The sequence below is a fragment of the Ochotona princeps genome, chromosome 25 (assembly GCF_030435755.1).
Source record: "Ochotona princeps isolate mOchPri1 chromosome 25, mOchPri1.hap1, whole genome shotgun sequence".
In the NCBI taxonomy this organism is placed as follows: Eukaryota; Metazoa; Chordata; class Mammalia; order Lagomorpha; family Ochotonidae; genus Ochotona; species Ochotona princeps.
This window is the reverse complement of record NC_080856.1, coordinates 11298202-11370290: the sequence shown is the minus strand read 5'-3', so window position 1 is coordinate 11370290 and position 72089 is coordinate 11298202.

Here is a 72089-nt window from a genome sequence, read left to right as displayed (position 1 = left end):
CTTTTAAAGGAAGAATATAGTAAGGAAGGAGAAATCTGTATGTTAATTCGTTGTAATCTGAAGAGCCGTTTGGGAAAAAAGCAAGCCTAAATGTGGTCATGTCATCATGATCAAGGGAAAAAAATCTTTCTGAAGGAGAAAGCAGCAGAAAGTGCTAAAGACAGGGAAGATCCTGTCACATTAAAGCTAAAAGCAGAAGCTTGTTTTGTTTTGTTTTTAATTTTTCAAGAATGAAATCTCTAATAATTTTCCAGGATGATTTCAACAGGAAGCGGATGGTGCAATAACAAGTGAACGTATGACTAGAAGCTAAAAAGCAGGGATCACTCAGTGACCACTTGGGTAGCCAACTAACAACATTTGACAGGGCTTTCTGGACCTGAAGAAATCAACTTTCAAGATGGAAGAGACGAGAAGATGTATGTACGGTCAAATGAGGTGGGTGTAAAAACAGAGAAACTCATGGAAGGTGTAAAGAGTCCCTTTGTGGACAGGTAGGGAATCAGGAACGAAGGGGGCAGCGCATCTTACGTGGAAGTACTGGCTGTAAGATAGCAGAAAGAGCTCTAGGCAAGTGGCATGCAGATTTATAACTGGATCTTGAACTAATAACTAAACTTTGGGGAGTGAAAGAAAAAGACTTCGTTCTCTGTTTTTCTCTGTAGTGCTCCTGTATTTAAGATGGTATGCTGAGAAAAAGAGAAGCATAGAAATAAACTTGACAGTAATGATAATGCATGTTTGAAATGAGAAATTTAGATTTCTTGAAAGCAGTAAGCAGCTTCTGGAAAATGTAGATGATGCTGGATGTCTTGGATTGTATTGGTGCTCTGATTTCCCTAATGCTGCTAGCAGCCAGGAAGAGGGATACAAAAAGTAAACGAATGCTTCTGCAATTAAGAGTGTTTTTTCAGGAAGTGATCATGACCATTAATATGATTACAGTTGAAGAGATTGACAAGAGGTCAATGGATGAGGAAGGAATTTCAATCAAGAAGATGCCTACAAACTGGAAAAAATAAAGAGCTATCAAAGGCTCCAGGATCGTAAGAAGACTGAACAAACAAAAAAAAACATTGTTGGTATCGTGCAATGAGCAGAGTATTCAATGATAAAAGATTGTGTAAAAAAAGGCTTGAGGATGGGAATTCAAAAGTAGAATTATGGGAGTTGGAAAGTGGCCTCAAACATTTGTTTTGCATGTACATGACACATGTTAGAACATTATATCCATCACTCCCGAGATTTTTCTTCCCACCCATCCTATAAACATCATCACATGAAGATGTGAACAGCAAAGCAACAGCATAGCCCAGATTCTTTCCTGCCATAAATGAGTTCCTGCAGGATCCAGAGTTTTTATTCTCAACACCCAATACAGTTGCTGCATCACATTTTACTTGGTCAGAGAAAAGATTCTGTGCTGGGATTTAAATGCTCTGTCTTCTCCCAAGAGAATTTTACTGCCTACAAGTTCTTCAGCTCATTCTACCTAAAATTTCTGCATTTCAGTATTCTACTTTTCCTTATCTAACCTATGTTAGCAGATACCTACTTTCTCCATTAAATAAGATAACAAGAGATGTGTGGGACAGCATATCATACTAAAATATAACTGGTACTTTTTGGGATAGCAGTGCAAATTGGCTTTAGGAATACATAAATATCTATTTAAAATCAAAGATTTACTAGCTTTTTGTCTATTCAGAAGTTCTATGCCAAGTTCTCACAGCATGAAAAAAGGTCATGGTTTAATTTTCATCACTTTAACTATATTAAAAAGATACTATAAATCTTGTGATATGATAGTCTCCATTACACAGTATTCATTCCCTTAAATGAAAAACCACAAAACAAAATGAACAATAGGAAGACAGAAATTTACAACACCATGAAGTTAAATAACATGCTACTGAAATAAAAAGAAAATCAAGAACCTTCATGAAGAAAATGATGCTACTGTATAACCTATGAGTCAGTGAAGAATTTAATGAGACAAACAGCTGTTTTTAAGAAATGAAAATAAAAACTAAAACATCAAAATCCATGAGATATAGTTTCCACTGATCTTTGCTGTTGAGGTGTGTCTCCTTAGTCAGATAAATGGGTTCTGTTTTTTGATTCATTCTAGTGACCTATGACATTCGCTTAATGAGTTTAAGACACTTATATTCAAGGTTAATATGAATGGGTGGTAACCTGGTCCTGTTATTTTAGCCATGAGTTAGTCATTGTTTGACTTAATCTTCTGGTGTTATTTTACTGTGAGTTTCTTTCATTTGCTTTTGTTTTTGATATGTGCTATTACATTTCTCTGTCAAGAGAACATCTTTAAGTATCATTTGTAGGGCAGGTCTGGAAGAGTTATATTCTTTGAGATTTTCTTTAATGTGGAATAATTTCCTTTTATTTTCAAAGACAAAGGAAAGCTTTGCTGGGTATATTACTCTGGGCAGACTTTTTTTTTTAATCTAGACTTTGTCTCTCCCTTCTTTTCTGGCCTGTAGAGTTGTCTGGGAGAAGTCAGCTTCCATTTTACTAATTCTCTCTTCATTTGTGACTAATCTGCCATCTAGGTATTTCAAGCATTTTCTAATTTCAGTTTTTTTATTTTTGTGATTTTCTTTTGTAACTGTTTTTTTTTTTTTTGATATTTGAGGTTGTGTGTTTCTCTATAGTAACCATTTTTATTCTTTTATTTTTTAAACATTAATTGCATATTTTAAATGTCATTTTATTTGCTTGAATTCTGATATCTGCCCACTCTGCTAGTCTGATATTACTCTCAATGGTTCCACTGAAGATAACCTGTGGTTTGTTTCTATATGTGCTTAATTTTTTCCCTTTACTTTATGTTCATATTCCTTATAATACTATGTGTGAAAAAAACTTGATATTTTGAGTTTACAGCTGTTTCCAGAGAGTATAACTCAAATTACTGAATTATGAGTGTGAATTTTTACAACAGGATACAGCAGAAGTGTAAATTAAAAATGCAATCTCACATGTTTGTGGTTGTGAATTCTTAGTATATATGTTTATGAATCCTTTACAGGTTAAATGTTTTCCCTTTTTTCACCTATACTCATCTTCAGTTTTACGTGTAATTTTAATATCATCCTTTGACTAGTCTTGAAAGAAGCAGTCTCTGGTCCAAGTTCAAAGTCTGACTTCCTGCTTGCCAGAATCTCTAGTCTTTGCTTTGTGCCCTCCTCCGTGAATCTTTCAAACCCAACTTGAACCAGTGGAAGGTTTAAACACTTGGCAGCCTTTGCAGACTTCTATACTGGCTTTGTTCCTCGGATTTATCCTTTCTGTGTCTCTTTGGGGTGGAAGAATTTTTTCTCTGTTGACAGGCTGATTTGAAGATAAGGTTGATTTCGTGTTTTTGTCTCAAAAATTGAAAAAAAAAAAAAAAGCTCCATATAAAGAAATAAAACTACAAAAACGTTAGCTTCTTTCTCCACCATCCAAATGGAGCCAGAAAGCTGCCTTGTGGATAAAATAGAGCACATCATCTATTTTTTTTTAATAAATAAATCCTTATAGGAAGATAGCTCTGGTCTCTCTGCTCCTTCATTTATGTACTGATACGGCTGCATTTGTGCTCACACTAGAGCTGGGTGCTTGCTTAGACACATGATTAACACTGCGGAAATGTTTACAGTCTGTCTTTTGCAAAACAAAAAGAAAAGGCTTCTTGCTCCCTTGATCTGAATCATCAGCATTTGTTTATCCTATAACAGATACCTTACCCAAAAGCCAAGTGTTATTTAATCTGAGCATTCATTTATTTTATGGACATATGCATTCAATATAGTTTTTTTAATATCACTACAGCATATTAGAGCTTCTTTGATGATATGAGCTAAATATATCTAAAAGTTTTTAGGAGATCAGTCACAGAAATATACTTAATAAATGCCTTTGATGATGATGATGGTGATGGTGATGATGATGTTTGAATTCCCATAATTTTCTAATCTGTGACAGATATAAGAACAGATATGATTTTAGAAAGTTAAATGTACTTGTCAAGTCATTTTGGAATGTGGTAAATCACCGTAATTGGGTACGTTTTGCCTCCAGGAATTTAACTATGTTCTCTTACACCGCACTGATAAACCTCATTACTATAGATGAAAGCTATGAATGTTACTTACTTTCTAACATTATAGCTTTTATTACAGGGGCTTCTCCATACTATTTATGTAATATCCCATGCTCTCCCAAAGAAATACATTTGCATAGAAACAATACAATATTCCAGCGATACATCTTTGTAGCCCAATTTTAGAATGCACATAGGTCAATCGAGTGTTCTGATCTACATTAAAAATAATTTAGTATCCATCTTTGAAAAAAAGTTTGATCTGAAAATGCTCCTGTCAGAGTTTTCAAACATTAAAAAAAATTTAAGTGAAAAGTGCCATCATAATGGGAAAAGAAACATTTTTTAAAAAATTGTAGTTGTTGGACAGGGAATCTAGTACGTGGACAGTAAAGCTAGAAGCAATGAGTGAGTGAGTGACATTTGCCAGATGGAGGAAAGTGTCATGACAATGAATGTAGAACAGCTGCAAAATGTTTCTGACAGAGGAATAGTGTATTGGAAAGAAGGGACAGTTGGCATTTGCTGAACCACGTGAATGACATGTCTAAGAGAAAGAAGGAAAATGAGAGGGGTAATGGCAGCTAGTGTCAAGAGCATGGGCAGCAGGTTTTGTGCGGGACAGTTTTGTTCGTGGCTCGTAGTGATCTATGGGAACTGTAAGTGAACCATTTTGACAGAGGAGCATGTGCAAGAGATTCAACTAACCAGAATATCTGCCTGCCATGCCACTGGGGAAGCTGCACGGGCACAAAGGAAGCCGTAATCTGCTCTGGAAGCCAGGCAGTAGGACTGAGAAAGGAAAAGAGGGAACTTAATATGTAGTGGAAATGTAGCACAGGGTTTAAAATCAGAACCTTTAACCAGCACTGGTCAGATGACTTTTGATGCTAAGAAAAAAATGAAACAGAGTACTATTAAGTTGCAAAGAGGTAAAGTGTACAACTTCAATTTTGCTAATGTTTCTGTATAAAGAGCTTTCTTCTCTGGGTGTAGCTATGTTTAAGAAAAGAACGATTATGGAATGAGCTTCATGTACAACCCACATGTGAACTAGTTAGTGTGGAAGGAGAAGGGTAAGATAAGGGGTTCTGATTGTGAGGAAGAAGTTTCTTGTTGAAGTAGAACTACTCAACTCAACCTGCAGAATCCTGAAAGCCTCCTGGGATGTAGGTACTGTGGTCAACATAAGCAGATTTCTTTGTTCACAGAAATCTATCAGAGGGTAACTTTGCCAGTATTACAGCAAGGTCAATATCACCAGGGATATCCACAAGTACTATTTTACAATATCATCATAAAACAAAGGAAGGAAAATCCCTGAGAAGGTTCTTAATAATAACCTTACGGCTTCAGGGAGAAGAATCAGGTTTTTTTTTTTTCTAAAGAAACTTTATTTCAGGAATATTATTTCTGACCCACACATGCCTATTTTATTGACCAAAAATTTTGGTTCAAGGCCTATCTATTTTAAAGGATGTTTCCATCATGTTGCTACTTGCACAGCCACATACTGTACAGAAGTGTCTGATTTGAGTCGTGGCTATTTTGCTTCACATCCAGCTGCCTGCTCATGCCCATATGTAGAGACAACTAGTTATGACCCAGGGACCAGAGTCTCTGCCAAGTAACCTGTGGAGACCTGCACTGAACTTGGGCTCCTAGCTTCAGGTTTGCACAGTCCTGGGTGTCGTTGCATCAGAGGAGTGAACCAGCAAGTGGAAAACCTCTCTAACTTCTGTCTTTCTCTCTGCCTTTCAAATAAATTTGAAACAAAATGATTTTTAAGACAAACAAGAAACAAACAACTATTCCTAAAGTGGATGTTTGAAATAAAATATTTTGCAAGATCTGTTTGTGATTTAACATTGTTACAATATATCTGATTATACAGGTTATTATTTTCATAAATCCCATAAAACAATGAATAAATATTTGCAAAGAGAATTTAATAAATGACATCAAAATGATTCAACACAGAGTATTTACAAAAAGTATGGTAAACGGCATATGGAAAGGGCTCTCAGAAGTGCTGACAATACTACTGAAGCAGATTATCTTAAAAGAAAACACATATGGTTCCATTTTGTGCCTTCTTGCTCAACTAAATATGTTTAGAGGCTCCAGCTTGCAACCTACTGAATGGATCCTATTTTATCCATATGTGAATTATACAGCTAAAAAGACACCTAAGCTAAGGTTTTTATTCATAAACTTTTTTTGCATTTAAGGATGGAAAACACAAGAAAATACAGGGATTTTCTTATTCGTCTAACAGGCTCAGGGTCTGAAATGATTTCTATTTCATTTAATGTGCCACTTACTGACCACCTCTCATTCCTCAATGTTATTTTTGCTCTTCCACAGGTTAGCATTATAATGTTGTCTCATAAGACGTTTCTAAATCTAAGAGTTCATTCTCTCTGAAGACAAAGGCAATTCCAGCCAATTATACCTTCACTCCCTGACTCCAATTTTTCCATCAGCATACAACAACCATTTCCACTATCAGATAAGTAATAGAACCCCCATTTAACTCAAGTTACTATTCAATCTCCATTTTTCCCTGCACAGTAAAGCTTTCTGACTACATGGTTTAATCCTCATTCTCTCCATTATTTTTCCTCCTTAACACACTCTAGTCTGGCTTCCTTGAATAACCGTGTTGAAAAAACAGATGTGATTTAATCATCAGTATCTTTCTTATTATTAACTTCAGGTTTCCTGAGTTTCTTGCCTCTGCGGTTTTGTTTAAAGTTGCCTATAGCGCTCCTGACCCATTGCCTCATATCTGTGGCCTCTCAATGCCAACTGTTCACTTCACTTACCACATTGTAGCTGCTGCTTCAGTTCATCCATGCCTTCAAGCTCTCTGGCAAGGTGAGGGTTACTCAAACTTTTGTTCTAGGTGCTTTCCTGCTTGTCTTCAGTTTTGTTCATGGATACCTTCATCCATTTCTTTGGCTTCGATTATCTACAGTTATCTGCAGTACCAGTATTTGTATCATTTCTAGCCCAGGTTTCACTTTAAATGACTAATCAGTAGTCTGATGTCTTTTTGATAACCTGTTGCTACCTTAACAGACACTTCTGTCCAAAAATGTCTCAAACTGACTCTTGTGGCCCATTTCCCCATTCCCTGTATGACATCACTGTCTTTAACAGCTAGAAACATCAAGGTGAACTTTGATTCTTTCAAAAAAATCTGCAAGTTTTGTCACAGTTATCTCCTTGATGTGTCTAGAGTCCATATATTTCTTTCCATGTTTCACCTATTGTGATTTTTCAAATGTTTCTTGAATTCTGCTTTGCTTTCTAAATACTCATAATCTTTTGTCATTAAACTGGAACAAGAAACTGACAAGACTCATTGCCATCCTCTTCTCTTTTCTGCAATTCAGACAATCATTTATAATACTATAAATGAGGCTTTCTCATTTTTCAATTTTAAAAAATAAAAGAAATGTAAATAATTGCCTACTTGTGACATATTTGGTATCTAATACTGACAGAAAAATTCCAATTCCTTATCTGGATTATGACTTTAACAATTTGTTCCCACCCTCTGTACAGTCCCAGTTAACAATATTCACCTACTTCATTTATGAGTCAAATGAAATTCTTATTCACCCTTTTCTGGGCTTGCCTACTCCATCTGATTTTATAAGCTTGGTAATCCAATGGTTTAAAATCAATTAGATGCTTTTACAATCCTATTGGAAAGCTCTGGGAGTGGCTGCAGAATCCAGGTACTGCCACAGTCCCAGGGCAAACTACTCTTGCTGCTGATACGCAAATTATACGCCCTGTGTTTGCAGCTGAGGATCCAAACAGCTGAGAAACAAACAGCCTGAATAAATTTAGCCACTTTAAACTTAATTCACAAAAGCTAGAACATTCTCTGACCAACAGACAGTAACACATGATAGCAATGGTAAGCAACATGCACAAAAAGACAAACATTAAGACACACATGTGCGCGCACACACACAAACACATACTTTTGGAGACTTAAAAAAAATCATTCTCAACTAAGCTTAGTAATGTTCACCAGAAATCAGCACGTTTGAAAAGCCATCAATTCAACAGTCATGAACCAAGACCCTGAGAGAAAAAAGCCACCACTATGAAATCCCTCCATCAATACAAAAATCCGAATTCCAGTCTTCCCAGTAAGATAGCCATCCTAAGAACACATAGTGAACAACCAGGTATGACTATAGAGATAGATCAGGACTTCACAACAGGGACTTCAAGACTCCAAAACCTTAGGACTTCAAAACCTAAAATTAAACCTTCAAACGCAATCTAAAATTAAACCTTCACAACTCCATGAACATATGCAACATCAACACAACAAAATTTTACTCCAACACAGTATAGATTAGACTCAGTTATTGACATGAAATCATCACTCAAATACCTTTAAAACAAATGCAAAACCTTTGCCAGCTTAAAGCAGTGAGAAATTTGGTCGAAAGCACAAGTTATTTTAATATACGAAAATGCTTTGCATACAATGAATAGCACATTATTTTAACTTAAACCTTGAAATAATTCAATAGTGCGTCAGAGTAACTGCATACCAAGTTATTCACGATATAAATTTCACGTTTTTCAAATTTGTCACGAATGAAACCTTAAGAGCTATAAGAGGCTAAGATCTTTGAATTCTCAATTCTAAATTCCCAAAAGTCGCCATGTTAGCTTGCTAAACATTTATCACAACAAAAGCCCTTCCAAGGTAAAATTTGCAAGCCTAGAGAACAAGTTCTGTAAAATCGCTCTTTTTTCCTTGACTTTTTCTTCTTTACCATTTTACAAAGAGGTTTAAAAGGCAGGCGACCAGGCAACAGAAAACTTACCGTCAGGTAATGGAAGTCTGGAAGGATGAGAAGCAGCCAGCTGTAGGCAATGGAAGGCCGGCCTAACACAACCAGCACCCCGAGGAAGGCTGTCAGGGCAGAGCCTTCAGCCCAGCTGCCCACGGGTGGGCTCTCACCTGCCGCCCATTCCAATTCACAACGGGCAGCTTGACGCTGCGCTTCCGAGACTGGAATTCCTACGCCTCACGGCCACGGCCACGTACAAGCAACAGTCCCCGCTGGGAGCTCACAGAAAGGCAAACCTCCTCTAACGCAGAAACCAAACCAAAGGCAAACATCTCAAGAGCACAACCCAGGCTGCTCTCCTCTGGGCGAAGCCTGAACCCACAAACTGCGGCAAAAAATCTCAGAGCCCACTGATTAGGGAGAAAACTCAGAGCGCCAGCCGAGGCTGGTACTCACCCAGTTTTATGAGGTCTTTAAGTCCTGACGTTCTGGAGTCTTTAAGTCCCTGTTCTGAAGTCCTGAGGTCTTGTGTTTGAAGTTCTGCTGGCCCTGTTCATGGCGCCAGTTCTCGGGGTTCTGTCCTGCCAGCGGGCCCCGAGGTCATGGAGCGCGAGGCAGGCTGGGAGCCTTCGGCCGCAAAGACCACCGGAGACAAGCTGGAGAGGAGCGTCCGCTTTATCACGCACAGAGCTTTTAAAGAGTACGGAAAGGGCGGGCAGGAGGGAGCCTTCCGGCAGACTCCCCGCCCACCAAAGACTGCAATTGGCTGTATGACCCGTCTATCTCCCTAGATCTTCCGGTCATAGCTGAGGTCAGGTTCCAGGTGTACTTTCTTGACCTTCTAGCCATGTGGGAGGTCACGCTCCACCTGTAGGCCTGAAAACTGTGCCTCAGGCCATGGGGAAGGTTAGGCTTAAGCCACGCCCTCCAGGCAGCAGGGTGGGGGCCTGGGTGATTGCCCACAATATTATACTTCTTTTTTTTTTATTATTTATTTATTTTTATTGAAAAGTCAGATATACAGAGAGGAAGAGAGACAGAGAGGAAGATCTTCCGTCCAATGATTCACCCATCCCCCAAATGAGCGCAACGGCCGGTGCTGTGCTGATCCAAAGCCAGGAGCCAGGAACTTCCTCCAGGTCTCCCACAAGGGTGCAGGGTCCCAAGGGTTTGGGCCATGCTCAACTGCTTTCCCAGGCCACAAGCAGGGAGCTGATGGGAAGCAGGGCTGCCGGGATTAGAACCTGTGCCCATATGGGATCCTGATGCGTTCAAGGCGAGGACTTTAACCACTATGCTATCGCGCCGGGCCCTATGCTTATTTCTTTGTGTTTTCATGGAAAGCTCATAGTAAGTCTTTTGTAGATAAGTAAGCAAGGGCTTAAAGACCTGCACATGTGTGCAATCTCACAGAGCTAACAAGGATTTAAACCTGAATTTAAATCCCATTGCCTAATTTTAGCCATGTGTCTGATTCAAACACCTATTTTTAATCTCGTCTCCGCTTGTTAGAATTGCAAAACATTTCCATGGCCTTATTACTTGCTTCTCCTACTTTTATTCCCTCTCCACTGCAACTTTAAATTCATGCCTTGGTTTAAAATTTAATTCTGAGAAGTTCATGCTAAAAACGAGGAACTGTATAAGAAGTTTCCCAGTGGTCACAGTGCATATGCTTTTTGTCAACAATGTTTCAAGTCCACTGCTTCGAATGAAGTAGACATGAAAGATCACTGGTCTCGCCATGATGTCAGATGAGGCAATGGAGCTAAAGTCAAATATTACTTGAAGCTGCCTTTGCGTCAGGTGGTGGTTTATATTTTTCCACTTCTTGATCTTGGCACATGCCAGGCTATAGTTCCCATCTTCTTTCTATATGTGAATCTCAGTAAAACTACAACTTTCATGTTGACAAAAGTTACTTTAATCACTTTACTGTGCATGCCACCTAACAAAGTTACTAGTGCAACAGGTGTTCAAAAAATTTAAATTGAAATGTTAGAATATTTATAAAATCTTAAGTAAAGTTAATAAAACATTTTGCATGAGAAATAAGAAAGCATCTATATTTGAGACTTGGCAAAAGTAGAATAAAGACCAAATGGTGGGAAAAACAGAAATGAGATGCCAAAATGGTGAGTACAAATACTTTTAACACAGGTATACTGAGAGCTACCTGGTGGGGAAATTTGAAGCCAAAGTCACAACAGTGACCAAAAAATGGACAGTAACTCAGAACACACACATGTTTGTTAAAGTACAAACTAGTGGGCAATCTTTTGGGATGATCCCTTTTGAAAATCTAAATTCCTGCTTTTCTGAGACCTATATTTGCTTATGTGACATTAGTCAATTGCTTTATTATCTCAGTCTCTGAATTTTGCTTCATTGTCTCGCAGTATTTCTTCCCAATTATCAGCCTCCCTTTATAGCTCTTCAAAACTACATTTTCTATCATTTGAGCGGGTATTTCTATTAGTGTTCCATATTCATTGCTAGATATTTGTGGATTTCTTTTTTTCATCTATTGCTCAATCTGCCTGTAACACTCTTCTTTCATCTTTTTTGTCGTGCATGAATTTTCAATTTATTTTTCTGTACTTGTAGGAACTTTTTGTGACTATAGAAATCCGATTAAGGATCCAATGCAATGGCTCAATTGACTGATCATCCCCTTTCTGGAAAAACTGTTCCACTTCCCATCCAGCTCCATGCTTGTGTCCTGGTAAACTAGCAGAGGATGGCCCAAAACTTGGAGACCTTGTACCCATGTGAGAGACCTGGAGGAGGCTCCTGACTCCTGGCTTTGCATTGGCTCAGCTCTAATCAGTATAGCCACTTAGGGAGAGAACCAATAGATGGATGATACTTCTCTCTGTCTCTCCTTCTCTGTAAACTTTCCTTTCCAATAAAAACAAATAAATCTTTTTTTTAAAAAAAAATCTGATTAAATGCCTTTTTTGTGTATGACCAAAATGTGTGGTATTCTTTCACATTGCAAACTTATTATGTTATGTGATTGCCTATTTACTTAATTGCATTTCTTCCTTGATCTTAAATTGGAGGATGAATGTCCTATGCATCAACTGCACTTACTTTACCTTAACTAGCACTGTCACTGACACCTAGGGTGAGTGTAGTCATAGTGTGTGAAGCGATTACCTAGACTCCTTCAAAAATCACTCGTCTGTAATATTGAATATTGTGGGTCAGATCATATTTCTCACATCTGTGCTATCAAGTATAGGCCGTATGTTGAGTGGGCAAAGACCTGAATGTAATCCCATGCTGTTCTCTATATTTGATTGCCAAGGCCATTCTCCTGCAAAATGAGATGTTTCAGCCATGGCCTTTTGCCCACATTGGTCATGATGAACTTATTTACCCAGCCTTTCTTTCCTTTGACATTCCAGTTCCTAGATCTTTGACCTGTCAGGGTCAAAAGTACCATTAGACTCATGGTCTTTGATTTCATTTTAGGATTGCTGGCTCGTTAGCATGTTGTCAAGAATGAAGAGCCCACATTCTTAGGTTGTCACCTTGACCTGGTGTCTTCTGGACCCTTAACTAACTCTTGATTTACAGCAGTGTTAGGAAACTTCATTCTTGGGTTTGTGGTCTTAGATTTAAACCTCAGTTGAGCTTCTTGTTAGTTTCAGGTCCTTCCCTGATTAAAGCTGATCTCTATTCTCCTGTAAAAATGCCTCAAAAAAGCTGCTCCCTATATATATATAATTAAGGAAATCTTGAAACTGAAAGGCGGAGGGTGACTGAAAATAAATACCTATTATGAAAAAGGAAGATGCTGCATAGTCTTCTATTAGCTCACAAAATGGGACTAAAACACATTAATATTTTATTTTTCTATGACAGATCTTACAGTAGAAAAAAATAGTATATTTATTATAAGAAATATAAGGGTATTATGAAGGAAAGTATTTAATTATATTGATTGACACATTAATTTAATTAATTTGGAATGAGCCTGTGGTTGAGAATTACACGATACATACGTGGAAGCTTGTGTCCTACAGTGCAAAGGATATTGGGTATTTGGGAATATGACAGGCAGCAATTAAGTATCCGATGTTTTGCCTCTGCTATTTATACCCAAGTTTATGAACTCAGGTTGAAGTTACGAAAAATCTTGTAAATTGGCAACGTGAAAACAAATTGCATCTGAAGCCAGCCATAGTCCTGGTAACAAGGTATCACTGATGATCTAGCCAGAAAACTGTGGGAAGGACCACAAAGTCAACCTTTGAGATGAGGCTATGGAACGTCAAAACCAGAGGAAATAGCGGAGACACAGAGAGGGACCTGGTGAAGCTGGTGCATTTATGAAGGGTTCTGTGAGTGGAGGTTTAAGAGTCAAATAGCAAAATGTAAGGCTGCAGGAAGCGCACACACTTGGTACTTTCTCACAGGGCTAAGTGTGAGGGAGACTGAGTTCTTGGCACAGACACTGGTGCTTTACCCTTGCAATTGCCTTTTGTTTAGTTGAAAAAATAGTGTGCTTTGTTGGGGGAAACATACATGCAAAGCAGTTTTGCATATCTGCTTACTTGAGAAAACAAGACTGTACCCATTAAGCTTTTTTTTCCCTGTAAGTTATACTGCAATGTTAAGAGACATGGACACCCTGGGACATGTGTACATTTATTTTGTTATAGAGAACTTCTTAGCTCTGTCACAGAAATTAGGTGGTACACACTGAAGATGCATTGACAATCCAAATTTGCCAAGTTTCAATTCTGAATAAACTTTCAAAATGATAGTGCTTTGTAAAAATTACATTGTGACGAGTAGGAAGCTCCATTAAAATACATAAGCATGAACTGGGCAGCTCACCTCAAATCAGCTGTTGAAAGACGATTGAAGTGTGGATATGAACTCCCTGTCTCCCATGATGGTGTGACCAAATAGTTTGCATTCATATATGTTTAACATGATATGTACTCCCTTTGAACCAAGATTTGAGATATGGGATACAGTTGGCCTGGCCATTGTGGACATTTGGGTAAGTGAATCAGCAAATGCAAAGCCTCTCTCTCTCTCTCTCTCTCTCTCTCTCTCTCTCTCACACACACACACACACACACACACACACACTCCCTTCTCTGTAACTCCTGTCTTTCAAATAAGCTAAATAGATGTCTTGAAAGTAAAACATTTAAAAATAAAGTAACAATGGAACGCAAAACATATTTTTTTTTTAGAAATGCAAGGGAGGCTTCAAAAACATCACAGCAATATGTGATGAAAAATACCAATGGGGCCAACACTGCAGTGTAGCCCATCACCCTACTGACTGCTGCACTGGCTCAGGTTTCAGCAGTACCACTTCCCTTCCAGCTCCCTGCTGTGCATCTGGGGAAGTAGCAAAGGGTATCCCAAATGCTTGAGGCACTGCCACCCACATGGGAGACCCAGAAAGAAGTTCCAGTTTCCTGGCTTTGACCTAGCTCATCCTTGGCCTTTGTGGCCATCTGGGAAATTAATCAGTATATCGAATATCTCTCTCTCTCTCTCTGCCTGTGTGTTTTATCCTCCTTTTCTGTCACTCTTTTTTTTCAGTTAAATAAACACATCTTTTAAAAATATATACTTTTCTATAAATTGTTTGCAGTATCTTCCCTTGACTTTGTATACAGATAAATATTCACATATGTACCCACTCAAATTGTGACTTCTAGCTTTGCTGTGTATCTGGAAAAACTCCTTATAATACAAAGATGGCAACGTTGGAAGCAATATTTATATTTGAAATTAAAGTTTCAAATAAAGAGAGGATAAGTACTTGAGGTCAGGCTTTTGTAGGGGTAAACAGCAAATTTTTGAACATTTCCAGCTTTTCTCAGCATCAATATAGTATTTAATGACTCAGAGATTGAGTCCATTTCAGTAAAGCAGCATATAGAAACTAAAGAATATGCTATATCTATTATAATAAAAAATAAATTGATTACATAATAATTAAACTAGTCAATATCATAAATATATAATGACACACTGATTTCTCTCTCAATATTAATCCCCAGATATCGTAAATTTCTAAAGTAAGGTATCATATTGCTATTTATGCTCACAATGGAGAAGTTATATATGAGAAGTGAGAGTTAATGGAAAATTAATAATAAAAAAGAAGGGCAAAAATGGTACACATGGGGTGTTGGTTGAGCTATTAGGTCATAGACATTTATACAGCCAAGAGAGGAGAAGATTGAGTGGGATTTGATCACCATCCATAAATACCTTGCAAGTATCTGCGTAAATGAAGCAATGTGATTACTCAACACGTTTGAAGACAGGGCAAGAAGCACTGATCCACAACTACAGGCAAAACTGTCTCAGCAACTGTAAGTGGATTTGGCATTAGAAATAAAAATCAAGGACAATACATAAAGTTTAGAGAAGTGCTGAAAATGATGTACCTATGGGCACAGAGAATAAATCAAATGTGACGCAGGGGAGAGTGGGAAGCAGTGATGCTCGCTGCATCAGGAAATGTGCTTGTTGAGACCTGGGAAGCTGCTCACTCTGTTTTGTGCAAGATTATCCCGTGATTTTCAACTAGGAAACTACAGTAGGAGATTTGCCTACACTACAAACATCCAGTCTGCCACAGTTTGTCAACCAATCATTTTTGTTCACTGGCCAAGCCCTTGTGCATCAGAATTAGCAGTACAGCTGAGGCATGAAGTTGAGGACGACTGATTGGCTCTCGTTTCTTGATTGTTACAGATCCACATGTGGCACTCTTATAGCTGCTTTAGTTATAAAGGTTCAGACCATCTCCTAAGGACCATGTTCAACGTTATCAGTAAGAACAATGAGAAGAAAGATCACTGAGACAAATTGATTTCTTTTCGTAAGCAAAAACTTTCCCAACTGAGACATAAAGGAAGATCCAATAATAAGTGATTTATTTCCTTTTCTTAAAAACTGTTAGCGTACACATATTTTTCCTCTAATTAGATAATTAGCAACCAGGGTCTGTTACTTCAGAACCTACTAGTGTTCAGATTTCATGTTTTATTGCTTCCTCTGGCGACCTTATCAAAAAAAACTCCAGGGCTTTTTTTATTTTTTTCATTTTTAAAAAGTCACTTGAAGGCGTAACAAGAGACTTGGTGTTTCCTTGCCAAAGGATATAGTCAAAAACATATGAAGGGGGCCCGGCAGCGTGGTCTAGCGGCTAAAGTCCTCGCCTTGAAAGCCCCGGGATCCCATATGGGCGCCGGTTCTAATCCCGGCCGCTCCACTTCCCATCCAGCTCCCTGCTTGTGGCCTGGGAAAGCAGCTGAGGACGGCCCAATGCATTGGGACACTGCACCCGCGTGGGAGACCCGGAAGAGGTTCCAGGTTCCCGGCTTCGGATCGGCGCGCATCGGTCCGTTGCGGCTCACTTGGGGAGTGAATCATCGGACGGAAGATCTTCCTCTCTGTCTCTCCTCCTCTGTGTATATCTGGCTGTAATAAAATGAATAAATCTTTAAAAAAAAAAAAAAAAAAAAACATATGAAGGGATTATTGTAATCAAGGCAGTGTTTAGCTAACAGCATATGAGAGGACTTTGCTACAGCCCTAATTCGTCAATTCACTGTGAAATGCAGAAACAAAAGAAGAAATTTTAAAAAATCAAACTTTTCTGATCATTTTCTATGTATCCAGAATTGTACTAAATAAATTTAAAACTGTGGGCACGTTCTTTCTAAAGGTAACTTTGATACATTCCAGGTGACTGTTCTGTTTGCTTCACTGCCAGCTTCCTGGGCACACTACTTTGCAATGGTCAATGTTTCACAGGCAAAGAGTTGACATTTCTCACAGGTAAAGAACGATCATCTATGAGTACCGACACAAAAACAGAATTACAAGGATGCCAGCACTTTATTTTTGACAAGGTTAATTATGGGTAGAAAATCATACAGAAAAAGAAACATATGATGTCCTCAGACACCAGAAAAGATTTGAAATGAGAATAAGATTAGGCAAAGGCAGGTTTAGTTGGAAATAGTAATTAAGGAAAGTAGAAATCACAGAAATAGCAATCTTAAAAACAATTCAGAAGCTCAAATTGTAGACGCTATCATTTGAAATCACAGTGGAATATCCACTTTGATACTGTTAATGATGGAGATGCAGGTATTTGCTAGCACATCATTCACAAATTCTTAACTGGTGAAATAAAGGACTTAATAAATTACATCTTAACGTTTCGAAGATGTTCTTTATGAACCTTAGGAAGTTTATAAACAAAACTTTAAAATCTTAAAACTACATGATGTTCAAGTTAGATAAATCGTTCCATTTGACTTTGTATTAAAAGCATTAAATTCAAGTTCACTAAATATAACTTAACTTTTGCAAAGTATTATTTTTTTGGAAATGACTAGATCGATTGAAAACATTTTGGGTTGTTGAATTTCACTACTGTCATAGGCTTAGTACCAAAGCATGCTTAAACTATGTAAAAAAATGGGGGGAAAAAGCTACAATTAAAACTATTGCAGATTATACAAGCTCTATGATTTCCTTTTTACTTTCTTCTGAAAAAGAAAAGTATAGCTAATGCTTCAATGAGTGATGACTGGATCAATTGTAAATATTTTCACTTTAGTACTTTCTCCTCTCCTCCACTCACCTCTTCTCCGGTTTCCTCCACCCACGCCTCCTCTCCTCTCCTCTCCCCTCCACCTGTACCTCCCTCCTTTGCTCTCTCTCTTCCCTCTTAATCTTCCAGTTTGAAATGTTACTTAATAAGATTAAATCAATTACATGCACCGCACTTCAGACTAGCCTATAACATTATTTTTAAAATCACATATTTTAGAAGACTTCAGTGTCTGACTAATGGAAATCTTGAAAACCCTATCAAAGTGTTTCAGAACATAAGAAATATATCAATTGGATAGAAACAGTTCTTCATTATGCTTTACACACAATTTTGCTCAACTGCTTATTTTAATTAGAGCAGAACTCTAGTTTCTGCTCATTGGTTTAGCATGAGCAATAAAATGAAGTTTATTTAATTTTCTAAAATAAGTAAAGCAGAGTAAAGTTAATTAAAAGTTAATTACAGAATAATGAATCATCTACCCTCGCTGTGCTCATGTTGCACAGATGATTAGATGCGGTGCTTGCTGAACACACTGCCATTCCCACAAGCTGGGGAGCCTGGTCTCCAGCATCAGACTTCCCAGTTGGGTATTTGACTTGATAGCTTTAGGTGGTCTTTTTCTCAAGGTGTTTTTTTTTAAAGAAGTGTGCACAGATTTGATCTCTCTCTTTCTTTCTCTCTCTCCCTCTCTCTCTCTCTCTCTCTCTCACACACACACACACACACACATCATCTTCTAGTTTCTCTCTTCACATACAGTCCTTAAGCATCATTTTCATTTAGACTTCTGATTGCCTTTTAAATTTGACGGAATATACCTATAAAATTTGTTAGTAATTGTTTCATTTCCTAGCATGGCAGGTGTAGTTAACCTTGAAACACAGATTGGGTCTTAACTGGCGTGAACCCAACCTTTGCCATGATCACAAAGGTCACGAATCTATTATCCCTGGTCCTGTGTCTTTAAATGAAGGGTTTTGTACAAAGCGGAATCAGAACGCTTTTACTCCTCATTAATTCATCATTAGAATGAGGTAAACCAATCATGCTCTATACATGCTTGGTCTACCAATTTTCTGGCAGGAACTGCGTCATCTTGGCTCCCAGCCACTTAGGACTTTCTCAAAACCACAGCTTCCATCATTGTTGAGGGGTCGAATCTTTTTGTAAAACTTTTTTTTCTTCTCTTTTTGCGAATGGCTGTTTTTATGCGATCTCATTTGGCATGTACCATGGTTCATATTGAGGATACTCTAACTTTTATGAGAGTTGTTTTCAGTTGAACAGCAAACACGGAGTCCGAAGAGTATAATATATGACAGATAGAATGTGCTCATCTCAGTCATGCATCTTGAATTCTTACAGAACAAATATTAAAACATCATAAGCCTTGTCACTTAAAACTGAAGAGACCATTTTGTTTAACTCAATGTTTACATTGCCTCATTCACTTTAGCTTTTTATTTCTTTTCCTTTCTTTTTGTCAGTGAGTTTTGCAGGCAGTCTATTCAAGCCATAGGCTGCTGGTTCCACAAAACCCAAGAGATTCAGTGTCACAAATGTGTTATAAAGTAACTGAAACCAGTTGAGTTTCTGAGATCTTTTTTTTTAAAAAATGCATTCTACTGTGTACTCTTTCTGCAATTTTGGATTATAAATCCTATACCCACACTCTTAATATCCTCTGTTGCAGGTAGAGACATTTTATGTTCTCTACACCTAGTTAATCAGTTGATAAGTCTCCAGGGTATCTAATAAACAAGGGTATTGAGAACTTGGGAGAAGAGTGCAGCCTTCTTCTCAAAATTCATATTTACTTTTCAGCTTTATATTTCTTATTTTTAAAATAAAGATTTATTTATTTTTATTGGAAAGGCAGATTTCCAGGGAAAAGGAGTAACAGAAAGAAAGATCGTCAGTCTGCTGGTTCACTCCCCAAGTGAGTGCAACAGCTGGAGCTGAGCCGACCCAAAGCCAGGAATCAGGAGATTCTTCTGGGTATCCCATGTGGGTGCAGGGTCCCAAGGCTTTGGGCCATCCTCTACTGCTTTCCCAGGCCATGAGCAGGGAGCCGGATGGGAAATGGAACAGCTAGCACAGGAACCAACGCTTAGATGGGATCCCAGGTGAGGACTTAACTAGTGGGAAATCAGGCCCTGTCTTGCCTTTACTAACATGTTTACTCATTTTTCTTTTATGATTTTCTTCCCTGCTTTGTCATTTTATTTTTATGCACAGCTTCTTTTCCTTTATCAAATCCTTTCCCTAATCTGAGTTTCAATTTTCCAAGTTTTAAAATAAAGAAAATAGGGGTGGGTTTATGGGATAGAGGATAAAACACAGCCTGGATCCCACAGGATCTCACATGAATGTCAGTTCAAGTCCTGGCTACTCCACTTCTGATCCAGCTACCTGCTGAAGGCCTGGACAAAGCAACAGAGAGTGGGTCACTTGTTGGACCCTTGAAGCCATGTGGGAGAAATGAACCACTGTGGAGTGAACAGAAGATGTCTGTCCCTCTCTCTTATGGAAACTCTGCTTTCCAAATCAATAAAATAAATCTTTGCACGAAAATATTTTTAAAAATTAATATAATACTCAGTGAAACAAGTCAATCCCAAAGGACAAACATGTGTTCTCCCAGATCAATAGCCATGTCAGTACTGTTTTTGCTACACCTTGGGTGGGGGTGGGGTTGATATTTTTGCTTTTAATTTTCAAACTTTCAAAGAAATTTTTTGTCTTTCTTATTAATTTCCTCACTGATTTGTAGGTCACACGATAGCATCATTTACTTCAGGAAGGTGTTTGAAATTCTTTTCCATTTCTTCAGTGACACATTGGTCATTCAGTGGCATGTTTTTTAACTTCATGGTGTGGTAAATTTTCCATTTTTTTCTGTTGTTTATTTTATGACTTTTCGTTTAAGAGGGTGTATAGATACTGTGCAATAGAAACCATCATATCCAGATGTGAAGATTCAATGCAGTGTGCATCTCTATTTCCAAATCAAAGATGGGCTCCAAGGAAACTGTTAACTGCATCTTGACACTAGCATGCTGAACCCTCTGCTGTTGTCTATGCCTCCAATGTTAGGATACACTTAAACAGCAGAATAATGGACTTATGACTGAATGTGAAGTACTGTATTATTATAATGATATGGGGAAAATCAGTAGGGGGTGGGAAGGAGGAGGAAGGAAAATCCCAGAGTCTATGAAACTGTATCATGGAGTAACAAAACAATTTTTTTTTTGAAGAAACAAGAAAAAAGGTCTACAAATCAAAAAGCAATTAATGTGATGAAAATAAAGGCCCAAAAACCCAAATCCAAACAAAATGGAAATCTTTCAGTTTAAAAATACTGATTTCTGGGGCCAATGCCATGGCATACTAGGCTAGGTCCCTATGCAACTGGCATACCTTATAGGCACCGGATCACAACCCACCTGCTACACTTCTGACCCATCTCCCTACTTACCGTCTGTGAAAGCAGTGGAGGGTGGCCCAAGTCCTTGAGCCCTGTACCACTGCAGGGTACTCAAAAGTTCCTGGCTCCTGGTTTCAGATCACTTGGGTCCATCCCTTGTGGCTGTTTGAAGAGTGAACTAGTACATGGAAGAGAGTAATGCTGCATTTCAAATAAAAATAAAGTAAGTGCTGACCTCTAGGGCTGGCATGCTGTAACATGTGAAGCCGCCGTAGCACTGGCATCTCATGATGTAGTGCTAGTCTGAGTACTGACTGCTCCATTTGGAATGCAGCTCCGTGCTAATGCACCTGGAAAAGGCAGCAGAAGGCAGTCCAAGCAACCGGACCCCTTCTACCCGTGTGGGAGCCTGGCATAGTGTCCCCAGCCTCTGACTGCTGACTCACTCCTGACTGCTCTGCCAAGAGGGAGTGAACTAGCAGATGGATCAGCTTTCTCTCGCCCCTTCCCACTTTTCCTAATTACTCTATTTTTCCAATAAGCAAATAAACATTTGGAAAGATAAAATGCTGACTTCTATTTAAACTATTGTGTGAAGTTGTTGATTCAAATCTCTGAGTTCATATCCTTGTTGTAAGACACTGGCTGGTCTTTTAATTTGCTTTTGAGGAAGTTTGACAAATTGGTGTGTGCCTTTTAAAGGAGTCTGCCACATTGATATTTGTTTGTGGCAATATGTTTTTAAATAATTTGGTTCCAATATCTCCTTTTAATAATGTCTGAGCTTTTTGAAGACAAAAATAAAACAATTCATTTTATAACAAAAAATAAATTATTGATGATTTAGTATTTCAGAACACTGTGAGGTCAAAATGTGCATAATTTTTATAAACAGATAATTCTTTATTGCTGGAGTAAAGTTGGGGTATGAAATAATTCATTCTCTTTGGAGGCAAATTTGTACATTATGAACTTCAGAGTTATCAAACTCAAGGCAGTAACAAAGAAAAGTTTGATGGATTGTAAAGCATTTATCATATATACATACACTGCTTTAACAGTATCATCATATCATTATAAACAATTTATAAACAATTTATACATATACTTAGACTTAAGCTTTTACTATTTTATGTGATTACTCCAGTTAATGGAAGATCAAATGTTTAAATGCTATGTCAAGACCACTTTGTTAGTTTATAAATTTACATAAAATATGACTGGCAGGTATTCATATTAAAATACACTTCGTTTCTCTGTACTTGAACCACATCTCTTGAACCATAAAATTGAATTTAGAAATGTTTTGTGTTTCTGTGTAGTTTTTGAACCAGTGTTCAACATGAGAAAGAATGTAAATATTACTGCAATCTGCATAGAAGCAATGAAAAAGAAAACTTGTACTAGAACAGCTTGTTGCTAATAATTATAGAGTATGTAAAGCAAACAAACAAAAAATTTTAACCCAATTAATATATTAGAGTAGAATCAGTCCAATATATACTATGTATGACCTCAATGGATGATGGGAGATCAGTGGAGATGTTTGTTAACATTTTATTCGGTTTGAGAGACACTTTCTGCTCTATATGAGATCAGAAAGCAAAATGTATGCAAAGTTAGTCTCAATGTCTTTAACTCCAACTGCTAAATTAATCTCTAAAGGAAAATGTAAACTCATAAACCATTGCTGATATGTGAATGTTGTTTAGAGACTCATGCATCACAGAAATACAGTGAACAGATTGGCAATTTGGTACTCCCCCAACATAGTGTTTGCAGAAAGAGAAAACTTGCTAGATATCAGCATACAAACAAGGCTCCTAGCTGCCTGGTTCAGAAGCAAACTTCTGTGATTAGATGAGCGGGACCTGGTACCAGCACTTTTAGAAGGGAGGTGGAAGGCCAACAACCTGACGAGGTGCTCTGCCTACACTACCTTAAGATTTAATCCTTTGCCAATTCTTCCGACGGCCCTTTAATTTCTCCATCCTATAATGGTGCGACTCGTTGGGCAATTTACTTATTTCTCCATTTTTAAAATCATGTATCTCCAAGCACTAAAATGTAAGTGCTCTGTGGACAGGACTGTATGTCACTTTTTGTTCTGGCATGTTTCAGGCCAGTAACAGGATCTGTTATTTACTGACATTCAGTAGACATTTCTTGAAGGAAGGAAGGAAGGAAGGAAGGAAGGAAGGAAGGAAGGAAGGAAGGAAGGGAGGAAGGAAGGAAGGAAGGAAGGAAAGAAGGAAGGAAGGAAGGAAGGAAGGAAAGAAGGAAGGATGGATTATCAATAAGTAAAGTATTTCATTGAAGGAAGGAGTAGACATTACTAGAGTTCTGAATGTAGGCCAATCTCACTGGAGTTAGGTAGAATTTCAATGTGGTTTTCATTTGTATTTGCCTGACAACTAGAAAGCCTGACATTTTTTGTATGTCTATTAGCCATTTGAATTTGTTCTTTTGAAAAATGTCTGTTCATTTCCTGCACCCATTTCTTCACAGGGTTGTTTGTTTTCCTGCCACTGAGTTTCTGAAGCTCTTTGTAAATCCTGGATATCAGTCCCCTATGGGCTGCATAGTGTACAAAGATTTTCTCCCATTCTGTTGGTTGTTTCTTCACTTAGTTGATCATTTCCTTTGCTGTAAAGAAGCTTTTTCGTGTAATGTAATCCCATTTATTTTGTGTTTCACTGCTTTTGCTTTTGGTGACTTTTCTAAGGAGTCTTTCCCAATTCCTATATCTTGGAGAGTGCTTCCTCTGTTTAGTTTTAACAGTTTGATGGTTTATGGGTGCAGATTTAGGTCCTTTATTCATTTAGAGCTGATTTTTGTTTAAGGTGACAGGTGGGGGTCTTGCTTCTTATCTCTGCAGGAGTGTAGGCTAATACAACCAGTGTGGAAAGCAGTATGGAAGAACTAAAGGAACTAAAATTTGATCTGTCATATGATCCAGCTAGCCCACTTCAGGTAATGTATCCAAAAGAAACAAAGTCTCCATGTGAGGAAAGGATATAATCCTGTATTTTCAGCAACATAGTCTGAGAGCAAAGACAAGGAAACAACGCAGATGCCCATCAAAAGGAGAATGGAGAAAGAAGCTGCGGTACATCCATTCCTCGGTATATTTTTCAGCCATTAAAAAGAATGAAATTCTACCATTTGCAACCAAATGATCCCAACTAGAGACCATTATGCTTGATGAAATAAGTCAATCCCAAATGGACAAATATTATATGTTCTCTCTGATACAAGGCAAACTTCATACAAAATGCAAGATCAATAGCCATTTCAATATTGCGTTTGCTATACTTCAGGAGGGTTGATATTTTTGCTTTTATTTTCACACATTGAAAAATAGTTTTGTTTTTCTTATTAATTTCCTCACTGCTTCATGGGTCACACGATAGCATCATTTACTTCAGGAAGGTGCTTGAAATTTTTTTCTTATGTTTTCAGTGACATACTGATCATTCACTAGCATGTTAGTTAACTTCATGTTGTGGCAATTTTTTTTTAAATTTTTCTCTCTGCTATTGATTTTGTTTTGTGGCTCTTCATGTAGCGGGATGTAATAGAGACTACCATATCCAGATGTGAAGATTCAACGCAGTGTGCATCTTTACTTCCAAATCAAAGATGGACTCCCAGTGAAAATATTAAATATATCTTGACAGTAGGGTCCTGGACCATACCTACAATTGTCCATGCCTTCAATGTTAGGATACACGTAAATAACGTAATGATAGACTTATGCCTATTTATCAAGGACTATATTATTGTAATAATAAAGGGGAAATCAGTGGGAGGGAAGGGATTTGGGTAGGGGAAAGGGAATCCCCACATCCTATGGAAGTGTATCATAAAATAATATTTTTTAAAATATGTATTTCTTTTTATTGGAAAGGCAGATATACACAGAGGAGAGATAGAGAGGAAAATCTTCTGTCCACTAATTCACTCCCAAAGTGGCCGCAATGGCAAGAGCAGAGCCAAACTGAAAACAGGAGTCCAGATTCTCTTCCGGGTCTCCCAGGTGGGTACAGGGTCCCAAGGCTTTGGGCCGTCCCTGACTGCTTTCCCAGGCCACAAGCAGGGAGCTGGATGGGAAGTGGAGCTGCCAGGATTAGACTCAGTGTCCACATGGGATCTTGGCACATTCAAGGCAAGGACTAGCTTCCAGCTCATACACACTGTAGTGGACAGCAGAGAGCTGAATCACTGACAACCAGGTGGAGACCTCGATGGAATTCTTGGCTCCAGAATCTGGCAGGGACAGCCTGAATAGGCAGTTGGCAAGTGAGCCAATAGATCAAATTCTCATTCTCTCTTTCTCTCCTTCTTGTACTTCTCTAATAGATAGATGATAGATAGATTGATTGATGGATTGATAAATAAAATGTGATCAGGCGATGTGAGAGAGAAACACAATAAGGCCTAGGATGAAATACAGAATAGGGTTTAATACATCCCAGAAAAATGTTGCATACTACATTACTTCTCTAGAGAAGTAGAAAGAAATCATTTTCATGGAAAGAATGAAGAACTTCCTTCCTCCAAGCTACACAGGTTGTGAAAGGGTAACATATTTTGGAGTTAAAAATATTTTAAGAGTATCTCTCATCTCTAATTTCATAGGTTTTTGAATGTAACGGATTACTTTATTCAAACTCCAGCTCAGATGAGTTTCACATTATCTTTTTACATATGTACATCAATTCTGAATGTTGTAAGATTTTCAATGAAAGTAAGAATATCACCTGTTTTCTTCATGCCTCAGAGCCTTACTGATGTCAGATTGTTACACACCAACAGAACTGGTGGAACATTTTATTGAACACGGATATACATGAAGTTTGAAGCTACCTTTGCCTATATGAAGGTTTCTACCTAGTTTTACTAAGTTTTGTTGTAAAACATGCATGGCAACTTGACACTGGTTGATCCAATAGAGTCCATTTTCCTGGTAAGCATGCAACTACTGAGTAAACAAATCCAACTCCAAAAATATTTATTTTCTGATCATAATCACGAGAAATTTAACATAACAAAGTAGCTAAACTATTTTCTATAGAGAACATTTTAAGTTTTTAAATTAAGGGTTTTTGTACTTCCAATTTGAGATCTCCTAATTTTCCATAGTTAGAAACCTAGTTATAAATCTTTAGAGACATGCAGCTTACTGTGTATTTACAGGTGTTTCCACAGATTTTGTATATATTTAATGATGGTCAAAAATAAAATCACAAATGAGGTTTATGGGGGTGTTGTAAAGGTTCATTTTTGTCATCGTGTGAGGAAATATAATTTTCTTAAGAGAAATGATGACATATACATAATAAAGTCCCTGTCCATGCCATGACAGCTCAAGAGCGCGCCATCGTTACCACCTCTGTCACACTGCAGGTGTGCCTGCTATATGGGTGACAGCCGCTGACTTCTCTGATCAACACATAATTATCTCTGAATAAAAATGCACGTGGAAGTTAGCTGGACATCATGGATTGAAGACCCAGGGCAAAATTATCTTCATCACAGTCCATAGCACCACCTGGGGGTCGGAGAAGGCTAAGAGCAAGTTGGCAAGGATGCAACCTTGAGAGGCCTGCTGTGGTGTGAGCACTTCGGGAGCAGTCATGTTTATCTTGCTTGTCTTCCTCTGGATAGCAGAGGTCAGTCGGTTAACGGTGGGATGCTCCTGGTGGAGGGAGGTCCTGCTGATCCTCACTGTTCACTGCTGACCTAACTGTATATCTCTCTCCCAGCATCTGGATAGCTTCCATTTGCAGAGTTCCCTTCCCCCATTTGATAATAAATATCATATCACAAGGATGGCAGTGCTCCTTCATGGAACACTGACTGTTTATTAGAGGCAAAAAAGTTTAAGAGAAATGCTAACAATGTTCATTAATGGCCCGCATCCAGGTTTAATGAGGCGTGTCAATATGCGGACTGGGCAACATCAGTGGCATAATAGTGGTGGTAAATGGGAGTAATTGTATCCAATTGTACGGCACAGCTTCCAGGAATGAGCCCGAACTGCCAACTGACAATGACAGAGCAATTATGGGAAGGCAAGCGAGCTGTGTCAAATTAGCACTTGGTGAGAACTCATTTTTCAGAGATGTACTTGCTCTACACCACCACAAGTGATAGCTGCTTTATTGTGAGTGATAGGAAGACCAGCACTTAGACTGATGTTCTGATTTGTCAATAGCTGTATTTGAAAGCTTCGTGTCACAAATATATAGAGATATTCAGGGAGAGAGGCACACTGCTCATGATCCGAAGGGTAAGAACATTGCTGAGAAGGTCATCTGTCAGTGTGAGCTGTCAGAGAGAGATCACACTCGATGAAAAGGGAACACTCAGCCGACTTAAGTAATTACCTTTGACTGAGATTTGAAGATGTCTTCTTTTGTTGGCCTACATTGACTGCATAATTTATAATTTACTGCAATCAGCTAAGGGCCAGGAATTGTAACTAAGAAAATTCTTATTTTATTTCTCATAATTACTTTTCTCTCCCCCCCCCTCTTTTTTTTTAACTCCTTTAGCACTTTAGAAGTGTAAAGTGGGAAACAAAATTGCTTTTTGTTTTTCTTTTTCTTCAGTGATTCCATTCCAAGACCCTAAAAATTGTATATTTATTTGGAGCTGTTGTTTGACAGAGTCACAGCCCCCATCATCCTGATAAAATGTAGAAAGCACACCTTTATCCTTAATGTAGTTTTTTCTGGCTTTGTGGGGTTACTAGTTAAGCAGGATAAGGGAATAATTCAAATGTACCTTTCTAGTATTTTAGAATAAGAAAGAAAAATCCAGGTTTGTAGTAGTGAGCACAGAAATTGTAATTCACATCCCCAGCCACGCATCAGTTTGACTGAGTTGTCTGAACTACAAAGAGATAAGTATTTTAGTAAAGGTTTCAGAGTTATGTAGATTAATAGGATCTTCATTGCTTGTTGTCTTTGCCTCCCATGACATGCCACAGACATGTATTTATTTCTAAAATAAATGATAATCTAGGTTTGTTAGCTAGAATAAAATAGGGGATCATGAAAGTGTAGCTTTTCATTTTTCTTTCTTCAAATGAAATATAAAAACTGAAAAAATATAAAACTTCTGCCAACTGCCCTTATATTCAAAATTGTGGTACTTTGCTTTTAAATTGCATCCAGGTAATGATGGATTGACTAATGAATTATAACTAAAAATTATGAAGAGTAGCACACCTTCTGGTATTTAATTCTTGATGTATTGATTTACTGTAGTGTTATTGACAAAAGAATTAATTTAAGTACCTTAAGTCAATATTACTTTAGTGGAAACTCTTGCATTGCAGCTATTTCTTTATACTACACTTAGACTACTTATAATACTCCTGAAATACTCCTCTATTAGTGTGGAATAAAATAGAAACACTGTCACATAATAAACATTCATTTCTTCCTACATTAAAGTCTGCCTAGGCTCACACTGTTCTTTTTCCCTCCTCAAGACCCATGAAGTCCTCATATTTGAAATTAGTAATAGTGGGTTTTGAATATCTGCTAATATACTTAATGCTTCCTCTAAACTTTAATGATATTGCTAAAAAAATTTTTGTTTTTCATAGTTTATCATTTACTACCTGAGATTATTTTAAATTACATACTTTGGTGTTTCTGAAACACAGTTTTTAATTATTTTGAAAAAAATATTTTAGAGTTCCTTGGACCATTCCGTGTGCCTGTTGTAGGAAGCTGTTTAATTCACAATGCCGTAAGTATAGGCCCGTCATCTATTCTATAGTGACTGTGCCACTTAATAATGAAATAGTGCATCAAAGTGGCACTTGGGTCTCAAATTGTTATGTATGACTGTCAAAGCGGTAAGAAAAAAAAGAATTAAAAAAATAGAAAGGGGGAGAAAAACCCTTGATTTGTCTTTACTACTGAAACGTGAATTTGTCAGCCAGGTTTTGAAATCACAACAGCATTACTTGCCTCCCCAGTGAGACGTTGAAAACTTGACAGGTACATATTTTTTCAACTACAAGCACTTCTATAATGAAAACTAAATACACAAATCTTATTTTTTTTCTTTTGTGCTTGACAGATAGTTGTTGCCAATGGGATTTAATGTTCAAGTTCAAGTTGTCAAGAGAAATAACCAATAAGCAATCCAAAGCATCACAATACAGATATTCAAAAGCAAAAGAAGCCTGGATTCTGTGATATATTGAAAAGATTTGGATGTATAATTAACCAAGTCAGAACATTGCCTTTTAAATTTCCCCCCAATGGGGAACTTCAACCCATCAGCACCCTTTTCTAGAATGCAGACTAACTTATTCAGTGGTCACCAAAGCTTTCTTTGACATTATTCTTTTTACTTTATCATTTAATGATGAATTTGCTTTGGTACAGCATTTTTTTTCATTTCTTATTCTTAGAATATAAACCAAGATTCGATATTGAAATCATGTCATTGTAAGAATTTTTAAAATCTTGCCATATTTCCATATATTTAGGAACTGACTTCTGGATTTGATTCAGAGTATAACCTGTGCTTATAATATCTCTGGGTTTATCTTATGCACAACATGTCCTAGGAACCACGAATATCACTTAGCATTATATGCGATGTGCTGTGATAATTCAAATTAGAGTAGCTTTGCTGTTCCCAAATATCTTCACTTGAATATGCCTGGATATTTTGTGGAGGGAGAAGGAAGCAGATCTGTACTTGTAGTGTGATTTCATAGAAATTATAACTGGTTGTCACCAGCTGCTCAATATAGATCAGTCTTTTAGAATTGCATGCAATCACTTTCCTGGAGCAAATGATATCTCTGACAGGTGAGTGGAACTTGCCAAGCTTGGATAATGCTATGCGAATCACATATAGACACCTTGCGAACTACAACTCCCATCATGCGCTGAACTGAGCATTAAATAATCATGACTTTATCAAAAGACTAATAGGGACTTTTTTTTAGTTGGTTGTCAATTCACAGAAAATGAATGAACATGACAGCCTTAGAAATGAATCTTTGTATAATTCAGCTCTTCACATTGCTGCGGTAAAATTTTCAATATTCTGTTATTCTTTCAGGAAATAAAAATTAGTATACTTCTGAAAGTGCTCTTTTCAAAAGCCTAACAGTATTGAGAGGGTCAATCAGTGCTTGCACCGCTGAATGTGAACTGAAATCCTCCTCACTAAGTCGCTAACCTATCTTGCTTGCACTACTGCCTCCTCTACCATTTATCCTCAACATGAAGCTGAGAGGCTCATCTGCAATAAAAGTCAGTTGTTCCCATTACACATAGATTAAAATACATCCACCGTCATAAATTCCCAAAGCCTGCTGACCAGGCTGCTTCTTTCCCTGCTGTGCTCTGTTGTGCTCCGTGCCCATGTATCAAAGCACACCTGTTTTCACCCTGGGACACATAGACTTGATGTTCCTGGTGCAAGTGTCCACAGGAATGAAATCCTTCTTGACTGTCTAATGAAACATGGAATGTCACTTACCCATTGAGGCCTTCTTAAAGCACCCATTTCACAAGTAACTCTTCATAGCATGCTCTAACTTTATTGATCTTGAAATTTAACATTATATATTAATTTACTACTTGTTTACTATCTATTTCCTCACAGTAAATTCTCTGTTACATTTGTTTCTTATTCCCAGTAGCCTGCTCCATATCTGGAAGATGGCCTGCTGGGTTTTGTTGTTGTTGTTGTTGTTATTGTTTGTTTTATTTTGTTTTGCTTTTTGTATTTTTTTACTTTTTATAAAACTTTTCTAAGTAACTTTATTGTTCACATCCCAAGGTTTATCCTTCATTATATCTCATTTTGTACATTTTTAGCAGTCACTTGGTGAAGCAAATTTTGTTCTTAACTGATTTGCAGTTTTGAATCTTCTTCAATTGTGATCGTTCCTCAGGGGTAGTGCTTCCATTGCAAGTGCATAAGGATGCTGACAAATCAAGGAATGATAAAAAATATCAATGCTTAAAAGGGAACTTTTAAAAATATTTTTATAAACCAAAAATAAACGGATTTTATAATATTTTGTTTGATAAGTTCTAATGCCATGCAATGTACTTTCTAAAAATCACATTTTTTCTAAATATAGTATTTTCCTATTCTTACTATAATTTTAAGATCCTATTTTTAGTTACATAATGAAAATGGATAAGCCTATCTTGAAATTGAGTTATGAAATAATGGAAAATGTGTATCACATAAGCTATTAAAAATATAACTTTGTTAGCTTCTAAAGTTAATGTGACTTTCATGATTTGAATGAATCACATTTAAAATTTCAAATGTTATTTAAAATGAGATATTAGTTAGAAATAGCTAATCCATATGTTTTTAAGGATAAGAAGAACTTTAAATATGCCCCCAAATAGATCTTCAAGTTTTAATCTATTTAAGCTCAGCTTGATAAATTAAAAAGATACAACTAGAATGACAAATGTCAGAAATTTTATTTAAATTACATTAAAAAGGAACCTATTTAAATCCCATTTTATAGACTCAGGAACATTAGGACTTGCAAACGTTTTCAAAGTAACAATGAAATGAGAAGGTTACAAGCTTAAATATAAAGCAACAAATTGTAGAAATTTAGATGGTTTTTTTTTGCAAAATATCGATGACTACAAAGATGAAGTTTCAGATTTACATCGGACTGTACAGATTTGCATTGGACTGTAGCTGTACAATGTAAAAACCTGTTTTCAGCAATAGCTACTTGGGGTTACTCCTTGCTTCTGATTGAGCTAAATAAATATTAACTATTTTATAATTACATGTTAGCCAATTTGTTTATGATCACACCAGTTATTTTAGCTATTTGTATCGAACAAGAGAAATTATATGAATAGATCAATAGCTATTTTTAGGAACACACATGATCCATTTGCTCTCTGCTACATTAAGAGAATTGGTTAAACATTTGAATTCCTATATTAATTACTTGTGCTATTGCATTGAATGGTCACGTGTTGAAGTCTAGACTCTGTCATTTCACTTACCATTGTGGTGAGTTGCATCCTACCTTAAACCTCATGAGTTAGAGTTAGCCTTCTTCGAAAGCACAATGAAAGACTGTACCCCAAAGGAACCAAGGAAAAATGAGTGCAGGCATAACAAGTGAGGAACTCAGAATTATCAAGTAAACAGTTTCTGTGATTTCTACTAGTATTCTCTTCATAATAATTACTTGGCTATCTGAAGTCTGAATAGCTCAATGTTATAACACTCTGCAAGTTAATGGGATGAGATTTGTGGTTCAGCAGGCAGCTTTCTAACATACTGTCATAAATGAACTGAATGAAATACTACTATCTGTCTTCTAAGAAGAAATCTTTTAGCCTGTAGTTATAATTTCAAAAAAGTTACAGACTTGTAAATACATCTTACATAAATGTGAAAAGGTTTATACCATATGAAATAGTTATGCCACAAAGAAAAGCAATAATGTAAACATTTATTTGGCTGTTGAAAACAAATTACCCCACATTTCACCTGGACAAATTTTTAAAAATCAAATAAATTATTTTCACAAAACAAATTATATACATATCATCTTAAAAATGCATTCATGTCAAAGCCCTATCTTCAAAACCAGTGACTATCAAAAAACTGGATTAGATGAAACAGTGCCCTCTCTAACATATCTGCATTTTAAAATCTCTACAGCATTTGAAAGGTGCTTCAGGATTTTCATTGCTCTAAAACTCTTCATTTGTATATACGAACAAAAACTGCACAATATGTTATCCAGGTGAAGGAAAGAACAGGCAATGGTTTTGCTTTTCTTGTTTCTCCATGTGGGACTGAACTCGAGCAGAGTCTTTAGACACTGCTTCTTAAATTGAAGTGAATGTTCCGAGTATGAAAACATGGCCCCATTCTCAGAAGTTGGAAAATTACTTATTCTAGTCAGATAAGCCACAGGTCATCCTATGCCCACAGGTTTCTTCACATCTTCATCCTTTACCATTCCCTTCTAGAAGGAACGTTGACCAAGGCCACGGTGAAGTTTCCCTATAGATATTTTGCCCTGCCAAGCTTGTCTCTGAGCATCCATCCTTCAGCAAAAACTTCAGACTGATATTGAAAAGGTTAATGAAAAAAGAAGCAATATTCTATAACCTGACCTGGAAATTGCAGCTACTCTGGTAACTACGTGAAGCAAATCCAACCTAACACATTAATCAATCAAAGCCTAAAGTTAGTATTTAAAAACCAGCAAGCAAAACCCCATTGGTCATGTTTCCATTTTAATTCTAGTATCAACTATGTCCATGGCTATTTGAGAGATGATAGTGTCTGATAAGCTTTTAATATCTGAACAGGATTAAAACCAAAATCAGGGGAGCATCTGCTATTTTAAAATGGTGTAATTTTTAGCTGGTAAGTTTTTTCAATGTATTTAAGATTTGACCTCTATCATTTTTGTCTAAGAGCAAAAAGAAAAAATATTACAAAAAAAAAAAAGAAAATAAAGCTACCCTTCATAAAGTAGAGCATGGACTTTTCAAACAGCAATTCTCTCACTTCTCTATGAAGATCAATGGCATTGCAAACCAGACATATAACAAAAAAGGAGAAATACAATATACTCTGAAAGTAGAAAACAAGGTTAGAGGTGAGGCTTTAACTAAAAGACTTTCTTTGGGTGACAGAGACCACAAATCAAGCTTATGCTTTCTTTCTGTTCCAATCCCTCTAAAAAGACCTAATACTTCAGAGTTTTATTTTTAATTTCCTCCCATGAAGTACTATGTTAACACTTTCCTATATTATGTGCAAACATGTTACATATAAACCAGCTTTGCAAAAGCTTATTAATGAAGAAAAGGATGGAAAGAAGGAAAAAACAGAGGCGAAAAGGAAGAAAAGGAGGCATGGAGTGAGGATGGGGAATTATGAAGGAAAGAAAAGGAGAGAGAGCAAGAAGATGAGAGGCAGAGAGACGAACGGAAAGAACAGGAAATGGAAATGGAAAAGACAAATGCAGAAGTATTGCGTGGAGGCAAAGCCAGGATTTCAAGCCTATCCAGTAAATGAGATTTGAGTAGGCAAAAGAAGAAAACACAAATCTTTTAAAAGTTTTGCAGGAAAAGGTTATTCTAAATTTACTGTGCTTGAAATTATCCTTATGTTTTCATCATTTATCTACTTCATAAATTCCAATTTGTAATTGTTTTGTCCTTTGTATTCAGTAATTCTTGAAAGGAACAGATGCTTGTTTTGATGGTTATGATGCCAACTGGGGTACCCCCACCCTATCAACACACTGTCTAGATCATTCCATTTTCATAGTGCCTGGGTTCAAGACCAAGCTCCAGCTCCTGATTTAAATTCATGCAAATGCATACCCAAATGCATATCCGACAAGACAGCAGCACAAGTTTTTAAGTATGTGGGATTTGTCATCCTTTGTCATCCCACATTGAGCTCAAGGCTTCACATTTTGTATCCAATCCAGAGCCAGAAGTTGAAGTTGTTTGGAAAGCAAAACAGTAGGTGAAATTTCTCTCTCTCTCTCTCTTTTCTCTCTTCCTCTCTCTTTTGGTCCACAACTTGTTAGTGAGCACTCAGGATTTTTTTTTCTCTTTCTTTCTTTCTTTCTTTCTTTCTTTCTTTCTTTCTTTCTTTTTTTCTTCCTTCTTTTTTTTAACTTACAGCTAAATTTAACTTTACCCATCCAATAAAAAAGAAATAAGGGAGCCTTTATTATCTCTCTGGATTTCTGGGTATGATACCACATCATAGAGAAGTGGTTATTAGAGACAATGGCCTACCAAGGTGAAGTTTGTAATAAAGTCTATTATGTGGTTTCACCATTGACACTAATGGAATGTAACAGTGATTTAGAATGATTTAATGGTTCCCAGGTTGTGCTCTAATAGTGCTCTTTATATTGTGATGTATATCACAAAACCTAATGTGGCTGTTGTGATATATTGACAGTATTCATGCTGTTTCATTTTTTAGGGGAATTTAAAAAACTGTCAAAGAGGAAAATTAATAGGCTGAAGCTGCTTTATTTTCAAGGGTTCTGTTTTTTAAATGTATGTGCATAAATTGTGCATAAATTTCCATTTGGTGCCACATTTAGGCTAATAAATTCATTTGCATTTTTATTCTGAAGTAATAAAAAAGTGTGCACGTGCACATTTCTATGTTTGTTGTTGCCTGGGAAAGCAGTACATATATATTTGTGCTTGAAAAGCAGCCTGCAGAAGACAGCACTGTCATTCTGTAATGTGTTTACAAAATGATTCTATTAGATTAAAATGCACCTGAAGTTACATCACTAAAAATTCATATTTCACTATGAAAAATTAAATTACTAGGTTGAATTGAAGCAGAAAGCTATGCTTGGGTACTAGCTCACTAAAAACAAAATCCACAACAGAGCAACAGAAACCATTGGATAGCTCTTTTGTGAGCTCTGAGATAAGTCAACAAACAGAATTTAAGTGAGGCCTATGTTTTTTTTTTTTTTTTTTTTTTTTTTTTTTTTTTTTTATGATACAGTTCCATAGGCTCTGGGATTTCCCTTCCCCACTCCCCAAGTCCCCTCTCTGATCGGCCCCTCCCCATATTATTACAGTAGTACAGTCCTTCATAAGCAATCCTAAGTCCATCATTCTGCTCTTTAAGTGTGTCCTGATATTGTAGGTATGGACAATGGCAGAGAGTCAGGCATCCTATGTCAAGATATATTTAATAGTTTCATTAGGAGTCCTTCTTTGATTTGGAAGTAGAGATGCATACTGTATTGTATCTTCACATCTGAATATGACAGACTTTATCATAGAGTTACTATACTATCCCTTAAATGAGAAGCTACAAAACAAAATCAACTACAGGAAGAAAAACAATAAATTTATAACAACATGAGGCCTTAGTTCTAGTAGCTTGTAGATATCACAGCAAGGCCTGGTCTTTGAGTAGCAAGACATATTTTTAATCCAAGGTGAAGGCATAAAATATCACCACATTTAATATGTTTTCTTTGTTAAGAATTATAGAACTTAAGTTGGTGTAGTGGCATGGGAAAGAAGTACGGTTTTCAAACACTTCCATTTTCTGCTTCTCAAAGATTCTGTCTGCACTCCTCAGTACCTCTTCACCCTCTTTCTCAGAATCCTCTCGTGTTTCCTTTTCCAGGCAGCATTCTTCCACTTGAGAAATCCAAAACACTGCCTTAAAGTTCTACCTAATTTTTGAAATACTATTTGATTTCAAGCACCCTCAATTTTCATGCCTCTCATCTTATGTTACGTTCAGCTAATAACCAACCATTTAATACTACTCCTTCTTTCTTTCATAAATATATGTTAAGTAAGCTTTATCAGATTTGTTTTCATGCTTTCTAGTTGTTTGATCGATTGATTGATGTGATTGTGCACAACTTCTTCCAACTCAATTGTCCAACAAGAGCAAATCTTGCAATGAGAAAGAGAATGCCGTGTTACATTGCTTGGATATCTGGTCTTCAGACAGCATTACTACAACAAGTAAATGACAACTGAATCATGACGTTACATGACATTCAATTTCATGGAAAATACACCTTCAAGCTGCAAAGTTAATTTATTGTAAACTGATAGAAGATATTGAAAACAATACCTTTAATGCTTACATGAAGTAATTAATTTTATCTTGTCATCAAAATTGTACCTTAGTCTTATCTTACATAAACTTGACTACACAGCAAATTTTGATAACTAACCCTTCCTCCATTTGCACAAATATTGCTCAACAGGCTACATTAAATATATATATATATTTAATGTAGCCTGTTGAGTGTGTGTGTGTCCAAACCTACAAGTTGCTTCTGGTATCTCAAGAGAAATAAACATAAAATAAATGTTCATTAATATGTTTTTTATATATGTAGAGAGGCATTTGTTTATCCGAAGGCATGCAAGAACGAAAAGGCATTGCAAAACCAGAATATTTAACAATGAGTTAATTATTCAACTGGGCTTGTCTTCAGCCTCTCATTTGAGAGTTAATAGTAAGTGACTGTCTTATGCTTTCTGAGCCAAAATTCACAAAATAAATAAATAGCAAAAGAACATAAAAATTTAAATAAATGAAAAGACAGCCTACTTTTGAATGAACACACCTAATGTCATAAAATGCCAGTATTTATTCCAGATTGATGAATACAAATGTCACCTACAAGAATTTTAATGAGAAGTCAACTAAATGTTATTTAAGTGTCATCAGAAAATATAATGTTAAGAAAACAAACTCTAGGAAGAAAATAATAGAAGCAACTAACACTTTCTAAAAGCATATTCATTACTAATAGTTTATAATTAGCATTGGAAAAGACAAAATCTAATCAAGTGCTTGTCACATGAAAAAATTTGAAATGTATGTGTGAGTTTGGTATATTACAAAGTTGATCACTTAAAGTAATAGAGAACAGATTTGCTAATTGGATAATGTTACTTGGGCAACTAGCTACTCACTTGAGAAAACATAGAACAGTAAAGGATCAGATAAATTTTAACACCAAAATAAATGCTCAATAAGTCAAGCATTTATTTATAAACACTGAAACCGTAAAATATCCAGAAAACAACATTGGTTAACCTGATTTCCACCCCTTACCCAATGTGGCATAATGCCATGTACATAACAAATTCCATGTTTGCTGAAGGAATGCATTTTTTGCTGCCACATATTGACCATGAGAGATGAAGGTGAGATACATGCTCTTAAAACTCTGGATCTTAAAGAACCTACTCAATTAGGCCAAAGAGAATGTGCTTTACACATTCATTCCAAAGAAGACATAATAGGTATTTAGCAGCCTTCCTTAAGAACTTGAATTTATCATACGAAGAGTGGAAAATGACTCACTGACTTTTGAAAGCATATGAAAGAAAGAAACAAACTTTCATCTGCTTGAAGGCGCTTGTGATAGAATATGTAGTTATGAAGACTGATTTTCTTGTCAAGTTATTACTTTGAAATCATTGCTTTTTTGCAGATACACAAGATAGTGAATTTTGGAATTTTTTATAAAACCTTTCCTCATCTAAAATGGTCTGTCTTTTTGATGCCAGGGCAGAGAGGGAGTAGACACCAGGATATAGAGGGAGTAGACAAATTAATCCTGAGGTCTTTTGAAGCCTTGTGATGTTTTTGACCTATTTGGTTTTCCCTTCTATTTCACCTCTTAGCAAAGGTTTGAAAACTTTAAACACCTAATTAGACAACTAGAGGGAAAACGTCTAACGATGTCGAACCATTTCTCTTCTTCTAGAAATGTCCTTCATAATGGAGGGTATCAATGCCCTAGGTGACAGAGGTCATATATAACAGGTACTAGGAAAAAACAGATAGGTGTTAATAAATACTGCTGTATTTAAACTTTCCCTGAAAACAAAAGCCTGTGGAGAAAACAGCTTGTCGTGCGTACTAATAAAAAATGGCCCGAAATGTCCTGATGGGATCGCTCCTGCCCCTGAGGTACGGAATTCACTGAACACAGAAGTAAGATTTTTCTGTCTCTTATCCTCCAACAAAAGTTGTATACAATATTGAGAATATATCAAATGAAAAGTAAGTAACGTGCAAAATGCTTTTCAGAGAGAGTCTGTACAGCAGTTCATGGCTTTAGAACGCTGTGTGGCTGGAAGGCAGCTTGCGGGAGGTGAGAGTCATTTATTTTTGACATCAAATGTATTTCAAATTCAAAAACAAATATATATTCACTTTGTCTCTCCTTTTGTAGAGGACCTTCTTTTTAGGGAGCTGGGCACATTCCTGCAGAACAAAAATAGGCAAAATGCCTCCTCTTATGTAAGTTTAACATTATCTAAAAATAAAAGATGTGTTGTCATCACAAGAGCCTTCTCTTTCCAAAGAGTCTGCAAGGTAGGTTTAGAGAAGAAAATGGTGGATGACTAAGCAATACAAAAACTCTTTGTAAGATATGAAAATGAGATTAGAATCATCATTATCTCATCCTGACTTCAACTTCCGGGACTCTCTAGATGGGTCACTTTCTATTGCTTCAATTAGCACAATCAAAATAGAAAAAAAAAAGGCAATTTCCTGCACTCTCGTTTTTTTCCTCCTTTCTCAGCCTGTAGCAATAATTATATTTTCCTAGTGCAAAACACTTCATTTCACATGCAAGCTTCCCAGAAGTTGGCCAACTCTTCCAGGCTCAAAGTGACAGAAACAAGGAAATCTCTCTTTTCTGACATCTTCCCATGCTACAATTCTTTTGGCACAGGCACTGAATATGAATCAGCCACTGTGTAAGTAAATCTCTGTGTCAATTTTTTTTATTGTAAAATATTTCACCCATTGGAGTAAAAGGAGAACAAGGGTTTACAAATCAGATTACTAACATCACTCTAATTTATACCTTGCACGGATAGCCTTTAAGGCAGTTGACCTGATGTGTGTGTGCGTGCGTATACACATACACACACATATATATACATACACACACACACATATCCATAAACTGGAAACAATTCATCAAGTACCCCCACCACTGCTTCTTTTCAAATCCACTTGTATTACTAAGAGGTTAAGTAAAGACCTCTGGGGAGCAAGGGCAATTTTTGACATGGGTCTCAACAGATTAAACTATGCAGGGACAATATAGAATACATTGGAGCAATAACATTATCACATCATAGGCTGATTGAGAGGCATTTCCTTGCATTTCTGTCCTTTTACCATAAGCCAATACTAGCCACAGGCATCTGACTGGAGAGCCCGGAGGATTGACAGGCCTGGCAGTCATTACACGCTGGATTGAATACTAGATTACTCCAAAGTGGCTGAGGGTCAGGGATCAGTGTGTTCCCTTTTGGCACTAAATGACTTTAATATCCTTACTGTATTAGTCAATTACTTTAAAGCTGCTGCTCTCTGAGCTCTCGCTGCCCCCCTGCAGTTTACTGTGGACATTTGAATTGCTCCCATACTTAACCCACACATCTGCTTTTAGCTGTCAAAAGAACAGTGCTATCAGTGGAGCTATTGACAATATGAAAAGAACGGAGATCCTTGCTGGAGATGTCAAGTGCCTCTCTCTTTTGGCCGCTTAGTTTAAAAAAAAAATTTTTAAATACCCTAAATAACTGTTACAAAAGGTGGTCTTCAGAGAAAAGGAATTTAGCTCCCTTTAATCTAGTGGCATGTAAAATAAGCAATAGAACAGAAAACAATAGAGTTGATTTTGGTATGCATGTTTGTTTACCATTTAATATTTAAAACCACCCAGCATAGATACGGGTTTTTATTAATTTTGTGTGCTCACACTTTAAAAATATGGTGAAATGAATGTTCACTAGTGTAAGGACCTCTGTCAGAGTCTTTATTTCATTTGGCAATAGTTCCTATGATAGTAGGAAATTATGCTGCACTTCTCAATTTATTGGTGCAACACAGGGAAGAATTTTATATCATAGTCACTGAACTTTAAAAGGTCTGGTGTGGCGTGGTGTTAAGCCAACATGTCTAGATTAAATGTGGACTAAACTGATTTGAAATTTAAAACTACTTGAAAGTCATGCCTTCAGTGTTCCAGGAAAAGTGATAGGAATCTCACACAAGAACACATCTGTTGGGTGAACCCTGGTGTGTGTGTGTGTGTGTGTGTGTGCACATGCGCGTGTGCTATGTGACAGGTATGGGTGCGGGTGCAAAAGTGCTTGTGCACGCAGCTTGCTTGCTTGTGACAGTAAGAGCACAGGCAAGTCACAGCCCTAAAATGGTGATAAAGGACATTACAGAGCATTGCTAAGATTTTTAAGGGCTTGTGATACAGTCATAGGAAAATGAGATAGAAATATCTCAAGTTAACCCGTTGTCTTCAGCTTACTATCTTGCTTACACCAGAAACTGGGAAAATCTCTGATTTCCCACTTACAGGCGTCTCTTCAATAAATTTAATTACTTGGCTAAGTTTCTATTCTTTATTTGGATTGTGAATTGTATTTACATATGAACAATTCTTCACAAAATAAAATTTAAACGAAAGCACATTTGCACAAATTGAGCACCATCATACTGAGATTTCGGGGATTATTCACTGTTCTTGCTAAGAGAAGTTTCTCAGATATGAAAACTTTTCATAAACATTACATCAGCAGAAGCAATACAGTCAACCCAAATAAAGAAAATGATTTTTTTAAAAAAAATCACAAATTTAGATGTTTCAAAGTCATTGCAGATGCCATTTTTTGTCATCACAGTGACATTTTAAAGGCAATATACAGGTGAAAAGGTAAACATAAAATTTGAAACTGTTCTGTTTCTGGATAAACATAAAAGTTTTGACTTGATTGTTGAAAATGACATCAACCTGAACCTAAGGGTCTCAAATGTACCTTTTACCTTTCTTAATCCCACAGAACAGTTTAAAAATTGTTGTCCCTTAATTAAAATATAGTGTTTTTCATTATCTTAGCTTTTATGAGACGATGTCTTATAATTAAGCATGGAATAAACTATATCTACTGGGACCTTAATAGTTGATATGACACTTATTATAGGAAAGCAGAGACAGGGAGAAACATGAACGTTTCCATATTATGGACATTTATAAAGTACATAAACAGTATTTCCTAGGGAATTCACAATTTTGCTCATTTAGAAGCTAGTTAGCAACAGACCTTAAAAACTTGATACCTCTTGGCAACACGCATCATTAACACTTTCCAATCATTTGTGGTTTGTTATGTATTGGGAACTGAATTCGGGAGAAAAAAAGGTAGCCATGACAAAAGTTACTGAGCCAGCACTCTTGATAGCCCAGATGGCGGAAGCAGATGCGCTGTATCTGCAGCGAGTCACTTGTAAATATTAACAACTCATAATGCGACGATAACTCCATGGGCAGCACAGAAATAATAAAATCTGATGCCTTGTTTGGAATCCTGCTCAATGTTGCTGTGATAGGAGTGTGTCTCTTCAGAAGCCTCTCTAATCATTTCATTTCCTAAAGTTTATTTTTCCTGTTTCTTATTGCCATTTTAAATAAACAAATTCGTTTGTGATTTGCTGAACATTTTGCATTGTTTGAAGGCATATAGCTTGCATTTAGCAAGAAGAAGCTCCTCTTTCGTGGTGTCATCGGGGATTGATGGTTGCGTTTAAATTATAATTCCATTGAAATCCTTGCAAAGCAAATCGAGGTGTTTTTTTTTTAATGTGATCCTACATGCTAGTTAATTCTTAAATAGTTCAAGAATGACCATCATTGTAACATCTGCCAAGTAGAATACTCAGAAATGTCTCACGAAGCTCAGAGGTCTGCAACAGTCTGTCAGGGCAGTGTCTAATTTTCATTTCTCAGATTTCATGATTGCTTCTCTCTAATGTAACTAGGAGGATTTAAATGGTCAACCAATGGGGCTGGCTACTCCTTTCTTTCTGACCTAGTGAGTAATGAGGTAGACAAACCCTTAACCCATTATGCCTTCAATTTGTGGAGTGGGAGTGCGGTTAACTTTCATAACACAGAAAATGATGCATGCATTTTATGACTGTAAAGTAAAACAGGTAGAATTATAACCAATGGATTTTAAGTATTTATTGGGCTATTACACAGAAAATACTAATATTCAGGATCTTTGAGGTTTTTCCCATCTCTGATAGTACAAAGCAGGACTATTTTACATTCATATAAATCATTTGTTACTTTCTGATTTTGAAATATAATTTGCAATTTTTGAAGCACAGAAAATACAGCTCTAGAAGGCAGCTGGTGTTAAACATAGGGTGTGTTTAAAGAACAACAAAGTTTACTTTGTAAGTAGTGGAAATAAGGGTGAGAGCACTTTTTAAAAACATAATCCTTTTAAAACTAGGTATTTTCGGGGTTTAGACCTAGTTCTTGAGGTCTGAACCAGCCAGCGCTCCTGAGGTCACCAAGGGCGAGGCAATGGTGTTCTCCATCTGCGCCTGCACATGGAGCTCTATGTGTAGATTTAATTGTTCTGATACATAGGGATTGAGAGTTTAGGCAAGTATCGACAGAATCATTTGAAATGTCTATTTTCTTTTGAATTTGCTGCAGGCAGCAACAACAAAAAAAAAAAGTCGAGGGAATCTGCTTGTCATGCCTCATTCTTGAATATGTAAACAAGTTACTGACCGGCTTTGCTTGAGAGTAGGGCTCATAATTTTCAGTCTGAAAATGACATATACAAATAAAGGAACTAAAGCATGGAAAGTAACATATTTTGGTCTTGTGACTAATGGTAACCTGGTGCTATTGAATTACTGAACTGTGTCTGAGAACTAATGAGAAAATTTTCCCAAGGGAATCTTTATCCAGTGCACTTGGAGAGCACCTCAGGGACCTGTTCTGAGCCTGTCACCTTCCCCGTCTCATTGACACTCCACTTCCTTACCACCATTACAGTGTGCAACCATTTCACTTCACACCTCACGATTAGAATATTAAAAGGAGAGAATACTACATGACTTGCTGCAGATAGCAGAGTTGTTTTTTGACACTTAGAATAGAAATTGTCACCAGAATATCACAAAGACATGAGAGTCTCCAACTGAGTAGAACATTCTAAAGCTTAAAGCCATTTTATTTTATAGCTAATGAAAACTTTCAAGCAATTTCTTAATGGTACCTAATCCATCTACTCAGCATTAGTTAAGGGATGCATATTTTTAACCAAATAAATAAATAAATAAATGTACTTTGAAAGCTACAAAAAAACAAAAAAAAAAGATACTGTGTTAAAAAACAAAAAGGAAAAACAACTGTAGTACCGTTTATTACAGCATTAATGTTTTGTTTCATTTGACCTTAGGAATACATGAAGGAGGTACATGTAGCTATGTACCAGACAGATATGAAATTTTCTACTGCAAAATAGTTAAGAACACAAATACTATTACAGATGTCTTTCTGTAGTGAAAGAGTGCTATTCTAGAACTAATAATGAAATTCTGAACACGATTTTCTTACTTTCTGACTAAAGGGAACAGAGAAAAGGACAAAGACAAGACCATCTAAAGATGTATCACACTATTACAGTCCTTTAAAAATCTGTAGCACAATGGATCATCCATTAAGAGACTCTTCTGAAAGCTAGAGGGTATTTTGATTAGAATTGAAATCTCTGCATTAACAGAATAAGATTGGTGCTGATCTGCTATTTTATCCTTTCAAAAGCTTGAGGACCCACTGTATGCTTGGGCTTGCATATGGTAAGTAGTGTTATTTCCATTGCTAAGGTCAGGATATTCATTTCAGAGCATCATGTGTTCAAACAAAAAGTCCCTCCTCTGCATATTTTGGGCTGGAATTTATTAGTTTTCCCATCAGAGTTCTCTACTAATTTTGCAAAATTTATTTTTGTTTAATGATTGAAATCTCCATATTTTAGCTACACTTACTTTTCCTCCAAGTTAACTAATCACCGATCTTCCTAAGAACTGCTCAAGCTCATAAACTCACATGTGCACGTGTAGACAAAGTATCACTGGGGATGAAACTGTATGAAACAACAAATCCCCGGAGACATTCTCCTTCTATACCAAAGTCTCATTTTTCTATAGCCTAAAATTTCCTTTATTGGAATTTGCTGACTCTGGAAAAGAAAATACGATACTCATTTGGTCACTATGCTTCTCACCATGAAAGTGTAGTTGGAAACTGGTACTGAGAGCATTTTTTATTCTTGTGTTGACCTTGTGTATTGGTATTGCCTTTTAAGAAGCACATTGCAGAGAACAACGGATTCAAAGTCGACTCTGAAGTTTTTCATCTCTATCAGGACACACCCAGAAAGACTTATTACTCTCACAAATGTGGGACTTAAAATGTAGCAGGTACAAGGGACAGTGGGGGAAAGCTTACACACTGAATTCACATGGCACTTACAATGATTATGGTCCATGAAGAAATGCCACACTTGAGTAAAGGCTTATGAAAACATCCATCTAAGTTGATACAATGTGGTGACTTCAGAGAAAAGATGTTAAGTCTGACTCAGTTTCTGTTTCAGTGTTCATTGAGCATCTATGCTTTTGCTCTCTGACACTTTGTATCAGATGCTGCAATTAAACCCAGGTTTATGAATCTCTCTTTCCATTGCAAGAAGATGTAAGTTAAACTTTGCCTCTTCTATTATTAATTCAAACAGCATTCTTTCGAAATACACCTGTAATGTATTTCCCTGACTGTACCTGTTCATTTAATACAATGCAACACAAAAAAAAAAAAAATGAAAGGAAGACTAGAAGGCTCTAATTTCCAGTATAGCGTCTGCCTTTAAGGATTCAAGTGTTGCAGTCACTTTTCTCTGGTGAATTGCCTTTAGAATGCTTTACCACAAAGATCTTGAGTGTAAGTAGATGAAACCTTGTGACTCTAGAGTAGTAATGATTCGAAACACAATGCACATGAGGGAGTTAAACACAGACTCGTTAGAGGCCTGGATGAACTGGCCATTACAAGGGGCTTCCTTCATTGTCTATGCCAGATTCAGAAAATAGCTTCAAACTTTGTCCCAGAGATGAAATCAAAAGTCCACCTCACACACATAAAAAGGACATCTCTATGGATTTAAACCAAACCTGATTATTCAGGAGCAGCTTATCTGGCTCATGGCTCAGTCAAAGTTTGCTACTTCTGGGCATGTTTGACTATAGGGAACTCGCCCTCGTTTTCATCCCTCCTACTGTTCTGAAGGATGTGAAAAACACACAACTTCATTTTCACTCCTGTGGTTTTGAATGGGCTCTTATTTGACTCATCTTCCTTAGATGTGAAAAAAAAAATAAGAAAGCTTTTGCATGCACTGGGATTTGGGGATTTATTCTCTTTCTTCTCTTTTCTACTTCTTTTTCCCCTTGATAGAATTTCTGCTCTTTAGGCATTTGTAAGGTCTCTGCTTCATTCTTTCTAACCAGTCCTTGATATGTGGATGGAGAGATGGGAGATGCATGAAAACAGGGAGGAGTCCCCACACACAGGACAACTCAGAAGTGCAGGGACCACAGATCACCACTTGGAACAAACAAACCAGCCAATAGTGTCTTAACAGGTTTGGCTGACCTAAAATGACATCACACCAGTGGACAGGCCCCCTGGGATGTGGCTCACTGAGATACAGAACCCTACCATAGTACATAACTTTATCCTTTGTACACTCCCAATGATTACTTCTGTTTTTGTCTTGTTCATATTGCCTCTGAACTGCCCTCAATTCCTTTGTCCTATACATTTTTTAACTTTGATACTAAACTAGTGACACACAATGAGAATTTGGAGGGCAAACAACAAGCAAAAACTAGATGTCTTTATGCCATCCAAGATCCAGAAACTGTTGGGCCAGACCCTCTATTTAAACGAACACAGAGAAAGCCAGTTCTGGGGTGCTGTGTATAGTCAGAAACAACGGCAAGATACTGCCTGCTGAGTAGAAAACTTGTGCACCAGTAGAAAAGGTATGTTCAAACATTGAAAATGCTTTGACCCATGATTGATTTCATGCAAAAAGAAGGAACTTAAACCTTATCTACCATTCAAGTCCTATTATGATAATATTGTAAAAGGGAGAGTCTTGCTTTATGTAGCTAAAGTTTTCTACCTTAGTATTTTATTTCCAAAGTCAAAAAACACAACTGACAGTTTGACTAAGAGTCAATTTCTTTCAGCAAATATTGTAAATTGATACCTGGTGTATATTTGTATTGTTTTGATAATCCATGGTGAACTGATTTCTACCCCTATAACATTAAAGTGTCATTTGAGAACAGAGAGATCTTATTTTCTCATGATCTTTTGCAGTCAAAGAAAAAAAAATCCTTGAGGTGTTTTTGGAGAGGTTTCATTTTGGCTATGTCTATACAATGTCTAAATAAACAGTAAGAGGTTGAAAAGTTCAGATGGTTCCCTTTGTTATTGGTGTTCTAGACACCAAAGTAGAGTTTGACTCAAAACAATATGCAAGTTCAGTCACAGTAATCTGTCAACTCAGCACAATTAGTCAAAATCTTGTGCACATTTTCAAGGTCTTTTGCTACTCAAAGACTTGCAAAGAGCTAGACTGTATAACATTCAAGTTCAGTGCTTAACAAACCTCAGTCTAGCATTTTCTCCCTTTGATATTTCTCCATAAAATCTCAGCAGAAATTATAAAAATTAGCAGCCCTTAGAATTTCAGCTGCTGGTTTTTTTTTTTTTTTCAAGAAAGTTTAAATTTCTCACTCTTCTTGCTGCTGTAAAAATAAGTGATGCTAATTTACCAAGAGTGTTAGCTAAGTTAAAGGCAATCTTTGCTTCCAAGGAGCTTTGCATTAGTGGGAGAAATGGTCTTTCAGGTGTCTAATAAAAAATAGATCCAGTCAAAGGGAATTCCATCGAACGGGGATGCCTGCAACATTTTGAAAAATAAAAGATCAGGACAATGAGCAGGTTACAGAAGAAAGAATATTAGGATCTGGACTTAGAGGATGAGAATTTCTCAAATGTAGGGGAAAGGTTCAGATTAAACAAACAAGATGAGTCACGTATTAATATACGATGTGGCACAAACAGATGACCCTTTGTGCCAGCGTGCATCTCCAGAGGTAGAGACAACACTGTCACTAACTTGCATGCTTGACTTTTCTCCAGAGCATATCATCTTGCAGTGATTTGAGAATTTTGCTTTTCAGTTTATACAGTGATTTCTTATACTTCATAACTTCCTCCTCTTTTCAGCTCCATTTTCTCATTTGTCCAGTGGAGTTAATACTCTTCCCTTATGGTTAACTTTTTCATCTGTCTGAATTTTTGTGTAAGTATATCTTTATATATTCATAAATCTCACTATTCTATTTGAACAACTGATAATTTCAAGTTATACAATCCTCTTGATTTTAGGATTAGATAGGTGAACACCTTTTTAAAAACCTACACATGACTTTTTTGCTGATTTCTGTTTTTCTTGCATTGGCGCAAAATAATATATGAAGAACTCTTGCATTTCAAGACTTTCAGGGTTTCCTTTGTCTCAAGTAAATAATCAGTTTATATCAATTCATGAAAATCAAATGGTTATTTTTCTGCAGAAGGTAGAATATGATATCCAGCTGTTAATTACTATTATTCATTATAATGTATGTGAGATTGTTTATAATTGCCTATTTCACATGCTTTAAATAGTGCATTATCTGCCAGAGATTGAGAAAAGAGACTTAATACGGAAAAGCTAAGATGTTGTTCAGAGATTTTAAAGTTTTAGATAAAAACTATAATTAGTGTAAGTTTATGTTTATTTATAGGGAGATAAAATTCATTTCTTGTATGTTACCTCCTATTGCAAATGTACCTAACAATGTAACTTTCAGGAAAATTAATGTTTCCATTTAAAACAGTAAATAAGTAAGTATCTTTTAACAAAAATCTGCCCATTTGATCCATCTAGATTTTCATCTATGTGTCTTCTCAACTTTAGAAAAATACCTTGACTCTGCCTATCTATGATGGCATTGAAACCCACTAGGTAAACAGTGGCACTTAACCATTAAGCCTTTAAAAAGTTTGAGAAAGTGCTTAAAAGCAGATAACTGCTGTCCCAGCAAAAGCCTGCTGTTGGTTTTAGTTAGCTAAAGCCTCTGGACTGCAGCACAGAGCTGATGCTGAAACCGTGTCTGCAAGTTCTAAACTAAATGAGTTTGATGGTGTCAGCTTAACTGGAGCCAAAATAAACCTACAGTATATGTTTATAGTGTCTGTTTTATACATGTCTGGAGCAGAGGAACTATTGAAGTTGAGTTACTTCTCACCCCTGGAGCGGGTAGTCCTTCAATGTCATGGCAAAGGTTACTGGCAGGTCACTGTGGAAAAGACACTGAAAACAGAATGCAGTTTCTAAAACCTGTCAGCTTGTCGTTTCTACCAAAAAGGAAACTGAAAATGTTTTTGTAACAAAAGCAATATTCTCATACACACTGCCAATCATATACACATTTATGCACATTTACATATTCAAGTTTAAAAAACTTATTCTCAGTACATATATAGATAATCAATTATAAATTGTACCTAAACACTACCATTGTATTTGGAAGTTGTTGGGGTTTTTGTTTGTTGGTTTGTTTTTGCTTAAAATTGTATGGACTACACTGAATAATGAAAACTTCACCTACATATCAATGCTCCCCAAAAAATACACCCATGTCATTGTTAACAGTGATTTTTATTGGCAGGTGCCAGGAGCTGGTGTATTGAATGTACAGAAACTTAAAAAAAATATTTCAGGGTATATCAAGCACATTAATGTATGCAAAATGGTCATGTTTTAAATTTAAAATTCCATTTCTTATTCTGCCTTCTTGTCCCTCACTTTTTTTAAAGTAAAGTTACCCAATATTGCTTTTCTTTAAGTGTAAATTTTATAATGGCAATTTACCCAGCTCCATCCTAATTACTACAAACTTGATTTTATTATTCAAGTTCCTGATGTGTACAAATAACAAATATGTGTCCACCTGCAGTATTGATCAACGCATTGCTCCAATGTCTACTTGCCGTTGCTATACTGACCTCTGCAGGCTCCTTAAGCTGGGAGCAAATGTTCGCTCTGTGACAAGTGCTGTCAGGCGCAGCTGAAGGAAACCAAGGAGTCCTTGGTCAGAAAAGACCTTTACACTGCTAAAAGTACTGATGAGCTTGGATTTTAAAAATTCTTTCTTTGATAACGAACCTGGCACACGTGTGTTACAAGGAATGATTTCAAAAACAAAGTTGATCACTCTCTGTTGTAGATACCTGCATGCTGCTGAAAAATCCCCTTTAAAAGTGAGCACTTTCCAAGAACATTTTTAAATTTTAAAACATTTTAAATTTCTGATATAGCAAAATATTGCTGATGAGTTAGTAGATGCAATGATTTAAATTTTAAAAATTCTTTGCCTATGAACTCTGTGTGCAACCTCTTTCCATTTTCCCATGTTACTACTTGCTAAATACCTTCGCCTTTAAGTTTGAGAATTACTTGCAGACCCGAACAAGATTACCTGCAAATTCAGATATAAATTTTAGAAGTATTAAATGAGTTTGTTGAAGTAGCCTAACAAAATTTAGTTTTATCAGTTATAATTGTACATTACCTTTAAAGAATTAGTCTCGTCTTTGTAGCTTAATTCTTTGTAGGTCTCAATAGTTTGAAATTTCTAACATTTATACATGCCCGACTATAACTTTCCAATTAGTCTTTGACACTTATTTTATACATATATATATCATGTGTAACTCATGGACCATTCCAGTTGCTTTATAGAGTTATGCCCTGAGCTTTATTTATGTTAGAAACAAAAGCATGTTGAACTGTGGCTCTGTGTATACCTATTTGTGGTTTCACGAATGATGGAACACAGAATACTTAAAAATTTGGGCCTGGAAATGTATTTTTGTCTGGTTTATGTTTTCCCTTGCTTTCTTCACATACCCTAATCTTAGTAACAATTTCATCAGTTTACTATAGCCTCTCAAAATATTTTCCTAAATAGGTATGGAGGATATTGTAGCAGTTTCCAGAATTCCACTAGTCTTACAATAACTTCTAAAATTAACTTTCATTAATACATCTTCGAGAATTTAATTGTGCTGGATTCGGTCATCTTTTATCCACGGACAGCCACGCATATGACGGTCACTAACAGTAGTTTATCTCAGCTTCACTGTTGATTGTTGAAAAACTGAAATGCTCCAAGGTTCACATTATAAAACATCACCATTCAGTGCATCTGTTCACAGCTTTTATTATTTCAGCCCCCAAAATGTACTTTTATAAAATAAAATGCTGAGATACAACCATGGCAAAAAACTGAACTCAATGCATAATACTTAGGAAATTTTAGACAATGAATCAGAAATTTTACATTGATTAGATATTGAATTTTCTTAAGGTATTATTGTTAATTTTTATGTATGCTGCTGATATAATTATGTAAAACCTTATTTAATAGAAATACACAGTAAACTGCATCCTGATTAAATGATAAAATGCTTGGAACTCCCTTTAAAATACTGCTGTGAGTGGCATTTGATTCTAGCAAGGAGTCGTAGATTAAAATATCAGTAAAACATTGTGTTGAAAAATCTAGATGACTGCATGGAGATACATCATTCTCAATTTTTCGAGTGTTTGAATGCTTCCAGTCAAACTAGAGGGTTACTAATTCATAACATCTTCCAGTTACCTCTAAACCATCCTATTAACGCTTAGCCTTTGAAATGATGACTCCTGATTCATTCTTTTCTGATATAAAAAAAAGCCACGCACTGCAGAACCAGCTAGCTCCCATGCTCACCCAGCACCTTGCCTCTGCTTCCTTTTGCTTTATGATCCAACACCTGATTTTCCAGATACGCTACTGTGTTCTTTACCAATCAACAAAGTATTGAGGAAGCTAAAGTTCTACTTCTGCTCTCAAGCATTTTCATATGACTTTAATTCCCTTTAAAATGTATTCCAGGATTATGAACAATGATAACGATTGGCTATAAAATCTGAAGCTTTATTAAAATTCATAACTTTTCAATATGGGAAAAACCACTGACTGTAAATACTTTAATCTAGTAGGTTTTAATGGTAATGTCCCATCTAAAATTGCATAGAACTCTAAGATTATATTTAGGAAGTCAAATTGTCACAAACACACTTGTATAAATATCAATTGAATTCGGGACAGAAATTTAGCTGCTTTAGCAAGGAATGGTGAAATCTCTGTAATCCCGTGTGTGAAATTGATCTTTATACTGATACTTTCTCAGAATGATTGTCAGCAAATTAAAGGATTGGTTTTATCAACAAATAAATAGCAGAATTTTAACTATGAATACAACAGAAGATTGATGTCAACCTCCATGTCCTGGAACTTCCCCTCGCTCCTTTAGCAGCACCACCTGAGGACTACACTGCATCTCTCAGAAAAGCAAACAAGACCATTGTCAAGTTCAAACTGCTCCCAAAGTCGGCTTCCAATGCCTTCTTCAACATTATCACAAAGAGCCCAAGTGTGAAACAAAACAGGGTCCTCCTAAACACCCTCTTCTTTTCTTGGTCAGTTAGGGGCAAGAGGCGATACCAGTAGCAGAAAAAGTCATAGTATTTATTATCAGCTTATTGCTGCCAAACCCTTTAAAATACTTCTGTTGTTTTGATTTTCTAAAACAAGTAACAGTAACGTACGAGGTAATATTCTTTCCCCATTTTACATTCACAGCGTAAGGCAAGAGATTTTCAGAATTAAGATGTTCTTGCATAATTTCATCATATGTTTGTATCAATACAGGCAATGATTTGTAATTACAACCTCACATGTACAAAATTATGTATTTTTTAAAATTTCTTGTATGTTCACTGAGCCCACAAATCTCTGTTTTATGTAATTCTGCTGTTTTAAGAAATTCTAAGTCACTTTCATTTTAAATTTATCCTGCTGAAATATTAGATTTATTGAGAGTGACATATAGTAGAATAATGACATATATAGCCACAGTTTGGGATGTCCATATATCAGGATAAAGATGTGAGTCCTACCTGCTACGCTTCCAATCCAGCTTCCTGCTAAATCACCTGGGAAGACAGTGGTTGATGATCCAATTTGGTCAATGCCACCCACACAAGAATCCAGGTTGAGTTCCTCGCTCCTGGCTGTGACCTGGCCCAGCCCCGGCTTTTGAGGACACTTTTGAGGACATTGTAGACGGACAATCTCTTTCTTTCTCTCTTCTCTTTTTCTCTCTCTTTCCCACTAAATATGTGTGTATAATAAAGAATTATATATATATATATATATATATATATAAAATTCTGTCTTCAAATAAATAAATGAAAAATCAGATATTTTTTGCTCAGATGTGTTATTCCCTCTTTCCCTGAATAAACCAAAATCAGGAAGATTAGGATAAAGTGTTTTGTCATCACCGTGCTGCAGCTTCTTCTGCCTGCACAGAGAGCCCTTAGAGGCACTCATTCCTGGCAATCATCTATTGACATCCAAGCATTCTGGCCCCTGCTATCCAGAATTCTCTTTAGACTCCAAGTCCAACCCCTTTGGTCTACTGTTCTGCACTCAGCGATTTCTTCCATGTCTCATGGAAAACATAGAAATTTTAATATTCCTCTCTTGGATCATCCTGAATCCAAGAGACTTTGAATGGCTAAGTCCAATCTAAACAATGATTTTTTTTTAATGTTGAAAAAGTCAAACCAAACAATTAAAGTTAGGGATTTTTTTACATATTACATACTAAAGACTTATTTTATTATTTATTTGAAAGGTAGAATTAAAGATGGAGAGATAGAGAGTGAGAGGTCTCTCATCCTCTGGTACATTCTCCAAACAATTGCAGTGGACAGGGCTGGGCCAGGCAGAAGCCAGGAGCCAAGAGCTTCTTTCTGGTCTTCAGTGTGGGTGCAGGGACCCAAACACCTGAGAATAAAAAGTGAAGCAACTGGGACTTGAACTGACACCCAATGGGATGCCAGCATTTCAGGTGGTGACTTAGCGTGCTAACAGTGTGAGCCCCTATGGTTGCTTTTAATAATATATTTGTATTTTAATTTCAGTACCAAAAAAAAATTTTAGCTTTGAAAAAAAATTGAATCTAGTAGAAGTGCTGAACAAAATCCCATTTTATATATACATTTTAATTAATTTGTTATTATTTCATGATGTAGTTCCATAGGCTTTGGGATTTCCCTTCCTCCCCCCCTCCACAATTCCCCACCCCCACAAACACCGATTTCCCGTGTATTATTTCAATAGTAAGTACTTCATAAACAGTCTTAAGTCCATCATTCAGTTATTTAAGTATATTCTTACATTGTAGGTGTGGACAATGGCAGAGAGCTCAGCATTCTATTGTCAAGATATATTTAACAGTTTCATTAGGAGTCCAGCTTTAACTTGAAAGTAGATATGCTTACTGCACTGTATCTTCACATCTGGCTGTGATAATTTCGCTTAAACAGTTACTATTCATCCCGTTAAATGAAAAGCCATAAAACAATCAACAACAGGATAAAAAAATAGAAAATTTACCACAACACAAAGCTAAATAACATGCTACTCAATGACCAATGTGTCGCTGAAGACATGAAAAATAAAATCAAAAATCTTCTTGAAAGATGGCTATTAAAAATAAAAATAATTATTTGAATATGGCTTAATAAACTTGTTAGAAAAGCTGAATTTCTGATTTTTTTTTTTTTTGGATCTCAAGTATAGTCAAGTTCTTATGGTCACTGTATATAGCACATACAAAAATATGGCTATCCACTGCCCCCCTAAAAATAGAGAAAAATATGTACTGTGATGTTATCTCTGAATAGTGGATGGAAAGTACGGAGTTCATCTCACAAGAGATCATGTCCTGAGGTCTTTATGATGAAGACAATGTGGCATTTAGAAATAAAATTCAGAAGTAAAATATATAAAACTCATGGCTGTCTTACTCTGTGGTACTTTGTTAATATCTTGGATATTTTGCTTTCTTTAGCTTTACCATAAGTAAGTAATTTTTATTTTTATTTTGCAATCGTATTTGTACAGATACACTGCATAAATTAATTTTTATAATTCCACCTAGACTGACTCCGAGGATTTTTCCACTTCTGAAGCTCCGGCTGATCAAGATCATATTCTCTCTGCTGTTTGATGGGATGGCTGGAGCATTGGTAGAGAACAGTTTTATGTTTTTCCTTTCATAGGACCTGGTGGGACTCGTGTCCAGTCAGCATCTTCAGCAATTTGAAAACCCACTGCCATCACTCACACACACACACACACACACACATACACACACACAAATACCACACACCACACACACACACATACCACACACACACACCACACACAACTACAGTATTAAAGGACCATCACACACACACCACACACACACACAACTACAGTGTTAAAGGACCATCACACACACACACATACATCACACAACTATAGTGTTAAAGGACCATCACACACACACACACCACACACACAATACAGTGTTAAAGGACCATCACTCACACACACACGCACATACACACATACACAACACACACACAGCTACAGTGTTAAAGGACCATCACACACACTCACGCACGCACACACACACAGACTACAGTGTTAAAGGACCATCACACACACACCACACACATACACACATACACAACACACACACAGCTACAGTGTTAAAGGACCATCACACACACTCACGCACGCACACACACACAGACTACAGTGTTAAAGGACCAAGCCTCAAGTATGCTGCTTATCCTGACTACAATGTGCTTCTTTGTCCAGTAAGAGACCAGAGCATCGTTGTGTGTATTCAGTCCTAATGGTAATTTAATCCTACCAACACATGTAACCACTTAATTCTTTACCATATTTTGACTGGGGTCAGAACGGCTTTATGGAGTGATCAAGTTTCTCTGCCTCAATCTAATACATGAAAAGAAAAGAGAGAGATGGTCAAGTAGCGCTAAAGCAATTTGAAGTGATAACTGTCTTTTGCAAACCAAATAATTATATATGAAGTCTCTATATTATAAAACTTATAATATTTTTATCTCGAACATTTTTGTAAAAATATTACTCTCACACCCATGAGACCATGTAAGTCAGAACAATATGTCTAGGCTATTTTTTAGCTGATCTGAAATTATTCAGGTGTGTCTAATGGAAAAGTCATAAAAATTTTTCAAACTCTGGGAGACTATGTGATGGGGAATTAAAAGAGTAAGTTTTTTCACATTTATATTTTCAGATTCCTTTTTTTCTATCACTTTGTGATAAAATGCAGAGTGAAATGGAAAATGTCTAAGAATCACAAGCCCTGTGTTTTACCCATGCTATTAACCAGTTGTCAAAGTTACGATGGGACTAATAAGTTTGAGTTTGATTTTCCCTGTGTTTCATTTAAGACATCAGCAGTACAACATTCCTTTTCTCTTTGAATATAGCAAACTTGACATCTTTGTGATTTTGAATAATAGGAAAGGATCACAATGGAGGAGTAGACATCAGATTTAGACAGAAGTTTAGACAGCTCTGACCCTGACATTAGGTCACAGGAACAAAGAGTGAAAACAAAATGCAGTTGTTGGTGGACTGAACTAAACGTCAGTTTCAGCTTCAGTTAGTGTCCCATCTTACGAAGATAGAACTTGAATAGCCCCATGAGATTCAGAAGTTATTTAAACACTTGCCTTAAATAAAACACAAGATGCTATACTTCAATAAACATGTAATTATAAGTGGCAAACCTGAAGTCCAACTATGTGAATTAAATGTTATGCATTCATTATACCCATTTTTTTTCATCCACAAGTATACAGAAATTGCGTATTACCTGTTCAAATTTGTTTTGGTGAAACTCTATGTTGTTTTTCTAATTTTAAAGGGAAAGTCCTCACCTATCAACTTGAACAGCACACACACACACACACACACACACACACACCTCTCAAAGGATGATAATAAGAGCAGTACTAGTTGGGTTGATGTGAAAATTGGAGAACTACACAACTTGCTTAGATGACAGACTGGGCAAAGCTTCTAGAGAAAACCCTAATAAAGATCACATAAAACCTACTGTGCATCAGGTATTGTTCAAAGCACTTTATATACATTAAGTCAATTAATGCTCACACACAATAAAGGAAGATGAATTCATATCTCCGACGGGGCAGAGTCACGTAAGGGTTAAGTATCTTCAAAATACACACTTTTCTGTTGGTTGTTTAGCCAAACTAGGACAGTTATGTATTTGAATTTTTTAAATTCTTTTTCTCTTACAGCCTCGTAGTAACTACTTAATTATTATTTGTGAAAATTTTGATTTGAAAAATCATTGTATTTCAACTTATCCATGTTTTACATATATATGTAAATACGTATATATTGGAATTTCAGAGCAATTTTCTGTTGATTCAGAAGTTGTTGCCCTGCAAGCCAATAGATCGAAGTCATTTTAATGAACCTGAATCTCTATCTTCTAAAATGGACAGACATTTACAAGAATTTATGGAAAGAATTAGACTAGGGGAAGATGCTGTAATTAGGTGTATAATAAGAGCATCACCATTTGCAATGCATCCTACAGAGGGATAGCCGCCTACCATGATTTAACTAGGATTGGGCAAATGTGCAGCCCTCAGCGCCATTTATGAATTAATCAGGTGCACAAGCACCTCTTAGGAGCCGTCACACTGAGTGAGGAAATCTCCTAAGGGACATCATATTAAAACAGTCCTACAAAACTCATTAGTAGAAACTACGTCTTCCTATTTTTAATTTAAATATATAATAGAAAAAGAAACAACCTTTTCCAATCTATCACTGGACTTGAATTAGGGTCATTGAGATGCAGGAATTATTAAAAGTTTTGTTTAGTTTCTGAATAAATGCATATTTTATATCCACACAATTCCAGAATTGAAAGAAATATGGAAGGACCACGGTGATGAAACGAATAACAATATATAAAACACATATGTCTTACGAATTTCCAAACAGAGGCACATACGAATTGTTCTGTTCAGACTGAAAGTAAGAAACTGAGATGATTAAAATGATCTCCATGCCAATACCAATGTCATTTGACTTTAATCAGTCTTGAAACTGAACCAAAAATTAGGTAAATGTGTGAAAAACTCATTTTTTAAGCTAAGATATTACAGAAATGCTTTTATAGAAATACTTTTTAATGCTCTCAGGCAGAAAAGGTAATATAAAATATCCAATACTGAATTCAACCTGAAACAAGGGTATACACTTTAAGAGTTATTAGCGCCCTGTAAAGTATGTTACATCTGACATTCCTGATGCCTCCGTTATTAAACAGCTACTGGTATGCACTGATTTTCTTATAAAATTTAATAATGATAATGACCTTTCCTTTAGGAATTGGGTTTTCATGCTGAAAACACAGGTAGCTGTATAAAACTTGATGCCAGACACAGACTGCAGCAGACTGTTGAGTTTTTATAGAGAAAGAACTTGAAATACATTTTTCACCTTGGACTTTGAACATTGACATGCCATCATGGTCATCAAATGTATATATTCCAGTTTATAGTGAATATAATTAGTGTTCCACTCAATTTATTACCTGATTCATTGTCCTTATGCCCCATTGCATCATTCCAGTACAGTGATTTGCACACCAGAGAATCCTATTAAAGGAAGAGAAGCTGATGATACACATTTCTTTTCATGTCACTTTGTTCTGTTTGAAAAGTCAGATTGAGCCAAATTTGTATGGCCACACAGAGACTAGTAGTTTGTAGATATCATGCCACAATCCTTAACCTTATTCAAAATCCATGATAGATGATGAGAATTCAGGAATTGGATAGTCCTATTATCATTGTTTTATTTTCCTCTGCCTCAGAAAACTTGACAGTTCAACTTAACTCTTGACCTTCACGTGTTGACAACGCCTATTTCTATAAACTTTTGAAGCCTGTGATCTCTCAAATTGAATGTTGTAAACCCTCTTAGTTTGTGTTATTTTGTATAGCATAAAATTCTGAGTGAATCAAAGCTATATCCTGAATGATCAGTCCTTCCTGAAAGGTTGAGATGATCCTTCATCACGGTGAAATTCACTCAGAAATATTTTAACACTGTATTGAGTTGTCTTAATAGATTTGCATATAAAACCTTCACAACTGACAAACGATGATAAAACTAAACATTCATTAGTGGAGACAGTGGAGATGGGAAGGAAGGCTGACTACCACAGGTACAGCACATCAAAGATTTGTCCTGCTTACTTTAATTTTTTTTAGAAATAATTAGCATAGAAGACATTCCACAAGGTGACAGACAACTTTTTTTCATATCTATTTATATGGTTTTAAATATTCATTTATTTATTTATTTATTTGAAAAGCAGAGGGGGGAGAGAGTGCTAGCTCTTCCATCTTATAGTTCATTGCCCCAATGACCAGATTTAGACTAGTCTGAGTTCAGGATCCAGGATCTTCTTCCAGGTCAACTTAGTAGTAAATTCTGGAAATTAGTTAATTGCCAAGATTTTTTATGTGTGGAGTGGCTTGAAATGACCCACTAGAAAATATTATAAGACTCACTAAGAGAATGTAGAGCCTCTTCTCGGGCAATGATAGTATCAAGGGGAAAAAGGGTAATTGTGCAGCTCCTGGGACAGAGGGTCCTTATTGAATGATGGAGTGATATTTAAAATGGAGGAGGGCCTGGCACAGTGGCCTAGCACCTAAAGTCCTCACCTTGAACCCACCAGGATCCTCTATGGCACTGGTTCGAATCCTGGCAGCCCCACCTCCCATCTAGCTCCCTGCTTGTTGCCTGAGAAAGCAGTCAAGGATGGCCCAAAGCCTTGGGATCCTGCACTTGCGTGGGAGACCTGGAGGAAGTTCATGACTCCTGGCTTCAGATCGGCGCAACTTCAGCCATTGCAATCACTTGGGGAGTGAATCATTAAATGGAAGATCTTCCTCTCTGCCTCTCCTCCTCTTTGACTTTGCAATAAAAATAAATAAATCTTAAAAAAAAAAAAAAAGAACGAAGGAAGCATCCACCTAACAGAAGTCCAGGCTACTGCTTAGACTCACAACACTGGCACTGAAGAAAGGCAACACGCTAATGAAAGAAGGGAATTTTTGTTTTTGTGTTTTAAGATGAGATATGAGTAAAAGCAAGAAATTAAGCAAGGGTTAAATTAGTTTAACTAAAAAGTTAAATTATTTCATTCTTCCATACAAGAGATAACAAAACATAATAAATAATATAATGTCCAATTGAAATTAATTTGAGTTTTTTTAAAGGGGGATTAGAGACCCACAATAGAAACTTGTTAACACTAGCCTCTAGATATAGGCTTCTAGCCCAGCCAGTTGACAGCGGAGAATGACCCAAGTGCTTAGGTCCATGTATCCACATGGGAGACCTAAAGAAGCTCCTGGTGCCTGGCTCGCATGCAACCCCGCACTGTCTGGTGTGGGGAGTAAACCAGCAAATGGAAGCTATCTCTCTCTGTCTCTTCTTATCTCTCTGAACTCTCCTTCTCAAAGAAACAAAATCTTTCTTTAAAAGAAAAGAGAGAGAGAGAGATGTATATAACCCTAGATCTGTAATCAGTGTTTAAGACGTGTTGGGTATGCCTTGATCAAATAATCAAAGGTGTGTATATGAGATCCAGCTCCTCCTGTGACTCAAATTTCCCACTAATGTGCACCTTGGTATATTATGTTCAAATACTTGGACTGTGCCACACCTGTGGGAACCTGGATTTTGTGCTAGGCTTTCAGCTTCAGCCAGCCTAGTAGAGACCTGGCAGTTATGATGCCTGGGGAGTAAACCAGTAAATGAAGGATTTCTTTCTTCCTCTCTCTACCTTTCAAATAAAACGAAAACAAAAAACTTCTAGAAGGATTCTGGTTAAGACACCTATGTGCATTTACAATGAGTTTTATAGATTTGAGGCTCTCAATTTCAGCTGCCAAATAGTGCAAACCCTGAAAATTGGCAGCGATGGCTTTTGGGACAGCTACGTGGTGGAAGGTAATTAAGAAGTAACCATTGGATAGGAGAGCTCTCTTTGTCCCAGTCTTAATAATATACCTAAAAATATTCTAATGAAAAACTTACTGTTATACCTTGCTATAAAGATTCAAAGAAACACTATCTATAGAATTGTGTACAAACGACATTGAAGATCATTCTCTGGACACAGAAAGACAAAACGTGAAAAGAGGGAGAAAGATTATATCACACAAATAAAATCATGTTGGTCTTTATAAGAAAGGAATGAGAGTTTCATCTCTTTTTTAGCATAGAAGATATGAAATGGGAAGACTGGTGAGATGGTTTGGTTCGGTGACATAGCAAGCTACTTCCCTGCCTAGAGCTTGCAACCCACCTGGCCATTGATGCAAGCCATAGCTGTGGTTGCTCCTGTTCTGATCCAGCCCTTTGTTTGTGGCCTGAGAAAACAGTGGAAGATGGCTCAAGACTTGGGCCCCTCTACCCACATGGTAAACCCAGGTCTGATCAGCCTCAGCTGTTATGGCCCTTTGGGGAGTGAACCAGCTAATGGATGTCTCTCTGTGTGTGTCTCTGTTCTCTGTAAAATCTGTCTTTCAAATAAAAACAAGCAATTTTTTTAAATGACTGGTGAAAAAATTATGGAACTAAAATGAGGCTAACCAGGGAAAAGGAAGGGCAAGCAACAGCTCAATGGGTAAGCTCCAGCTATCATCTCCCCCAGAACACACCAGAACTTCCCCAAAGCATTTCATGAATTAGAAATATTCAAGAGATTTGTCCCTACTCAGTACACTTATTTTCTTTATTTATTTTTTCTCCTTCCAACTTTTTACTTTTCCTTGACTTTTTTTTTTCTTACTTTCTCCAAGACTAGCATGCTAGTGGATAGTGGACAAACGGTTCTAAGAACCACAAGATGTTACATTTCAATGATTAATTCCCCACACATTTATTTAATCAAGCCAGAGCATGTTTTGAGTCTGCTTTGAGTTGCCAGGGGTGAAAGTTTCTCATTATTTATTATTCCCCTTTAGTTACTTTGAGATTTTTGTCTCACTGTGTGTCCTTTGACCTATGTATCCAATTTGCATAAGAGTCCATGAAATTGTCTTTGGCCACCAAGACCAGATTGGTCCCAAGTATCAAGTGGATAGAATCATAATTCTCTTCCTAAGACATCAATTCATTTTGAAATTTAAAATTAACCTCATGTAATGTTAGCTTTCAACAATTTTTAAAGCCTGTTTGTTTTCATTAATTATACCCAAAATACGTTTTCCTGGTAATGGTGATACTGTTGTGTATTTAAAGCTGAATTGTTACTATTGTTATAAATTATTAATTTAGGATTACCAAAAAGAAAATGTTCCTTTAAAATACTGACAATATTGTAAGTATTTCCTATTGGCACTAAAACAACACAATTTTATCACATGGAATGAACACACAAAAGTGTTAATTCGTAATGTGCTTATGAATTTCAGTTTCACTAAAAACCTACTGATAAACCTACTGATTCATTCACTATCTGAGAAAATTAAAGGAAATATAAATTCTTTAATATTTTAAAATCTTCATTAGAGTTTCATGATATATTAAACTATAACAATAATTTTTTTGCTTTTTATAAAGTTTACTATCAAACCCAAGTTAATAATTTTAAACCTTTCTCTACTATCTGCCCAAAGCAATCTTTTGCTTGTATTCCATGCTAAACGCATATACAAATTTCATGCCTTTGTTGAGAATTCAGTTAGGCAAGGGAAAATTTAACAAGCAGTAAACCATCCTGCAATATGGAAATAAAGTGGAGTTTTGTTTTCCATCTTTTCCTGTTTTCAGTGTCAACCCTTACCAAGTGTAACTTGGCGCCCACTTCCCTCCTGTGGCGACCCCAACCTTCTGCCCCTCATCTCTTGGTGCCTGAGATTGGCTTTGTCTGTTCTTAACATTGAAATAGCACCTTAATATTATTAGACAGATTTATTTAATAAAAACCACATTATTTCTAAATGGCATTCACCTCTCAGAAGTTTAAAGAGCTGCCAGAAACTTACCCCAGCACTGACCTTGCTTTCTTTAGTAGAGTACAAGCTTTCAATAAAATCCTCTGACAATCAACAGCAAAAAAAAAAAGCTGCTTGTCTCACCTGAATGTATAATAACAAGGGTAAGTATCCTTGTACTGCTCTATATGGACATATTTATATAAGCACACAGCCTTTTGGGGTTGTTGCCTAGTTCAAAAACACACATTCCAAATGTCCCTTACATTCAAATCCAGCAAGCTATGGTTTGTTTTGATCTGTAAAAAAATGTGCTTGGAGTTTGAATATATCTGCAGACCTACGTTATGTATTACATGCAGCTCAATTTTAATGCAAACTGACTTCTCTTCTCTACCTAGTCACTCACCATGGCTGTCAGTCAGCAGGATCTGTGCATAGACCTCCCCTGTTAACAGTGGCCGCTCGAGAATGGATTTGTAACCTACTCAGCTGGCTACAGAAAAACTCAGACTGTATTTCAAACCAAAATAAAAAGTTTCTTCAGTGGTAGTTCTCTATTCCTTACCGTCTCTGCTCACTAGTGCAAACAAGCAATCTAAAGAGAGAGATGTGTATTAAAACTTTAGATTTGTAACTAAAAATGTGAATTGTCAACATAAAAGTGTGCATGCTTGCATATGAGGGTGGGTATATGAATTCCAGAACTCCTTTTCAGGGCCAGTACTGTTGCATTACAGGTAAAGCAGTACCACCATACCATATGGGGTTTGATTTGAGTCCTGGCAGCGCCACCTCCAGTCCAGCTTCATGTTAAGTGCTTGAGAAAGCAGCAAAAGTTGTCTTAAACGTTTGGGTCCCTGCACCCATGTAGGAGACCTAGAAAAAGCTCCTGACTCCTGGATCTGAACTGGCCCAGGTCTGGCCATTGTGGCCATTTGTGCAGGGAAACAGAAGACTCTGTGTGTGTGTGTGTCTAAAATTCTTTCAAATAAAAATTGTATTTTATAAAAAAAAAAAACCTTTCCTTCAAAGAAATTTTATGAGACATTGTTAACTTTCTGTTATCCAAGGATTGGGTGGGTGGCTGGGTAGACAGTGTGTCCTATGGAGTTAATCTATTACATTTGATGACAAGGTAGCTTCAACTGTACATTCTCACCCACCTTTTGACGGTCTACCTTTCAGGATTCAGAACAAAGCGCATGTTTACCTTGAAAATATCCCTAATTCCTCTGAGCCAATTTAGATATCCCTCTAGGGCTCTCTGTATTTTCAGAGCAATGTTTGCCAAATGCCAAGAACTGGCTCTGTGATCCTGTGTCCCTACTATACAATTTTGAGCATGTTGAACACCCAAAGTAGTATTCAACAATGCTACTAAGTGCATTAAATTGAAAATTCATATTCACTAAAAACTTATTCATGTCCTACGCCACTTCTCTGTGGTGCTCTTCTTAGCACTCAAGCCAAACAGCCTCTTTCTTCTCCAAATTCTTTGTTGTATGTCCAACTCGTTTGTTTTCACTGCTGTGTGGTACAGTCCTCTCTGCCCTTGTATTTTCTACCTAATAAGAATGAAAATTTCTGAAAGATCGAAGAGTCTGACACAGCCCAGAGGCTGGCACAGTGCTTGCATTACGGTCAGTGCACTGAATAGAGATTTGACCAAGATGAGTTGAGTTCATTCTGGTACCCTTCCCTGATATTAAGTGGTTTTAATATTTTCTAACTTAGTCGTGTCAAATTAAAGTCTTTTTCTTGTTTATCCTTGATTGCTACTGACACCCAAGCACACAAATAACCAAAGCACTCCTCATCCTGGGAAAAAAATCATTGCCTTTCACCTCACCTCTTGTCTAAAAAAAAAGCACACCGTCCCTATTACATTCATTTAACAGATGCTTCTGATGTGTATTTAAAGTGTTCTATGCATTCAGTCGTTAAAATTACATAAACTAGCCAAACTTTAAACTGAATAACAGGGAAACATGGGTTGTAATTTATTTTGGAGAAATTGCTGTTAGCCTGACTACAAGGCTCATCTTCAAACATGAATCTGGAGGGAAGGTGAGCAGGCTGACCTCAGCAGGAATGGTTGTGAGTAGATAAAGGCAGTGATGAGAGCTCTCAGAGGTGGGTCAGCTCAGTGACTTTTGACCGGCTCCCAAACACAAGCTGTGACAACACAAGTATTCCTTCATTTTCCTTATTATTTGGATCCTCAGCTCTGATTCACTTTTTTCAAAATTTATTTTGGAGCCAACGGCGAGGGGCAAGTGAAAGGCTACCTGGGGCTGATTGTGATCAGCAGCAGGGTCTCGCATCCAGGAACACGATTGCTCTTGTTCACAAGAGGATGTTTATAATACATCTAAACACACCTGCCAAAGGGTCTTTCGGGAGACTGCAGAGCAAGGGCAGAAAGAAGAACGTAACTTAAAAAAGACACCTTGGTGGTTTAGAAAGTTCTTTAGGGGAAGGTTTTCCTTCTGTGTTGTTCTTTTCCATTCTGTATAAACTATATTTTATTAGGAATCAGTATATGAAATTACAAACATGCTATTTTTTCTGTGTTTAAATAACTGCAGGCAAGGCCTAGTTGCTTTCTACCACCTGACTGCATAGTCCTGTTTCGTTCTCATTTAGTTGCCTAAGAATAACTCATCTCAGACTCCTGGACTTGATTTTCGACCCTTTATTGAATCCTTTGAGGACCAGGGCTGAAAAATAACACTGTCGAACAGACTCCAGTGCACCTGGACTATGACCCTCACTTACTCCGTGATCTCGGGAAGGATATTTATACACTTTGAGGTAAAATGAACAGTAGCACTGGCAAAGGACTGTGATAGGCTCAATGGCTAAATTCCCTATATTCTTATCCGTGTGCGTAAGGTCAAGTCCTACTCCACTTCTGATTTCATTTCCTGCTAATGTACACAGCAGGAGGTAGTAGGTGACAGTGAATTAGCTGTTTCCTTGACACCCATGTGAAGCTCTGGGCTCCTTATTTAGAGCTGACCTAACTCTAGCCATTGCCAGGTTTTGGTGAGTGGACCAATGAATAGAAGATACCTCTGTTTTTCTCTTGCTCTTTCAACTAAATAAAAATAAATAAATTAGTAAGCCTTAAAACCACAAGTTACACTTCACAATCATTAACAAAATTTTGCATCAAAGGATGTGTCTGTAATAGACAAATGTTCAATTCTCACCATGTGGACACTTGGTTGTAAATTATTCTTTAGGAAAATCATGTGGTTTTGCTTTACAAAAGTGAAGATTACATATCATTCAACACATCATCACAAAGCTCTTTCTATTTGAAGAGGTCAAAGTCGAGATATAACTTGTAACCCCACTGAATTCTATGCCTGGGAACAAAGGGTAATTTTAGCTCTGCAATCCTCAGTGGGTATGTAAATGAATCCTGCTGAAATATTCAGAGGCTGATACCAATACAGAGTGAGTGCAATAATCTAAATGTGCCGCTGCTTTCCCCCGCCACTAATTACTAGCTTTAGGCCTTTTTCACCAATATTTTGTCTCCTTGCTTTTGCAGCATAGACTAAATGGACACCCAACTGTAGAAGATCACCATAATTTCTTACCGTAACTTAAAGCATTGTCTTGCTTTGATTGGGTTTTTGTTGCTTCACTTGTGACCAGCAAGAGTCAGCTGATGCAAGTCACAGTTTCTATAGGCTAAATGACTATTTGCTCTGTGGCAATGAAAATGACTCCAACTCTGGAAAGTAATCAAGAGTGATAAGGAAAATCAAAACTAGTACAGGTCAGAGAGCACATTCTTGTGCACAGGAACAGGGAGTGGCATTATGTGTACAACAGCAGCTCTATCGACACCCAAATGTCACTCTCTTACATAAAACTCAATGAAAAGCAGGGCAGGTATTGTGTTTGGTCTATACTTTCTCTCTAAGCCTCTAAAGCAATTGTCCTTCCCTAAGGATGTGTTCCTTAGAGAACCTCTCCTGGGTATTCCACAGCCCTTTCATTCAACATTTGGCATATTCACACTTTTGTTCCTATAGTTTTCTCATTTTCCTCTGTCATGGCCTGGAAATTCCATCTAGAAGTTGTTACTGACTTCCTAAAACTTTGAAGAAACCATAATGGAAATGATTGTTCTATGTCTTCAATGCAATGAAGCTAAATGGTGTTTTCACTTTTCATAAAATAATTCTTATCATTGTCAATTCCAGCCAGTCTGCTTTCTCGTTTCCTCCAAGGGTCCAAAAATCATTGGTTATGTGGAAGGGCTAATCCAATTAATATTTAAAACGTTTACTTAGAAAGAAACTTCTCCTCTCATATACAAAGGCTGTGTCTTGCCAAAGCTTGCTTGATGGTTATTTCTTTTACCCAGGCAGGCTCTTTCTTTGAGACACTCTACTAGCTTTCTTTAAAAATAATAACAATAATAAAGGATTTCCATGCTTAGTGAAAAAAGCCAGTCCCAAACAAATGCCATGTGTTCTCTCTGATAGAAGACAGCTTCTGGGCAAATTATGAGGTAAACAGATGTAGCTAATCGAGTATATCCATATACTCTCACAGACAAATGATATAACGGAGACTCACACACTGAGAAGCTAAGTTGCGTTACAATAATCTGTATTCCTGAATAAAAGTAGGATTTCAATCTTGAAATGCATGACTGTACTCATACAGTGTTATATTAGGTTTTCTACCTCTAGCTATACCTAGCACATCGGATACACTTACCAGCAGAAAGTTAATCTTGTAACTGTGACTAATGGACTATACTACTGTGATCATTTGGGGAACAATAGTGGTGGTATGGCAGGGAGGGAGGATTGAAAGAGGGAAAAAGAACCCCTATTCTTACAAAGCTTAAAAATACAGCAATAGCAATCAAATGGATTCCTGATAAACCCATTTCGCCAACACTGTTAGCAGAGGCAGATTCAGATGTTGACCCAGCTTATCCTTGAGCCATACTGTGTGCCACAGATGTTAACTTTGGAAGAAAGAAAGAGTCATTTTTCTGCTATTGGCTTTTACAAGACTTTCACTATTATTTCTATGCAAAATAATCCCTTTTTATATGTTCCCCACGAAATAAATGTGATGATGGTAGAGGTGGATATGCCTACAAAACCCACTGCCGTCTTCACAACTTTCCCTTTGTCCTATATCCACCTGTCCTCTTCAACTCAAAGAAATTCGGACTCAACATCTACTTGTAGAGTCACAGTTTCTTAATTATGCATGAGTCTTAGGAATTAAGAGAATCAAAAGAGCAAATCAAATTGGGGGAAGCATTTAAATGCTATTTTAACCTAAAACTTTTATTATTTATGAAACAATATACAATAGGATAATAGAATTTCTATCAACAGTATTAATAAGTAGTGTACCTTGAATGTGCATGTATTTGGAACTGTGCTAAGCACTGTGTATGTTTGTTCCCACATAATTCTCGTAACTGACAATAGATGATAGAAGAAAGTCTCAGCAACATTAATAAACTAAAGTTAACAAACTAGCCAATGGGAAAACAAGGGTTCAGATGCCGGCCTGTCCAATCCTGAAGCTTTTCTTCACTGCACTCTATTGTTTGTTTTCCTTTCTTCCCTCCCTCTTTCTCATTATTCCTTCCACACACATTTATTACATACCTTTTGAACCTGTGAAATATCTTCTATGTTTAAAGAACAGATGCAAGGGTCAGCATGGGATGATTTGAGCCTCAACAGCCCTTCTGATACAGCATCCAGCTAATGCACCTGGGAAGGCCATTTTCTTTTAAAAAAAATGAAAAGATCTAACAGAAACAATCATCCCACTCTATAGAGACAACCAGTTTTTAAAAAGACCATGTGCCAACTATTGATCTTAACAACTACTTACATACAATTTACTTTGTATTAGGTATCATGAGTAATCTATATATGATTTAAAGTACATGAAAATGTACATAGGTTATATTTAACTATCATGCCATTTTGTGTAAGACACTTGAGCATCTAAAAATTGTGATCTCCACAAGGCGGTCTTCTGTGACAATTGACAAACAACAAGGTTATTGAGAAAACATCTAACACAATTTTTTTAAAGCAAGCTTGTAGTTATTTGTTCTTTGAAAAGTATAGTGAAAGAGAGAGAGAAAGAGAGAGAGAAAGAGAAAAGAGAGAAAGAGAGAGAGAGAGAGAGAGAGAGAGAGAGAGAGAGAGAGAGAGAAAGAGACACAGAGAGGGCTTCTATTTGCTGATCCACTTCCCATATATCACAACAGTGAGAGCTGGTCCAGACCTAACAAGGAACCAGGAACTTCATCCTGGTCTTTCACATGGATGGCTAGGCATGACTGTGGAAGAAGTCAATATTTTGTGGAGTAGCTCAAGTTTTTGGGAAGGGGAATTGGGTTTTATTAATAACTCATTACAATACATAATAATTCAAACTTTTTCTCTTGACAGTCATTTAAAAGATTCATGTGTTATAACATGAATGCAATGACACATACACAAAACACTATGTGCAAGAAAGGTATTTGACACAGGGCTACCTTTAGCCTAGTCTAGCCTGTTGTCCTCCATCTTCAGGAATAATCACCTGTAGGTCAAGCATCCCAAGACCAAAATCTAAAATACTCCAAAATTTTAAATTTTCTGAGCATAAGCATGACATCACAAATGGAAAATTTTAGATTTGAGATCCTAGAATTGGTTGTGGTGTGAATGTGGGTAGAGGGACTGGTATTGTGGCACAAAGTTTAAGCCACTGCTTGTAACATCAAAAACTAAATTGGTTCTCTGCCAGCCAGTGGGAAGCCAAGATGGAGGATCTCATCCAGTCCTGTTGTCAGAATTTAGAGAGAGAATCAGTGGACGGTAACTATCTCTATGCTGCTCTTTCTTTCTCTTTTTTCCCTGTATCTTTCCCATTCAAATAAATAAATCTTTTTTAAAATGTAGGCATACTCAAATATGGCAAACATTTACTTTAAAGCTACTACATAGGGGCTATATAAAATCCAAAAGAATTCAATATTTTAAAATGAATTTTATTTGCAAGATACCTCATTGTGTGTTTCTAAATTATAAAAATCAAGAAATTTCTGGCACCATGCATTTGGCACAAAAATGTTCAACTTGTATTTTCAGAAGGGCATCTTTTTCTTTCCTCCCCATCGTAAGTGAAATCTTCTTAAAACTGCATCTTTGATAAAATAAAACAATTGTTCATGATAAAAAATATAATGCATCTCAGGTTACAAAACATGCCAGTCTTCCTTAAGAATCTATGCCATTTAGTTCCAAAACACCTAATTATCACATCTAGAACATATATTTTCTTCCACAAATTTTAGAAATATAACTTCAATTGATGTTAGTGATACCTTTTTATAGCATATGGCGATATGAATCTTTATATACCGGTGTAATCATCGTCTACCATCAAAATCAAGATATAGCATAGTTTCATCATTCCCCAAATTTCCTCATGTCTATTTGTAGTCCATCCTTTACCTCACTGTTACACCATAGCAAGTACTAAAAGTGCTTTTTGTTTGTTTGTTTAGTTGTTTGTTTTTGTATTGAGGGCTTTTTCTTTGTTTATTTTGCTAGTAGCTATCTTTTCAGAGTCTTAGCCAGGAATTATCACATATTATGTGTTAACCTTTTAAAATGTTTTTCTCTGCTAAGAATACTGTATTGAATTCTTACAAACTGTCATATGTTTCAGGTTTTTCCTTTCATTCTTTCTTTATTATTTCACTGTATGGATACAGGAGAGTTAGTACAATGCAAAGACATTTCATCTTTTCCACTCTGCAGCAAATATGAATAAAACCAGTATAAACTTTCACTTGTAAGTATTTGTGTAAATGCAAATAGTCAACTCTGTTACGTAAATACCTGGATTTTGAACTATATTCACCAATTTAATGGTTTGTTTACCATACTAGATTGTATAGTAAAGGCAGGTTAAACGTTTGCGCAAATCCTCAACTGATTTCTAAAGCAGCTGTACTTTCATTTTCCACAGCAATGCATGAGAATTTGAGTTGTTTTACATCCTTCACAGCATCTTTAAAACATACCCTTTCTAAGAGATATGAATGATGTTGTAATAGTTTTAATGTATGATTCGCAAGTTAAAATAGGATCTGAAAGAATGGTCTGTGCTTTGCTCTACAAGTTGCTAACTGTCTTTAATATCACACATTTCAGCCTTTCCAAAATTCATGATAATGGGAAATATACTAAGATAATGTCATTTTTCTTAGGTAACAACCCATTATAGTATTTGAATGCTTATTAGAATCTCAATACTTGTGTGTGCAGCTTTTGGCGTAAACATTTACCAGTATTTCTGCACATTACTTTGTCTCCAACTAGACAGAACTCTTTCAAAAGACAGTGAACAAATGATTCTGAGTTTACCTGAAAATCAAACTCTAAAAACCTATTCCACAAATGCATGTAGAGTAAATTGAGAGCATTTAAGTCACAACTTTGTCTTGCCCTTCTTCAAGCTAAATATCACCAGTTACTGAGGTCAACCTTGGACAGAACAGATGACAGAGCAGGACAGTGATAAGGGCATGAAAACATTGGAGAGCGTAAGTGGAGATTGAGTGGAACTCTAAGGAAAGTTGGCCAGAAAATGTAAAGTAAAGGATTATACAAGGTAAATAACCAGGCACAGACAAAAGTACGAAACATCAGAAAAATTAAACAATGGAACTATTGAAAAATATGAAGAAGAATCCAACAAGTGAACCAAGATCAGAAATGTATGTTCAACATACCTACACATTTTATTAAACAAATTTCATTTTTGTTGAACAAGCGCTCTTTTTATGAACAATTTTGTTGAGCTCTAAATTTGATACATTTATTAATTAGCTATTTTGATTGAGATGTAGGATGATAGACGAGTAATGTATTATTTGATGTGTATTGGAAGTAGGTCTATGGTGATTACTGATTAAATAGTTATTTTTGGAATTTTCTTAGTTTCAATCTCCCAATGGTTGATAGCAGGAGATGCAACTTGTTTATAGTCATTGATTACTTAAATCTGTATCTTGATATCTCCTTGATATTTGTCTCTGGATGGAATAAACGATGTTAATGTGCTCAAATTAGAGTAGGACAAGCTTTTATTTAATTGTTTCCCAATAGGAAGAGAAGAGAAGGAATACCACCTGTCCATTTGTATGGCTAATTTGACAACACTTAACAAAAATTCAAATATGAAAACCTGACAATATGAGACAGAAAAGGATATTGATTTTAAAGGATAAACCACTTTCAGAATATTGTGTGTGTGTGTGTTCCATATAAATACACAGTGCAGGCAGAATCTACCAAGCTCAAGTTGTCCTCTGAAAAGCAAACTCCAGACTCCATAGACCTGACTGAAGGCCAAACACAGTTATCTGCTCCGAACCAGGCCGATGCTGTCTTCAGCACTGTCCCGTTACCTTTCCCCAAGGTACCACATTTCCCTCATT